The 60948-nt window shown below is 47.1% G+C and overlaps 1 protein-coding gene and 1 pseudogene across 1 annotated transcript; both read right to left on the bottom strand.

Moving 5' to 3' along the window:
- Positions 1–410: 410 nt before the first annotated feature.
- On the bottom strand, positions 411–30200 carry LOC120409517 (polyunsaturated fatty acid 5-lipoxygenase-like). The gene is made up of 3 exons (XM_039547747.1): positions 29989–30200; positions 2792–2990; positions 411–496 (listed from the first exon to the last, which is right to left on the bottom strand). Exons 1-3 carry the CDS (start codon positions 30136–30138, stop codon positions 411–413), a joined length of 435 nt encoding a protein of 144 aa, XP_039403681.1. The 5' UTR covers positions 30139–30200.
- On the bottom strand, positions 10749–11264 carry LOC120368969 (annotated as a pseudogene).
- Positions 30201–60948: the final 30748 nt, after the last annotated feature.

Here is a 60948-nt window from a genome sequence, read left to right as displayed (position 1 = left end):
CAAGCAGTGCACCGAATTGCCGCAGCGGCAGTGGAGGCAGTCCGTGTGCCCTTAGGGCGGCAAGCGCGTTTCTGGGGCTTCGGCAATTCGGTGTCAGCTTCTATGTTTAGCTGAAGCCGCCGCTGACAGCTAAACATAGAAGCTGCTGCTGAATTGCCGCCACCACGGAAACGCGCCTGCCGCCCTAAGGGCACATGGACTGCCCCTGCCCTCCGCGGCAGCAATTTGGTGCGCTGCTTGGGGGCAAAAGAACAGGGACTGCCGCCCCTTGCAGAATGCTGCCCCAAGCACCAGCTTGGAATGCTGGTGCCTGGAGCTGGCCCTGCCAGTCACCAGACACTCACCTGCTAGGAACAGAACTAGGCCTCCCTGGGCTGCTGACATCACAAAGCAGGACTGTTAAAGGAAACTCACTGATACATTTTTTGCCGTTCTTCAAGTTCTTTGCGTCTGTGCTGCTTGAGGATCTGAGTCTTGTCATCCCGGTGCAGATTTGCTGTGAAAAAATGAAGAAACAGTGCTATGAGGTTTCTTTACCCTTCACTGTCTAATCCTCCAGCTGGGTAATGGGACATAAGGACTCAGTGTCCGTCATTATCTGGGTTCTCCTACTATGTGCTGTAGCAAATCAGCTGCAGTTCTCTCTTGTACTCAATTATAGCAGACAGTTTGCCCCCTGCCCAATGAAATACAATGGGTCTGAACAGCAAAAGTGTTGTTTTCATCCTCAGAATTGCTGCCCTGCAGCCATGGATAGTGTCTCTAAGAATAACTTTTACACATCAGACTACAGTGGAATATTCATCTGCTGTGCTAGGGAGCCAGGCCCCCTCTGTACAGGAAGGAGGTTAGTTCAGGCTGAAGAGTGACAAGCAACTGAGGAAGAACCAGTGAGGAGAGTAGGAGGCAGAGATTGCAATCCAGGCCCCAGTGAGAGTTGAACCTGTGACCCCTTGCTTCTGAGACCACCACTTTAACCCAAGTCCCCTCAGTACAGGGAGGAGGTTGATTAAGGTTGCGGAGTGACAAATGATCAAGGAAGATACAGCCTTGTTAAATCTTCTCTGCTGAAGAATGCTGACGCTAGCAGATGTTTTGACATCCCTCTCCTAGGTTCATACTCTCTTTTCTTATACTGCAAGAACAAGTGTTTCTTCCATGCCAAGTTCCCTGCCGGTAACTTCGGGATCAAAAGAAAGAGAGAGGTTTTCCAAAACTGATGGCTTGATAGTCTGAACATGTGGCCCTGGTGTTACTGAATGAGACAAAGACTTCCTTAGAAAGGATGGGGAACAGAAGAGAAAGAGCAGCTAACAGGAGAACCCACAAGGAAAAGCGATGGACAAGACCCAACCCGCTTTACATACACAAAAGAGAATGCAAATAGAGCCATTAGGGATTTTCAGGAAATGTTTGTTTAAGGTAGAAATGGCAGATGGAACAGGGCTGATAGTAGACAATGCAGTCTGGGCTGGCTGGCAGTCTGGTTACGCTACTGGCAGGATCTTGCTAATGTTCTTTACTTCTTCACAAACTTAAATGCACACACTGCCTTCCTCTCTTGAAAGCAAGGGTTGAAATAAAGCCAAGGCAAGTTATGGAGAATCCCTCTCCTGCCCCTCCAAATACCCCACAGGTGGAGAGATCAGTGAGGGAGCCAGAAGCTGAGAAAAAAAGTTGGCACCCGACTATTAAGGGCCTTAAGCACTGGAAAGCAAACTCCTTAGGGCTGCATGTCTAATTAGGCAGCCAATGACCTGAATACAGCAAAACTGGTTAAACCCTTGGTTCCCACCCCATATCTACCAGCACTAGATCAACATTTTTAATGATGCACACTATAGCATATTGCAGCAGTCAAACGTAATTGCCACAAAGGCACAGTTGTGAGCAACTGGATTATGCAGCCAATGAAGCACCTGTCTTTGGCCACGGTACTGTATTGGCAGTGGGTAACCAGCGCCAGTTAAAACCCAGAGGTAGCACACAAGTGCTAGGGCACTTTTCTCAGCACAGCACCAACAGCTATCTCCAACACACTTCACACCATCAGCCTGTTCCTGGCTCTTGCAGGATGAAACAGCTTCGCTGAATTCTACTTCCCAGCCAGCCCTAATGCTCTCTGAACTGGAATTTCATTCCAAGCTGCCCTTTCCTGGGTTTTAGAAAACGAGACCATTTCCAGGTGGATAATACTTGGAAAACTGTTATATTTTAGAGTCTCAAGGTTAGGCAGCCAGGGGATGCTCAGCCAAGGACTAGAGAGGCTTTCCAGAAATGGATCAGCTGAAAATTGATCACTGAGGCAAGCCTGCAATTTAAGAACAGTGTTCTGACCATCTCCACCGCTGGAAAAAAAATCTCCTTAGCACGTGTCCCCAAAGTAACCCAACTTGTTTCCCTGTGTGAGACCCAGTGGACAGTTCATAAACCAGCACTGAGGTCACGGTCAGCCGGGAGCATCTATCCCACAGGAGGTGTCGTAGGTTTGCAGGTGGGAGAGAAGGATCTGGAGTTGGAGAGAGGGTTTGGGTGCCTCTGGAAGGAGAGGGAAATATAGGGGGAGTCCTCATTGCTCCAGGGGCAGGGGCGAGCACAAGAAGGGGGAGCAGGGGCATGGGTCCCCCCCAGTAATCAGCGGGGGCATGGAACTCCTCTGGCCCCAGGGCTGGATAGATCCTCCAGCTCTGGGGCCACAACAAGGGCATAGAACATGCCCCCCCAATAGCAGTGAAATTTAAATTCCTGAGCACGCCCGTCTAAGGGTTAGTAGTTCTCTCATGGTGCTCACCTCTTCCATCTCGGAGGACAATCTCTTTATCCTCTGTAATCCATCTGTAACATGGGAATTCCAGATGGTCACCTACTGGTGTTTTCACAGTGATGTACCTGAGATACCAGTCATCATGAACCCAGTACTTTCGCTTCTCAATTTTTAGCAGCTGGATTTCTCCCAGGTCTTCTGCCACAGTCACATCGTAGGAGTCGACCTGTGGAGAAGAAGAATGGTCTGTGACAGGCTGAATATACAGAAAGCACACCAGCTCCAAATGGAACCTCTTGTTTGCAAAGGGGAAAAAATGAAGGGTTATTTTCAGACAGCAAATTAACAAATGGATGGGTAGGAGAATATCTAAGAACAAGTCATGTACAGATATCCTAGAAATATGGAAAGGGTGAAATTTCTGTGTTGGGGACTTGATAATGCTTTGATTCATTTATGATTTCTGAACAAATCTACTGCTAGTAAAATATTTATAACTACTCCAATAGCATCCCGGAAAAGAACGGTCGGGAACCTAAAGTGGGTCACAACCCATTTTAAATGGGGTCATCAAGGCTGCCTTAGACTTGCTGGGATCCGGGGCCAAAGCCTGAGTCCGAGGGCTTCAGCCCTGGATGGCTGGGCTCAGGTTACAGCCCCCCACCCCGGGCTGAAGCCCTCGGACTTTGGCTTTACCCTCCCCCCATGCCCTGGTGGTGGGATTTGGGCAGGCTCAGGCTTCGGTCCTCCCTCCTGGGGTCATGTAGTAATTGTCAGAAGGGGGTCACGGTGCAATGAAGTTTGAGAACACCCGAGGTAGACTGATGGGATATATATCCCATCCTGGCTTTATAAGTGTTAAAGTGGGCCTGAGAGGACAATTAACCCACCTGGCTGCACCTGGAGGGTGGGCCAGGCTAAATTAAAGATGAATCTGTGGAAGCCAGTAAATAATTAACAAGGTTTTGAAGAGATCTTAATGAATGTTAGTTAGCATGAGTTAGGTTAACTGTGACCCTGGTGACGTGAGGAAGCAAGATAATGTAAGACAGAGTGAATTGTGTGAAAGTTATTACGACCTTGCAATGTGCAGTCTTGCAGTCTTGTTTTTCTAGTGAGATAGCAGGAAAACTTATGTATAAACAAAATGTATTTGTTGTTTTTTAGTGTCTGTATTATTGCTAGAAATTGTCTGTAAAAGGTATAAAGGCTTGCTGTGATTGTTTACCAGTTGAGAGACCTGTCCAGGACTGGGGTGACCCTGTGTCCTATGGCACTCTCTCCCTCCATGGTAATTACTGGAGAAATAATAAAGTATTTGATTTTGCTGCATCCAAACAAAAAGTGAGAACTGAGTTTTTCTTCGACAATTTGGGGGCTCGTCCGGGATGGCAACGCCCACGGACCCACAGACAACTACTACGGATCATTCCCCTTCGAACCCCATGGCGCCACATGAGAGGTATGAGACCTTTTGAAATCTCTATTGGGGTATCGGAGGAGGACTTTCCGTGAGGACGTCTGTCTCTCTGTTGGGCTCACGCCATCTGAACTTATTGACTGTGCAGCAGGATCAGATGCAAAGTGGTATTGGGGAGAGGCCCCAGTAAGGTTAGTTTATTGCAGTACTGGGAACTGCTGAGTTGGCCAAGGAAATGCATAAGGTAATGCATAAGGTAATGCATAGGTAAATGCATTAGAATGCACCGGTGCTGAGGGGTTTTTACCGCCTCAAGAGGGGTTGTCATACCGCCTCATGGTATTGGTCCGGACCAGGTAAAGATGCATCATGGTTTAAAAAAAAAAAAAAAAAAAAAGATAAAAAGGTTGAAAAAGGGTTAAAAAAAAAGAAAGAAAAAGAAAAAGGAAGAAAAAGAGGCCTTGGTGTGTGTGTGTGTGTACACCAGTGTGAGTGGCTGTTACCGGGCTAGCCCAGTAACTAGTGGATCTTTAGGAGATCCGACCCACGGTGGGCTGACTCAGCCTGGCATAGTCCGGCGAGGAAGCTGCCTGGGTCTAGGAGTGTGTGAACCCATCTTCCCTCCCCTTTCCTTGTGAGTCTCTCCTGTGTGAGTGGAAAATGGGTAAGGGACTGTCTAAATATTCCACCTTACCCCCTAAGGGTACCCCAGCATATTACATGTACGTACATTATGGTCCTAAAACCTGCAGGTATTTAAATGATTGGAATCTGTATACGCGTGAAAATTCATTTAAACAATGCCCATTAGAAGGTACCTTCAATCTAGATAAGATCATATATCTCAGTGGAGCTTTAATCATAAGAAAAACCTCTGTTACAGTGTGAGCAATTTGTCTAGGAACGGGTTAATTTGAAATTCGGCTTAGCCCTGAGATAAGGGAGAAGTTGTTTTGTCTTCAAGGTCATGAATTAGTGCGGACTATGCTAAGTGCTAAGTAAAACTGCTTCAGCCCCAACTGGTTGTGGAAAATAAAAAAAAAGGGCAAACCAAAAAAAGCAGTATAAGTTACAAAACTGAGATTGCATTTGCAAAGCTTAACGGTTCAGTGAGATCCAACAGTTTTTGCAACCCTGAAGCCGGACAGGCAGCTGACCTGAACTGGAATCTCTGAAAGAGACGCCGCAGGAGATTCCAGGGTGTAAAAGAACAGCCATCCCAAGAGTGGCAGCATGTTGGAAATGCTGGACAAGCTGTATACAGGATAATCTCCCGTCCACCTATTTCCCTTCTCTGAACATTATACACAGACATGCCAGTCTGGATATGTGTAAGTATTAAAGTGGCTTAAGGCTTGGGGCATTCATATTTTTCCCGAGTGATGTGGGAGCATTCCCAACACTCTCCATTGTTGTTTTATTATTTTAATGAAGCTCTAAAATTTGATTATATGCTCTGTCAGTTTGATCACCTGACATGAGGGATAAATTAGTAATAGGAATTTGTCACAGTTTGGTGAGCAATTGCAGAATTTACACCATCTATCTGTTTTACCCTTGTTAGTTTATGTTTGCTTTGTTTGGTACTGTTGGTGTTTTGTGTTAAGAATAGCATGATTATAGGTGAGCTCTAATAGAATAAGGAAACACTATTTGGTTTTGGTGCACTATTTAGCTTTGGCTCTGTTTTGTTTAACCGGTTACTGATGTTTTTCTGCTCTGTTCATTTGGGCGTTAGGTGTGTGAGCGGAACTGAACTTCTCATTCGTAATTCCTCAGGGTGGAAGCCATGTGTGCGATGAAGCTCTGAGGTTGTCCTGAAATTTTACAGTCCCGCCCCCCCCTGTAGCGGACAATATAATAGAAGTAGAAAAATTTGGCTTAGACTGTAATTTTCTTTGTTTTTTGTGTAATTTTCTTTTCTGTTTAAGTGTCAGCAGACAAATGGGTGGGTCTTTGGGTAGACCCCCAAAGGGGTTTGGATTATGTGTTAAGTGAATGGCCATGTATTTTTGCCCAGGTGGCAAGCCTTACTAGGAAGGACTCAGGTAGTCTTGTGAGTAGAAATGTTTTGGGGACGAGACCAGAAGGGTGGGGGCTAGTTGAGTAGCCCACCCTCCTAGCTAAGAACTGGTTGTGGAACAAGCTAGTGTCCATGGATGGGACGATTCAGTGAGGAAAAAAGGATCGGGCCCAGGCAGGCGGGCAACAGACAGAGAGATTTGGAAACTTTTGAGGGTGTAGTGGAAAGAAGGAGTAAGTGAATATAAGCATGAGGATTTCAAATACTCAGAAGGATATTTGGAATGGTGATTTTTCAGGGAAAATGAAAAATTGACTCTGTGTTTGCTGGGGGGAACAGCACTTGAACTTTGTGAAAAAGCTGAAGAGAACAGTTTTTTGGTGTCTTTGACATGTTTGTGAATGAATCCAGGCAAAGAAATTATTAGATTGCACTCATTTGGCTATGAACAATTTTGTTAAATCAGTTGAAGAATGTATACAGTGCTATGTAATGACATTGTATTAGGCCCTACAGGCACTATAAGTGGTGATGTTTTCTTTCAGTGTTTAAAAGCAGGAGTTAAAAGAAATAAAAAGCAAGCCGGAGAGCATCTGTGTTAATGCAAATTAACTAACTGATAAGGTAGAGGCCGCTGAACCAGGGCTGTCTACGAAGCACATACGAGAAAATATGGGGTAATTCCTCTGTTTTGCCTAGAATCAACAAGAGTATTTGTATATTTTAAGTATTTAACTGCCCCGAAGGGGTGGACCTCTGTTTTTGTCTTTCAGATAATCAAAGAACATTAATGCCAGCTACACAGCATTCAACATACTATGATTTACTGGCAGTCACAATTATGTTGTGTATTCTATGTTCTGTTTTGTGGTGTTTTGCCAAAAAAAAATTGTTGTGTTTAATATTTTCATGAGATGGTCTGATTTGACATCAAGCGAAAATGTTGCATTGCATTATATTGTTGTTGTTGTTGTTGTTGTAAATAACGTAAGAATAGCAATACCTTTCATGTTCGTGCTGATCATGCATTGTCATTACAGCCCATGAAAACCCTAAGATTGACATATTTGCTGTAGAATCTGATATCCATGGTTTGATGCAAATTGGGATTTGAAATGTTTGTTGTACTAGAAGTACAAAAGGGGGGAGTGTGGAAGCCAGTAAATAATTAACAAGGTTTTGAAGAGATCTTAATGAATGTTAGTTAGCATGAGTTAGGTTAACTGTGACCCTGGTGACGTGAGGAAGCAAGATAATGTAAGACAGAGTGAATTGTGTGAAAGTTATTACGACCTTGCAATGTGCAGTCTTGCAGTCTTGTTTTTCTAGTGAGATAGCAGGAAAACTTATGTATAAACAAAATGTATTTGTTGTTTTTTAGTGTCTGTATTATTGCTAGAAATTGTCTGTAAAAGGTATAAAGGCTTGCTGTGATTGTTTACCAGTTGAGAGACCTGTCCAGGACTGGGGTGACCCTGTGTCCTATGGCACTCTCTCCCTCCATGGTAATTACTGGAGAAATAATAAAGTATTTGATTTTGCTGCATCCAAACAAAAAGTGAGAACTGAGTTTTTCTTCGACAAATCCCAGCTGGGAGAGGAGCTGGGTGGTTACTATAAAGACAGGAAGTCTAGAGCAGATGGGGGCTGTTGGAAGAAACTCTGCAGTCACTCTCTGGGATGAGAGAATGGAGAACTCAGGAGAAAGCCCAGGGGGAGAGTTGGACCTGAGATCCTTTCCTAGGTAGAGATGTCTGGCAGGAGGCCAGGAGAGACATGGAGCAGCCACATGGGTGGAGGGAGCAGCTCCAGTGAGAGGAACCCTGATAAAAATGCAGGATCTGGACTTCCAGAGAGCGTGCCCAAGAGGCATCCCTTGAGGAATGGGGCTGAGGAGATGTGAGGGGTGACTGGTCAAGCATGAAGAGGGCAGAAGCTGGTCTAAACTGGTATTTTTGGTTTGGGATTTTGTTGGGAGATTCCAGGGCAGAGCCCTGCAAGTCCGAACCCTGCAAGTCCCAGCCCTGAAAGAAAGGTTAGCCTAGAGAGGAAGGCTCTTTCAGGGCAAGGAGAAAGCCCAGGGAAAGGCTTGGTTGATAGGAAGATGCCCAGGGAGGTGGCAGGAAGGAGACTGGCAGAGTGATCCCTGACTGCCTGTCCTGGGCTGAACCTAGGGTAGAGGGCAGGCCTGAGTTCCCCTATCAGGAACTGGTAAGGGGTGTGAAGTCCCTCAGAAGGGGATACAGATTTCTGGAAGCCCTAAGAAAGACCACTGGGCCCAGAATCAAAGTAGCAGACCAAACAGAGGGATTGGACACTTGTATTTGTTGGACTTTCTGTTACCCAGGGAGGGGTAGGAGCGATTGTGATGAGCTGTCAGGCCAAATCATGAGACGAGGCGACTGCCACAGAGGGGGCACTAGAAAGCAGACAGTGGCCATGCCCAGCCACATAGGGGTGCTCCAGCAGCAAGTCCACCCTTCTGCACCTAGTCATGCAAACTGAGAGAACGGTTGTTTTGGGGATTAAGGCACTGCACTGGAAATCAGATCTGGGTTCATTGTCCAGCTCTGCTATAGGGTTAGTGCAGGTCCTTGGGGAAGTCACTTAACGTCTGTGTGCCTCAGTTCTCCAGGTGTTAAATGGGGATAACACTCCTTCCCTTTCTCCCACCCCTTGTCTGCCTCGTCTGTTTAGAAGGTAAGGTCTTTAGGGTGAGGACTGTGTCTTATTCTATGTATGTGCTGTGCCTAACACGTTGGGGCTCTGATCTCAGAGTCTCTAGGCACTACTGGAATACTAGTCATTAGAAATGCCTCTGTTTACTTTTATAGCTCAGCTGAGATAAACAGTGATGCTTTTGTGTTTGGTGAGTCAGAATGGCAGTATCTGACACTCCCTTTGCACTAGTGTAAATGGCTGCCAGCGGTGGCTCCAGGCACCAGCGCTCCAAGCGCGTGCCTGGGGTGGCAAGCTGTGGGGGGCGCCCTGCCGGTCCCTGCGAGGGTGGCAGTCAGGCTGCCTTCGGCGGTGTGCCTGCGGGAGGTCTGCTGGTCCCACGGATTCAGCGGCAGGTACACCGAATCTGCGGGACTGGGGACCTCCCGCAGGCAAGCCGCCGAAGGCAGCCTGACTGCCGTGCTTGGAGTGGCAAAAAAGCTAGAGCAGGACAACAGGCCCCTTGACATGGTTAAGCTGAACTGGCTAGGACCGTCATGGGACTAGAAGCAAGAGCCCAATCTGTTCCCATGACCCACCCAGAAGAAGTTATGCTCTTGTTAAGACAAGTATTACCAGAAAGACAAGCCTGGGTGAGAAACTGTTAGGCAGTTTTGGAATCACACTCTTTTTGTTTAAATTTGTTGCTTGATGTGGCTGCAAAATGAAACTTCCCTGGTTTGTGGTTTTGAACATTTTCAGTATACTTAGAAACCAACATGACCTGCACCTTTTCCTTCACTGAGTTTAGTACCATCTGAAATGATGCTGCATGTATATGCCCTGTCATTCAGCCGTCCCACTCCTACCCCCTCTGCTAAAAACCACACTCTGCTTGTTCTTTTCAGGTACATTTTTTATTAACACTTCCTGTCAATATGAGGTCATTTGACTCAAGCCCTCCCACTATTTTATAGGTTAAGGCTAAGTCACAAAAATCAAGTCAGAAAAGAAGAAAATGTAGACAGACATGTTATGGATACCAGTTGCGACAGCAGTTTTGTAATGAGGACGTTTGTCCACAAGGAACTGGGCTGAGAGCCCCAGCTTCCTCTACAATCCACTCCATGCAGCCACCAGAAAGTAACGGGGGGAGGGGGGAGTTGCAAGGTTATTGTAGGGAGGTTGCAATACTACTACCCTTACTTCTGTGCTGCTGCTGGCGGCGGCGCTGCCTTCAGAGCTGGGTAGCCGGAGAGCGGCGGCTGCTGGGCAGGAGCCCAGCTCTGAAAGCAATGCTGCCACCAGCAGCAGTGCAGAAGTAAGGATGGCATAGTATGGTATTGCCAGTATTACTTCTGTGCTGCTGCTTTGAGAGCTGGGTCCTCGGCCAGCAGCTGCCACTCTCCAGCTGCCGAGCTCTGAAGGTGGCAGTGCAGAAGCAAGGGTGGCAATACTGCGATGCCCCCTAAAATAACCTTGTGACCCCGCCCGTGGCCGCCTTTTGGGTCAGCACCCCCAGTTTGAAAAATGCTGGTCTCCCCCATGAAATCTGTATAGTTTATGGTAAAAGCACACAAAAGACCAGATTTCATGGGGGAGACCAGCTTTCACAGTCCGTGATGCATTTTTCATGGCCATGAATTTGGTAGGGCCCTAATTATAAGGGACTCAGAAGTTAGAGATGAGAGAAAATGTTTTTAAGCCCTGCAAAATGGTTTCCTCCAGTGCATGCACAAGTGTTTTGCCCAATCAAGTTTTGGAGATTATTTTGCAGGGTGAAAAAATCTCATGAACAGGAAATGCCTCCTGATATTCAGCTTAACATTCCCTTTCCTTAATTGCATTCCACTGTTGTTGTTGTTGTTGTTGTTTTTTTTTTGGAAACAGGAACCGGGTTTTATTCTCTGATGCTCATTTTAATGTTTCTTGTTTGCAGCTGCCACCTGGCCGGCGATTCTGTCCAGACCTCTCTGTCCCTGGGGGGTGAGTTTGTGACCTCTGTCCTGATCCTTCTCCACCATTTTCAGCCCCTCCAGGGCCTGCAGCACCCGCCTGGCCATGCTCTTGGAGCCGCGGCTGAAGTGGCTGGGCATGACGCCGTTGCGCTGCCGGCCCCCCGTAGATCTTGGTCATGGAGCCGCCGCCGGCACTGCCGCGGAGGTACAGGTGCCGGGCTGTGGAAGCTGCTCTGGTATAGAACCAGTTCTCATCGTACGGAGCCAACTCCTTGTGCTTGGCCAGCTTAACCGTATCCACCCACTTGGGCACCTTCAGCTTCCCTGACTTCTTGAGAAAGGCGGCCAGGGCCCTGACGAACTCCTGCTGGTTAATGTCTTTCACCGTGACCCCAGGCATCTCGCTGCTGGCTCCGCGCTGCTGTTGCTAGTTATCTTCCTGCTCCCATCCCAGCAGTTCCACTCTCCAAGTGAAGACCATAAAATAGCTGTTTATCACCTCCCCTCCCTATCCTCCTGCTCTACAGCCCCAGCCTAATTTAATCAAGCTATATATCTTGAGTTATTTCACCTTCCCTCCTGACAATCTCTCTCACAATTAAAAACTCCTTTAAGCCAACCCACTAGAAGACAGTGACACTGTCTTGGCTTTCAAGCTGTTCCCTGAAGTGGTTCTTAGAAGACCTGTTGGAGCAGGTTTCAGAGATAGGTCTGAGTATTCCTTCACTCTGGAGGTGCTAGAGGGCAAGTCCTGGCTCTGACAGCGGCCAGAGCCAGATGAGCTTAGAAAGTGCTGCTGCTTCTGAGGAACATGGATTATCTTCACCAATGAGAAAACAGAGCTAATTTAAATTGGGCGGTCAGGCTAGGAAAAGATGATGGTGGCATTGAGGCTGTCCAGGCTGCGGCTGGAGGTGTCTGCCCTTCATCTGTGGCACATGGTAGAGGAACTGATCATGATGATTTCAGCACCAGTGACATGCCTGGCCTGGTGTAAGATGAACATACAGACTGTCCCTGCCCCTCAAAGAGGTCACAGTCCAGAAGATACAGGAATAGCCTGTGCATGTTCAATATGTAGGCCATGAGAGCACCCGACAGGAGATGGTCCACAGATGGAGTCACCTCCACCTAGTGCTGTCTCCCATAGGGCACAGAAAGACACTGGTTTGGAGAGAATGAGTCAGTATGCTCCCCAATACGTCAGCCAGCAGCCATCCTACTTAGATAAACACAACAGGGAATGCACTGCAAGTTACAAAAAAGAAAAAAGGAAAACGAAATGTGAACTACAGCTAGGCCCGAACCAAACCCAGCTCTCCCGATCTGTGGGGAAGTTTGGATACAGATCTGCATCCATAGCTTGCAGCACCTCTGGATCCAACAGCTGCTAGATAGCGAGGCTCAAATTTTCAAAACTGGACACGGATACTGAATGCCTTGATTTTTGAGATACGAGGGCCCTAGTTTTCAGCTAGCACCAAGCCCTCACTGCTCCAGCCAAGGCAACAGAAGGTGCAGTGCACGGCAGGTCCAAAAATCAGGCCCAAGGTGTCTCTGCTTAAGCCAATGGTCACATCAGGAGGAGACTCAAACCCACGTGTATTTAACAGGCAGCAGGCACAATCCTGCTTCCACTGAAGTCAATGTGAGTTTAGCCACAGAGCTCAGTGGGGCCACAATCTGTAAGTTGTGCCCGTTATTTTCCCCCATGAGCGACAGCATCTCCTCAGCAGAACAGAAATGGCCCTTGAGCCACATCACCAAGCGCATTCCTGTATTACTGACTTATCTGATAGAATATCTAACTCCATATTGCCCACGCTACCACCTCCTGCTGTAACTACTGATGTGCAGATTGAAACGTGTTTTAAGACTCCTCCAAGCTCTAGAAGAATCCTCCTAAAATAGCCACTATTTGTGCCCAGCTGTGGCAGTAGCAGACTGCAGGACACCCCTCCACTGTATTCCTAGCCAGGCCATGTCCCACCCTCCCAGGGCAGCTGCCTTCCAGTGCCCTCCTGATCTTTGCTTATCTCTCACCCAAACTTCTCACTTTTCAGTTAAAAAACAGCTGTATCCCTGCATTTTCCAACGCCAACACAAGACCTCTCTTCTTTATTGGTCAACCTGTGCCAAGGATTCTGGGTCACATCTTGGAACTGAAGGTACCAGGATGGAAAATGTTTCTCCTCTGCACTTTTCAATTTTTCTGTCAGAAATGACAATGCTTGACTCGTTTCTACTTCATACTCCTCTTTCTGAGGCTCCCAGTTTTCTCCATAGGCACTCATGAAAGCATATCTGCTACAAGAAGCTCCTGGCTGGGCCTGTATTTCACATCTAGTGGGTACTTTTGCAATATCATGATAATTTTCTGTAGTCCAGACCATGCTACGCACAGTGGTTTCTATAATATGGCTTCCAATGCTTGGCAGCCTGTTTCCAGCTTGACCCATTCATGTCTATAAACAGCTTCATGGAATTGCTCACATATTTTTCTTTTTCCATCTCAGCATGGTTCTGTGGTGTTTGGAAAAATGTGGCCGAGGGCAACTAACGTTCAACAGGACAATCTCCAACCCATGTGAACTTAACAGGGTGCACCAGAACCAGTTTGGTTACTGCTACACATGTCATGAAAGGGAATTCAAATACATGAATGCTTTCCTGATATTACCATGTAACATAATAAACATAACTGCATTGCAGTTCTACCTAGAAGAACCCGACTCAGCCAACTGGTATGTACTACATGAATGGACCTGTCATGTTCTTGGCACACTCAGTGGGTGTGTACTAATTAGCATGTTCTGCAGGCATGTTCTCCTTAAATGGACTTGGCAAGGAGTATCTGGAGGTACATGGCACATTCATCAGCCCCAGTCCTACCTGGCGTGTTCAAGCAACACAGGAACTAATAGAAGGGTTTCAGTTTATAAATCCAAGTAGGGTTTTGCTAATAAGAATTCCACCTTTCCTTTCCCACATCGGTGCCCTGCCTAGAAATAAAGAAATCCCTCTCCACCCCGAAGCACCATTCAGTACATAAGAACATAAGAATGGCCATACTGGGTCAGACCTAAGGTCCATCTAGCCCAGTATTCTGTCGACAGTGGCCAATGCCAGGTGCCCCAAAGGAAATGAACAGAACAGGTAACCATCAAGTGATCGATCCCGTCACCCATTCCCAGCTTCTGACAAAAGTAAGGGTGAGAGTACAAGCGAGGGGTTTTTATTATGATGATTAGTACTGCTGATATTTAACAATACTGCTGGTGTTACACAACTACCAAGAGGTTCTGGTTGCGATCAGGGCCCCATTGTACTGGGCACTCTACAAAGACAATAAGGTATGTCCACTCTTCAAGCTGGAGGTGTAAATTTCACCTCGAGGAGATTTACCTGTGTCAGCTCTGATCAAACTAGTGCGCTAAAAATAGTGTAGCCATGGCACTGCGAATGGTGAGTGGGGCTGGCCTACCATCTCAGATGGGTACATATGCAGGGCAGCTAGCCCCTTGTGCCACCATGGCTGCTCTCTAATTTTAACCCACTAACTCAATCAGAGTGAACACAGGCACGTCTCCTTAAGCTAGAGCTACCCTTCCAGCTCAAAGGGCAGACGTACCCATGCAGGCAACTTGCAGTTCAAGTGGATAAGACAGACAAAGCATGGGCGGCAAAGAGCATTATTATTATCCCCATTTTAAGGATTGTGTGGAACTGAGGCACACAGAGAATACGTGGCATTTCCAGATGCTAACAGGAAGACTGCAACAAGCCAGGAATTGATCTACTTTCATTATCAACATGAAACAGAGAATAAATGGATCATAGATTTAAAATATTATAGAACAATGTCAATTAGACCGAACAAACAGTTACAATCAAAATAACACAATCACGATTGATTCACTGGCACAAACTCATTCAGCTGATGGAAAACCTAGAGCTCTAAAATACATTTATATTTCACAAGTCCAAGTAATAGAAAACAGATGCCCAGTTAGCCTAAACAGACCTCAATTTTTTTCATCTTTTCATGTACGTTTTGAAAATGTATCTCAGGGTGAATTGATTTAAATTGGGATTTAAATCACCAATTGGAAAACCTTGATTTAAATCAGTAATTATCACCAACTTTACCATTTGTACTTAAGTTATTTTCTAAAGAAAGGTGCATTCTCATTGGTTGATAGAATCATTAATATGTTGATTTACAACTAAATAGATCATTTACCCTAGATTTGGTACATCTTTTTACAACCTAAGAAGGTACACTATAACTATATACATTTATTTAAGCAATTATATAGCTTAATATTTTCAGATTCTTATTAATTGTATATTTTAGTATGTTAGAAAATGGTGAATGATATATTGCTTATTTACTTGATAATTAACTTTTTGCTCAAGTTTTGCATCAAGCAGCATTAGAGTGGTAACTGGTATTTAAACAAACACACAAAACATCATATAACATTTATTTTTATTAAACAAAACAAGCCCTTAATACAGTACATGACCTATTTTGTCATATTTATAAAGCTTGACCCCGATAGCTAGTGTGGCAGAGCTCTGACCTTGTTCCTGTGGGTCCTGCGCTTCTAGGCGGTTTATGCTTAGCCTCAGTGGCTCACTGTGACCCTCCACATAGCCCTTCTCTCTCTAGGGCCAGGGTTACACTCTACTGAGCCCTTTTCATCATAGGCTGCAAGGAGGTTGGGGAGAGAACTCCCACAGTCTCTGTTCAGCCTCCTGTCCTGACAGGGACCTGACTTCCCCTTCCAGGAGCTGTTCCTGTAGTGGTGGGTTGGGGGGAACCCGGGCCCGCCCTCTACTCCGGGTTCCAGCCCAGGGACCCTAATGGTAGCAGTTGTTGGCAGCCAACCTTTCATTGCCAGAGTTGCGACATTTTCCTGGGCCACTTCCCCACAGCTCTCCTGCTTCTCCCTTCTTCACCCTTACCTTAGGGCTCCTTTAACGATGTTTTAGGGTGTCTTCAGTAACCAGCCCTTCAGCCGCACTTCCTTTCCTCTGGCTCCCTGGCTCCTCTGCCTGACTGGAGTGAGCCTTTTTTATAGTAACAGCAGGGCCTTAATTAGAGTCAGGTGGTCACATTAACTGAATGGCCTCACCTGACTCTTTACAGGTTAATTAGAGTCAGGTGTTCTCATTAGCCTGGAGCAGCCCCTGCTCTGGTCAGTCAGGGAACAGAAAACTGTTAATCCAGTGGCCAGTATATCTGCCTTCAGCTATTCTGCTGTACCCAACTGGCCTGAGTCTATCACATATCCCTCCCCCATGCTCAACACCAAGGGGTTGGGCAGCTTAGGACACCAGACAGTGTACGCAAGATAAGCCATCGGCATTGCCATGGCGACTCCCTGCTCTGTGCTCTATGTGGAACTGGAAAGGTTGGAGGGATAAGAACCACCTGGTTACCCTTGTGTTCTTTTCCTTGTTCCGTTGCATCCATTGAAGAGGGGCATGGTCAGTCACAAGGACAAATCTGCGCCCTAGCAGGTAGTAACGCAATGTTTCCATGGCCCATTTTACAGCGAGGCACTCTCTCTCTACAACTGCATATTTTTGTTCCCTCGGAAGGAGTTTCCTACTGAGGTAGAGAACTGGGTGTTCCTCCTCCCCAACCATCTGCGACAGGATGGCCCCTAACCCTACCTCAGATGCATCTGTCTGTAAGATAAAGTCCTTGTTGAAATCTGGGGCTATCAATACGGGGTTACTGCAGAGGGCAGTCTGTAAGTCCGCGAATGCCCTTTCTGCTGCATCGGACCATCTGACTGGATCAGGACCACGGGCCTTCACTAAGTCCGTTAGGGGACTCGCCCTTGTAGCAAAATGGGGGATGAAACGCCAGTAATACCCCACCACCCCTAGAAATGCTCGGACCTGCTTCTTATGACTTGGCCGAGGCCAATTTTGGATGGCCTCTAACTTATTCAGTTGGGGTTTTACCAGACCTTTTCCTACCACGTAGCCAAGATATTTGGCCTCCGTGAACCCTACAGCACACTTAACAGGGTTCGGTGTAAGGCCAGCTCGCCGGAAGGTATCAAGGACTGCCCCCACTTTTTCCAAGTGGGTCTCCCAGTCTGGGGTATGAATCACCACGTCATCCAAGTAGGCCGCAGCATAACTGGTATGGGGGTGTAATAACTTGTCCATGAGGCGCTGAAAGGTAGCTGGAGCCCCATGTAGTCCAAAAGGAAGGACCGTATATTGGAAGAGCCCCTCTGGTGTAGAAAACGCTGTCTTTTCCTTTGCATCTTCGCCTAGGGGAATCTGCCAGTACCCCTTTGTCAAGTCTAAGGTTGTCAAGTACTGGGCATACCCCAGACGGTTCACTAGTTCGTCTATGCGGGGTATAGGTTAGGCATCAAACTGGGATATCTCATTTAGTCGACCTTGTGGTGCCATCAGGTTTGGGCACCAACACTATTGGGCTGGACCACTGACTGTGGGATTCTTCGATGACCCCCATCTCCAGCATTTTCCTGACTTCCGCTTTTATTTCCTCCCTTTTGGCTGCTGGCACCCGGTAGGGCCTCATAGTTACTCTGGCCCTAGGGTTTGTGATGATGTGGTGATATGTCCCAGTTGTGCGACCTGGCTTTGTCGAGAATACATCGTGATATTGGGCAATCATCTCAGTTACCTCTTTCTTCTGTGCTGTCGTTAGATCAGGAGACACCCTCACTTGTTCAGAATTTTTGTTCCCTGGGTGCAGCCCTTCTCGAATCACTGTGCATGCCTCTCGCGCATGCCATGGTTTCAGAAGGTTGACATGATATATCTGCTCTACTTTTCGACGTCCTGGTTGTCGCACCTTGTAATTTACTTTCCCTACGGGTTCAACTATTTCATAGGGCCCTTGCCACTGGGCCAACAGCTTACTTTCGGCCTTGGGTACCAGTACCATTACTCGGTCACCAGGTTGAAACTGACGAAGCTTGGCTTGGCGGTCGTAGTAGGTTCTCTGGGTCTCTTGGGCCTTCTCTAGGTGTTCCCTCACTATGGAGGACATGTTTTTTAAGTACATCAGAAGCAGGAAGCCTGCTAAACAACCAGTGGGGCCCCTTGACGTTGAAAATACAAAAGGAGCGCTTAAAGATGATAAAGTCATTGCGGAGAAACTAAATGGATTCTTTGCTTCAGTCTTCACGGCTGAGGATGTTAGGGAGATTCCCAAACCTGAGCTGGCTTTTGTAGGTGACAAATCTGAGGAACTGTCACAAATTGAAGTGTCACTAGAGGAGGTTTTGGAATTAATTGATAAACTCAACATTAACAAGTCACCGGGACCAGATGGCATTCACCCAAGAGTTCTGAAAGAACTCAAATGTGAAGTTGCGGAACTATTAACTAAGGTTTGTAACCTGTCCTTTAAATCGGCTTCGGTACCCAATGACTGGAAGTTAGCTAATGTAACGCCAACATTTAAAAAGGGCTCTAGGGGTGAACCCGGCAATTACAGACCGGTAAGTCTAACGTCGGTACCGGGCAAATTAGTTGAAACAATAGTAAAGAATAAAATTGTCAGACACATAGAAAAACATAAACTCTTGAGCAATAGTCAACATGGTTTCTGTAAAGGGAAATCATGTCTTACTAATCTATTAGAGTTCTTTGAAGGGGTCAACAAACATGTGGACAAGGGGGATCCGGTGGACATAGTGTACTTAGATTTCCAGAAAGCCTTTGACAAGGTCCCTCACCAAAGGCTCTTACATAAATTAAGCTGTCATGGGATAAAAGGAAAGGTCCTTTCATGGATTGAGAACTGGTTAAAGGACAGGGAACAAAGGGTAGGAATTAATGGTAAATTCTCAGAATGGAGAGGGGTAACTAGTGGTGTTCCCCAAGGGTCAGTCCTAGGACCAATCCTATTCAATTTATTCATAAATGATCTGGAGAAAGGGGTAAACAGAGAGGTGGCAAAGTTTGCAGATGATACTAAACTACTCAAGATAGTTAAGACCAAAGCAGATTGTGAAGAACTTCAAAAAGATCTCACAAAACTAAATGATTGGGCAACAAAATGGCAAATGAAATTTAATGTGGATAAATGTAAAGTAATGCACATTGGAAAAAATAACCCCAACTATACATACAACATGATGGGGGCTAATTTAGCTACAACGAGTCAGGAAAAAGATCTTGGAGTTATCGTGGATAGTTCTCTGAAGATGTCCACGCAGTGTGCAGAGGCGGTCAAAAAAGCAAACAGGATGTTAGGAATCATTAAAAAGGGGATAGAGAATAAGACTGAGAATATATTATTGCCCTTATATAAATCCATGGTTCGCCCACATCTAGAATACTGTGTACAGATGTGGTCTCCTCACCTCAAAAAAGATATTCTAGCACTAGAAAAGGTTCAGAAAAGAGCAACTAAAATGATTAGGGGTTTAGAGAGGGTCCCATATGAGGAAAGATTAAAGAGGCTAGGACTCTTCAGTTTGGAAAAGAGAAGCCTAAGGGGGGACATGATAGAGGTATATAAAATCATGAGTGATGTTGAGAAAGTGGATAAGGAAAAGTTATTTACTTATTCCCATAATACAAGAACTAGGGGTCACCAAATGAAATTAATAGGCAGCAGGTTTAAAACAAATAAAAGGAAGTTCTTCTTCACGCAGCGCACAGTCAACTTGTGGAACTCCTTACCTGAGGAGGTTGTGAAGGCTAGGACTATAACAATGTTTAAAAGGGGACTGGATAAATTCATGGTGGCTAAGTCCATAAATGGCTATTAGCCAGGATGGGTAAGAATGGTGTCCCTAGCCTCTGTTCGTCAGAGGATGGAGATGGATGGCAGGAGAGAGATCACTTGATCATTGCCTGTTAGGTTCACTCCCTCAGGGGCACCTGGCATTGGCCACTGTCGGTAGACAGATACTGGGCTAGATGGACCTTTGGTCTGACCCGGTACGGCCTTTCTTATGTTCTTATGGGAGTGACCTGGGCTATCTGATCCCTCATCTGTAGTACATGTTCTATTACGTTCTTCCTCTCACTGGGTTCCTCCTCCCAAATTTCCTTGGCTATGTCCAGGATGCCTCTGGGGTTGCGTCCATACAACAGCTCAAAGGGGGAGAATCCAGTGGAAGCTTGGGGGACCTCACAGATGGCAAACATGAGGTACGGTAGTAGGTTGTCCCAATCTTTCCCATCCTTGCTTACCACCTTTCTTATCATGGCCTTGAGGGTTCGGTTAAATCTTTCCACCAGACCATCAGTTTGTGGATGGTAAACTGAGGTCCGTAGCGTCTGGACATGGAGCAGAGAACACAAATCCTTCATCAACTCGGACATGAATGGTGTTCCCTGGTCTGTGAGGATTTCTTTTGGTATCCCTACTCGGGCAAAGATTGCCACTAATTCTTTGGCAATGCTCTTGGAAGCTGTATTTCGTAAGGGGACAGCTTCTGGGTACCTGGTTGCATAGTCTAGGATGACAAGCACATACTGGTGGCCTCGGGTCGTTTTCTCTAACGGCCCCACAAGATCCATGGCGATCCGCTCGAATGGGACTTCGATGATCGGCAGGGGTACCAGAGGAGCTCTTAGATGTGGACGAGGGCTGTGCAGTTGACATTCAGGGCAAGAGGCACAGTACCGCCGGACGTCTTCATGTACCCCCGGCCAGAAGAACCTGCGTAAGATTCGCGCCTGGGTTTTCTCCACTCCCAAGTGTCCTCCAAAAAGGTGACTGTGAGCGAGGCTTAATATTGCCTTCTGGTGTTTCCGGGGGACTAGGAGTTGGTGTACCTCTTGCTCCTGCATTTGCACGACCTGGTATAGGAGATTCCTCTTGATCACAAAATAAGACCCTGGCCCTCGGGCCTTTCCCTCTATGGGTACCCCATCTATCTCAGCCACCTCCTTCCTGGCGTTCTCGTACCTTGGGTCTTCCACCTGGTCCCGTCCAAAAGTCTCTCTCTCTGGGTTTAACAGCCTGAACTCTGGGGGATCTGTCTCCGCCCTCTCGGCTGGCTCTGTGAGGTTGGGGTTGGAAGTGGTCTCTGACCCCTCCTCTGTCTCAGGGCCCTCCCCTTCAGTTGCCCGTGTACGTCTGCCTACAAAGGCGACCCTCTGTCCTTGTGTCAGGATTTGGGTACCCAAGGCCTTGGCCGCCCTTCTTTATCTTTTGGTCTTCCTGCCTTTCCCCGGGACAGGGAATAGCTCCTGAGACATTTCTGCGAAAAATGGGAGGTGACATTCTGCTGCGGAAACCCCCTGAATTTCGGGGAGCTCCTCTCCCTCTAATTCCTCCGGTGGGAGCAAGTTTCCAAACCCAGGGAAATCTCTACCTATGAACACGGGGTATGGGAGGTTTGGGACTACCCCTGCTTTCACACCGGTGACATTTCCCTGAATTTCAATTTTTACTGGTATGGTGGGGTAGTAGCTAACAGTCCCATGGACACAGGTTACCCCTGTACGCTTGGCCTGCATTAACTGGCTGCGCTTCACTAATTTACCCGAAATCAGGGTGATAGCACTCCCCGAGTCTATGAGTGCCATGGTTTCTACCCCATTCAACTTTACCTGCCTTGTATATTTATGTGGGGTGACTGTGACCCCTACAATATTGAGTAGGCTGCATGGGTCTGCCCCGTTCCCCAGGTTACACTGCCTTGGCTCTATGACATTGGGGCACTGGGCAGCTATGTGCCCCAACTCCCCGCACCCATAACACCTATAATTGCTTTTAGTCATTCCCCTGTCACGTGGGTTAGGAGATTTAGACCCAGGGTTCCCCCCACTCAGCCCTTTCCCTTCCTTCTGGGTTCCTGACCGGTTTTCGACCTCCCTCTTCTTCCACCTAGGACTTCCTGGGGGATTGGCCGCCCGACCCTCCATGGTTGGGGTCAAATGTTTGTTTCATGAGGGGCCTTCCTTGGGTAGTTGGGTTAATACCCTGGCTGTTATCCGTCTTTCCACCAATGTGATCATTTCATCATAGGTGGATGGATCGTTCTGGCAGACCCATTTTCCGAGATCTGGCGGCAGCCCCCGCATGTAATGGTCCATGACCAAAGTCTCTAATATCTCCTCCGGGCTGCGTGCCTCAGGCCGTAACCACTTCCGAGCAAGGTGTATGAGGTCGAATAGTTGGGACCTTGGAGGTTTGTTCTCCTTGTATTTCCACTCCTGGAACCTCTGGGCCCGTACTGCTGCTGTCACCCCGGATCATGCTAGGATTTCTGCCCTCAGCCGGGAATAGTCAGCGGCATCCTGAGTGGGCAGATCAAAGTAGGCCTTCTGGGCCTCTCCGCACAAGAAAGGGGCGAGAATGCTGGTCCACTGTTCCAGGGCCATGCCTCACGCTGTGCAGTCCTTTCAAATGAGAGGAGATACACCTCTATGTCATCGTCTGCCGTCATCTTTGGCAGACAACCGGTGGCACTCAGGGTTCGCGTCCCATTGGACCCCTGGGCCTGGGTGGTGAGGATCTTCAGCTGGTCCACAACCTTGCACAGGAGGGCTCGATCTTGGGTCGCCTGGCTCATTAACAATTGGTTGGTTTCCTGCTGTAACCTCATGGAATCCTGTTGTGCCATCGCCTGAGCCCGTGTTGCCTCCTGCTGGGCCGCTGTGGCTTGCACCAGTGCTCTCACCACCTCCTCCATGGTGGTACAAATAACAACAACAAAAAAACCCACAACCAAAAACCCCAGTGCACCCTTTTCTTTTGTTTGTTTTCTTTTTGGTTCTTTTTTTGTTTGTTTTTGTTTTGGTTTTTTAGTAATCACCTCTTTGTTCCGCCACGCTGTGAACATTCACTATCCCACTCCTGACACCAGTTGTGGCAGAGCTCTGACCTTGCTCCTGTGGGTCCTGCGCTTCTAGGCGGTTTATGCTTAGCCTCAGTGGCTCACTGTGACCCTCCACATAGCCCTTCTCTCTCTAGGGCCAGGGTTACACTCTACTGAGCCCTTTTCATCATAGGCTGCAAGGAGGTTGGGGAGAGAACTCCCACAGTCTCTGTTCAGCCTCCTGTCCTGACAGGGACCTGACTTCCCCTTCCAGGAGCTGTTCCTGTAGTGGTGGGTTGGGGGGAACCCGGGCCCGCCCTCTACTCCGGGTTCCAGCCCAGGGACCCTAATGGTAGCAGTTGTTGGCAGCCAACCTTTCACTGCCAGAGTTGCTACATTTCCCTGGGCCACTTCCCCACAGCTCTCCTGCTTCTCCCTTCTTCACCCTTACCTTAGGGCTCCTTTAACGATGTTTTAGGGTGTCTTCAGTAACCAGCCCTTCAGCCGCACTTCCTCTCCTCTGTCTCCCTGGCTCCTCTGCCTGACTGGAGTGAGCCTTTTTTATAGTAACAACAGGGCCTTAATTAGCGTCAGGTGGTCACATTAACTGAATGGCCTCACCTGACTCTTTACAGGTTAATTAGAGTCAGGTGTTCTCATTAGCCTGGAGCAGCCCCTGCTCTGGTCAGTCAGGGAACAGAAAACTGTTAATCCAGTGGCCAGTATATCTGCCTTCAGCTATTCTGCTGTACCAACTGGTCTGAGTCTATCACACTAGATATTTCCCCCTTGATTACTAACAACAAATCATACCAAACCAGCTTGATTTCCTTCTTTGACAAGGTAACTGGTTTGCTGCATAGGGGGAATGCGGTGGACATATTATATCTGGACTTTAGCAAGGCTTTTGACTCAGTCCCACATGACATTCTGATAAGTAAGCTGGAGAAACGTGGGTTCGGCAGAACTACCATTAAGTGGACACATAATTGGTAAAACAACTGCAAACAAAGAGTAACTATTAATGGAATGATGTCAGATTGGAAGGTGTCAAATGGGGTTCTACAGGGTTCTGTTCTGGGTCCGGTGTTGTTTGACCTAAGTGTAGTTATAGAGCATACTGATCACGTTTGCAGATGACACAAAGCTAGACAGGGGTTGCCAACACTTTGGAGGATAGAGCTAAGATTCAGAGGGATCCTGATAAACTGGAGAACTGGGCTATAGACAGCAAAATGAAATTCAAGAAAACACATGTAAGGTGCTTCACTTAGAAAAGAAAAACCAAATGCACAAACACAGAATGGGAGATAACTGGCTTGGCAGCAGCACTGCTGAGAGGGATCTGGGAGTCGTGGTGGATCAGAACCTCAACATGAGTTAACAATGCAATGTTGTTGCAAAAAAAAAAAGCAAATGCAATTTTGGGTTGCATTAACAGAGGCATAGCATGCAAGTCATGGGAAGTGATAGTACCGCTCTACTCAGCACTGGGCAGGCTTCGGCTGGAGTACTGTGTCCAGTTTTGGTTACTGCTGTATAGAAAGGATGAAGAGAAACTGGAAACAATACAGAGGCGAGCGACAAGGATGATAAAAAGGATGGAATACAAGCCATGTGAGCAAACTGCCTAGGGAGGCTGTGGAAGCTCCTTCACTGGAAGTTTTCAAAAGGAGGCTGGGTAGCCATCTGTCTTGGATGGTTTAGACATAACTCCTGCATCTTGGCAGGAGGTTAGACTAGATGACCCTCGTGGTCCCTTCTAACCCTATGATATGATGATTCTTTCTTTATACAGAAAGCAGCCTCTAACTCAAAGTTTTTGTTAGAGGCTCATGGATTCAACATATTTATTTTTTATTTAAATGGTTTAAGTGATTATAAATGAGGGCCTTAGCATATTTTGTATTAAATTCAGAATTCATTTTAAATAGATTTATTTTTAAAAAGAAAAACTTAGTATAATTTAAACAAAATAAAAAGACTGATTTAAATAAAAAAATCCAATTTAAATTAAAAACTATTTATTTTATTTTAAATCATCACTTTTTATCCACCCTGACGTATCTACAATAGTTTTCTACAGGTACACGGTTAGCTTTTTAATATATTTGGAGGAGCAAGTAGTTCAGCAATATACTTCAAGTATGTCAAACCAGAGCAAATATTTACCTTTCAAGATCACTTCTTATTGTAGGCCCACCACATCTCACAGACAAGTAAGTCTTGACTTGGGCCCCAATTCTGCAAGATGTGTGCTTAACTTTAAACACATGGAGTAGTTCCATTGCCTCCCCAGAAGCCATGTGCTTAATGTTGAAAACGTGCACGTTTGCCCAATTCTGCCATCTGCTTCTTTCTCTTCTCGCTTCCTATCATTCTCCCTCTCAGTCATTTCTTCTTCATGTCTCTTATTCTTCCTCCTTCAGCCTTCATTCATACACACTGGCCAAATGTTACCTGTATTGTTGGCCTACATCCCAGTAAGGTGGTGGTCTCATTTTTTAATGTTTGGAGCTAAAAATGACAAGCACTTTGAACCTTCAAAGTTTCTCTCCATATTGTTACTTTTGCATGTGAACTCTTTGTATGCACTTTGGATAAACTTTACAGATGGGGCAATGATTGCATTGCAATCTCAAGCACTAAACTTAACCAATGAACCTTTTAAAAAATCTGACTTGCCCAGCTAGAGGGCAATAAGTTAGGTGCACAAAACTGGGATGCAAAAGCTAACAATATTTTCAGGTGTACCTATCACGTTAACTGGACATCGTCTGCAAGACTTTAGAATCGGTTTGCAGCCCTTCCTCCTGTACTCTTTGAAAATTACCCTCCTTTGTGTTTAATATTTGGGCTTTAGGAGGTGGCAGAGATGGCCAGAAATGTGATACAGCAATTACTCCTCTTGTGCAGGCTGGGGCTGTCATTCTCAGCCAGTTTGTACTGGTGACAGTGTTGTGAGTCAGGGAACTGGAAGCTTTTATACACAAAGACTCAGAATTAAAGTACAGAACTAACGTTTTATTGGATCTGTCAGACATGGCTGAAAATAAACTTGAAACTAAGCACCCAAAGTATCCTGTCCAAGCAACTAGTTCTCCCGCAAAACCTAGAATGAGTTGTTGAGGTGCAGTCTATAGTCAGCTGTTTTAATTCTCTTCTCTGGATTTAGGGTGACCAGATGAGAGGGAGAAAATATCGGGACACATGGGGGAGGGATCCGTGCAGGGAAAAAAAAAAAAAGCCAAGCGCTGCCGGCGGAGCAGCGAGAAGGGGGGGGAAAAAAAGCAAGCCGAGTGCTGCCGGCGGAACAGCGAGAAGAAGAAGAAGAAAAAAGCCAAGTGCTGCCGGCAGAGCGAAATATCGGGACAAATTGTGTCCCAACCAAAGACTGGTCGGGACGTGGGACAAACACCTAAATATCGGGACATCTGGTCACCCTATCTGGATTAAGGAGGGGACCTTTCCAGGACATTAAGAAGGACACAGATAAATCCTCCCCAAATAAAAATTTGAGATTGAAAAGCTGGGTTTCTTCTCTGGAAGTACTTGCAAGATGGGTTTCTTTTAACGACAGCAAACAGACAGACAGGGCTTAAATGGGAAATCAGAAGAAAATGGGGAACTGCGAAGTGCTATGCAACACTCACTGTAACATCTCTCTGCACCAACAGGAACTTACTCAAAACCAGCTTCTAAATACTTTGTGTCTAATACTCAGAGTAAGTCCCATGAATATCAGAATCAAGACTCTTGTTGTACAAGTCTCTTTGTGCTTTTCCATATCCCCTCCCTTATGGAACATTTGACATGCAAATTTCTTACACAGAACTTGTCCAAGCCTTCGTTTATTATACCCAACAATAACCATGATTTGAATGAATTCAGAGGAAGCAAGTATCAGGATAATGGAAACAATCGACCTGGCCTATCTATGGAAAAGGGACTGTAAAAGTAGGTAAGGCCTTCTGCATTAACAAACTATACTGTGAAAGTTTTGCTCTGAGAACTGAATGGGTTCTCTTTTGCAGCCTGGGTTCAAGACTGCATTGTTTTGGGGTGAAAAATCACTTTGGGGAGTCCAGTGAGGAAAACAAAACAAAACACTGGGACAGGATTGGTGTCACCAGTTGCACTGAAAAGCATAACATACAGACTTTGTGTCAGTTCAGTTTTGTTTATTTTTGTTCTGTGTCTTTTTTAAAATCTTCCACTACGAGTAACACGTCTAGTAAGTGTTGCAGCCTTTGTGGCAGCTTTTCTCATGCCTAACAGCATGTGCCTAGACATATATACAGTATTCTGCATTAAAATGTTGACTTTAACCACAAAACCTGAGCACATCGTATTCAAAGATCTGACAATGTAGTTTCCTATAGAAACATAGGTTTATATTTACTCTACTATAGCACGTAGTAAATGCATGCTGTAAAAATGGCAGGATACAGATAGTGTCACAAGAACCATTAAAAACTGTTTGAGATAGTAAATACATATGGAAAGTAAGTTGTTTCAGTAGTACCCAGAAGCCTACAACACATGTCTGGGTGCTAGACAGACGTGATAAAGAGGCAGCCTCTGCCCCAGAAAACTTAAGACCTATCGAAATGAGTATGTGATATAAATAGGACAAAGGTACAATTTTCTGAAGTGCCTACATTTCATTTTAAAAAGAGGCCCAGGCATTTAGGAGTCTAAGTCTAACTGAAAATCATTTAATTCCATTGACTTTCTACGAGACCTGAGCTGCTATGTGCCCATGTCACTGTTGGAAATGTGACTTAGGCTCCTAAATCACATGGGTACAATTTTCAAAAGTGCCTAATGCCAGGTCTACAGTAAAAAATTTGGTCAACCCCACTACATCATTCAGGGGCGTGAAATTTCCACCCCCCACAAGCGATACAGTTAAGCCAACCTAACCACCCGTGTAGACAGTGGTAGGTGGATGGAAGAATTCCTCCCCTGTTCTCAGGGAGGTGGATTAACTACAGCAATGGGAGACCTCCATCATGTCTACACGGCAGCTGCACCGCCGTAGCATTTCAAGTGTAGACATGGCCTAAGTCTAGTATTTCCACATTACAGGATGCAGAACAGATACTGAAGCCTACTATTATGAAACACAATATGGACTTTTAAAATAAATAAATAAATAAACCAACAGCATGGATGCTGGATGTGACCAGCCAGATGAGGGTAAGGACAGAATAGGACTCTCAAAGAATTGTAGAAATAGGGATAAAAAAGTACATCAGTCCAGTTCTTCAGTCCCCCATTTTCCTAGTACCTAGTGTGTGCGATATCCCTGTACTGTTCTCCTAGTTCCATTTAAGGCGTCTCAAACATCTCTCTTGGCAGGTAGCTCCCTTGTCTTGGCCTAGAGCAGCAGTTCTCAAACTGTGGGTCGGGACCTCAAAATAGGTCACAACCCCCTTTGAATGGGGTCACCAGGGCTGGCTCAGACTTGCTGGGGCCTGGGGATGAAGCCCGAGCCTCAATGCCCAGGGCCGAAGCCAAAACCTGAGAGCTTCAGCCCTGGGCGGTGGGGCTCAGGTTGTAGGCCCCCTGCCTGGGGCTGAAGCCCTTGAGCTTCAGCTTTGGCCCTCATGTCCAGAGCGGTGGGACTCAGGCTTTGTCCCCCGCACCCTGGGCAGTGGGGCTCGGGCGGGCTCAGGCTTCAGTCCCTCTTCTGGGAGTCATGAAGTAATTTTTGTTGTCAGAATGAGGTCGTGGTGCAATGAAGTTTGAGAACCTAGAGGTTTGATAGTTATCTATAGTGGCTCTTCTCTCTGAACTCTTCTCAAGAGAGGTACCAGAGCTGTGTCTTGAACAGCCAGCATAATTCCAACAGTAAATACATCTGTCAACAGATTATTTAATTGGATGAACAATAAACAAACTGTTTAATTTCATATTTACATGGGCCAAATATGAAATTAGACAGTTTGTGTATTGTTCATCCAATTAAATAATCTGTTGACAGATGTATTTACTGTTGGAATTATGCTGGCTGTTCAAGACACAGCCCTGGTACCTTTCTTGAGTAAATAATACACATCTAGAAAACATTTTCTTTTTTTCTGCAGAACCACTTAAAATATGTTCAAACTCATAGCACAAAACCTACCAAGGGCTGAAAGTGCATTATCTCACTGTGCTTTTCTTGTATTCCAAATGGTAAGGTAATACTTTAACCTTCCATGGAGGCTCTCAAAGCACTTTGCAAATCTTAACAAATCAATCACCACAACACTCCAGTGAGGCATTATGACACCTTTTACGGACTGGGGAAACTGAGGCAAACTGACTCACTTATCATCATGCCTAGTGCCAATGGCAGAGGAAGGAATAGGATGCAGGAGTCCTGACTCTCAATCCCCTCCTCTAAGCCCTGGCCCAGGCAAAGGGGATCACGTTAGATTCTTGGGTTTGCTGGTTCAGGAGATATTATTAGAAGCAGTTCCCATGGGGCATTATTCAACTTGAGAATCTTGTCCAGAAGGGCTAGGAAACATCATCATGCCCCTTCATCTGCTTTAATGACCTAGGAGCAGGTCTTCCCTGCATTGCAGCACCAGGTACACCAAGAACTAACCTATGTCGCCCTTCTCTCCAAATCCCATCCCAAAGACCTCCTGACTCAGTCAGATCTCAGCCCTGCCGGCGTGGGCAGTAGGTAGGATGCCGGTGCCTTCCCTGCTCTAGATATAGGGGTGGGAAAGGTGAATGGGATTAGGGAGGGATGGAGTGTCAGGGTAGGGGCATAGCACTTCCACCCCACCCCCAGTGTCCCAGTCCCCTTCCTGCCGAGAGCACCAAGACAAGGAGAGATGCAGGGGCCCGCCCTGATTCTGACCCTACCAAGGGGGCAGCAATGGGGAAGAATAAAAGAGTGATGGGGTGCAGGCACCCAAATCCCCTTCCCCAGGGAAGTAGTGGGACAGAGAGAAGAGGCAGCAGTGGAGGGTTCCTAAATCCCCTTTACAGCTGCTTCAAGAGATGGGAAAAAGGAAATAAATGGGTAAAATGTCCTCCACTGTCCGGAGAGCTGGAGCATCCACAGGGCACTATCCCATGGGCAGGGGGCACAGCTGGGGACACAGTCCTAAGAGGTGGGTGTCTCAGAGCTGGGGAGGCTGCAGTCCCAGGGCAGGGGGCACAGGGCTGGACTGGGGGAAAGTGGGTATGGAAAAGGCGGTGCAGGGCTAGAGCTGTGAGCAGGGGGAACAGTCACATGGAGGGGACTGGCCCAAGGGAAAGGGGACACGGGGCTGTGCACAGTGGCGGGGGCTGGGCTGGCCGGAGGCGGGGGGCACGGGACTGGCCGGGGCTGGGGAAGGGGGCGCGGGGCCGGCCGGCCGCGCACTCACCGCGCCCCTCTCGAAGTCGTTGTAGAAGGGCTTGTCCAGCAGGTGCCTCTCGCTGCAGCCCGCGGTGCCCTCCAGGCTCAGGTAGATGTAGTCGTCGGTGCCCGCGAACCACTGGGTGCCGGTGGCCATGGTCACGGTGTAGGACGGCATGGCCCGGCCGGAGCGCGCAGCCACCAGGAGCGGAGCTGCCCGCTTGAGCCAGCTGGGGAATGAGCGCCGGGCTCCGCTGCTGCAGCACCGCCCGCTCCGACACAGCCCCTCCCTGGCCCCGGCTACACCCTCCCGGTCCACAGCCCCCGGCTACCCCTCCCTGCCCCCGGCTACACCCTTCCCGTTACACAGCCCCTAGCTACTCCTCCCTGCCCCCGGCTACATCCCTCCGGGTACACAGCCCCCAGTTACCCCTTCCTGCACCAGGTTACACCCCTCCCATGCACAGCCCCCGGCTACCCTTCCCTGCACCCCGGCTACACCGCTCCCGTGCACAGCCCCTCCCTGCACCCCAGCTATACCTCTCCTCTGCACAGCTCCTAGGGCTATGGCTACACTTGCACTTCAAAGCGCTGCCGCGGCAGCGCTTTGAAGCGCTAAGTGTAGTCAAAGCGCCAGCGCAGAGAGAGAGCTCTCCCAGCGCTGCCGTACTCCACCTCCCTGTGGGGAATAACGTACAGTGCTGAGAGACGCGCTCCCAGCGCTGGGGCTTTGACCACACTGGTGCTTTGCAGCGCCGCAATTTGCAGCGCTGGAGAGGGTGTGTTTTCACACCCTGCTGCAGCGCTGCAAATTTGCAAGTGTAGCCACTAGCATACCTCTCCCTGCACTAGGCTACACTCCTCCTGGAGGACAGCCCCTAGCTACCCCCTCTTCTCCAGGGGTGGCTGTAGGCACCAGCGCAGCAAGCGCGTGCCTGGGGTGGCAAGCTGTGGGGGGCGGCCTGCTGGTTGCTGTGAGGGCAGCAGTCAGGAAGCCTTTGACGGCGTTTCTGCGGGAGGTCCACTGGTTCCGTGGCTTTGGCGGCAATTTGGCCGCGGGTACGCCGAAGGCACGGGACCAGCAGATCACCCACAGAACTGCCGCGGATTCCACGGGACCGGCCGACCTCCAGCAGAAACGCCGCCAAAGGCTGCCTGACTGCCGTGCTTGGGGCAGCAAAAAACATAGAGCCACCCCTGCTCTTCTCCCTGTACCCTGGCTACACCCCTCCTGTGTACAGCCTCTAGATACCCCTCCCTGCACCCTGGCTACACCTCCTATGCACAGCCCCTAGTTATCCCTCCCCTCCCACAGCCCCTCCCTGCACCTGGCTACACCCTTCCCAGTGCACAGCCGCTAATTACCCCTCTCTGCATCCCAGATACACCTGTCTTGGTGCACAGCTCCTAGCTACCCCTCCCTGCACCCTGGCTACACACCTCCCCTCCCACAGTCCCTCCCTCATCCCCAGCTATACCCCTCCCTGTGAACAACCCCTAGGTACCCGTCCCTTCTTGCAGCCCTTCCCTACACTCTTAGCTACAAACTCCTCCCGCACACAGCCTCTAGCTACACCGCTGAGCTATACCTCTCCCAGTGCACAGTCCCTAGTGACACCTTTGAGCTACACCCTTCCTGGTGCACAGCCCTTGCCTGCACCCCTAGTTATACTCCTGTTGCACACAGCCCCTTAATGCACATCCCTGCCTTCACCCCACTCCCTTCCCCTCCCTCACCTATACCCAAAACCTGCACTCAGCTCTTCCCTGCACACCCACTTGCTATAACCCATCTACTGCACTTGGTACTAACCAACCACTATCTATACCTCACACCACTTGTACACAGACCTGCATACCCCTAACCACCACCTGCACACACAGCTCTGTATACCCCCATATATCGCTACACGCTCTATGAGTCCTGTCCTGCTCTAGTCCACCCCACAGTCCTACATACCAAAATAACCTCCTCCCATATCTATACCGCATACTCCCTTCACTCAGAGCCCTACACACCCGTAACCACCCCAACCCCAACAGACTCACCCTCCACAATAACCACCTCTGCCTCTACATACACACCCCAACCACCACCTACACACATACACCTAACCACACAGCCCTGCACACTCCCTATATATTTTCCACACACCCAAACAACCCCCACCCCATCCACACAGTCCCCTATACACACCCTATTTATACCCTAGATCCCTACAATCCCTAACTACAATCACCTGTACACACCCCAACCACTGCCTGCATACAGCCTTACACCCCCATATGTACCACACACCCCACACTGCACAGCCCAAAACATCTCCACCTCAACGCACAGCTCTACGTACCCCTAACTACCATGTTCAGACACAGCCCTAAACACACCTATGTATACCTCACACCCCTGCACACACAGCTATACACACCGTATCCCTTCATGCACAGCCCAGCACATACAGCTGTACACATTACACCCTGTCACACACAGCCCTACACACCCTAACCAACCACCCCTCCTCCAACCCCCATAGTTCTATACACCCTCATATATACACCCCACAGCCCTTATATACTGTAACTCCCCTATACACCCTGTTTAGCACATCTTTAACTACCCCCTACCCACACCGTCCTACACATTCCACAGTGATACACACCCCCTGCACATCTTAACCACACCCACCCTCTGCATTCAGCCCCACAACCCTTAACCACCTCTGCCCACTCTACACACAGCCCTTCATGCCCTAACCACCCTGAACACACACAGAACTACACACCCAAACCACCCCTCCTCCCTGCACACCTCTCATCATCCCCATCCACTCTAGACACAGCTCCACACACCCATAGCCACCTCCATAGTCCATTCACACACAAATCCCCATAAATTCCACCCTACAGAAACCCCTATAAATACATATCCTTATGCACATTCCATTGAGCTCTATACATTCCCAGCACACCACTACAAATACCAAGTATCAGAGGGGTAGCCGTGTTAGTCTGGATCTGTAAAAGCAGCAAAGAGTCTTGTGGCACCTTATAGACTAACAGACATATTGGAGCATGAGCTTTCATGGGTGAATACCCACTTTGTTGGATGCATGTAGTGGAAATACCAACGAAGTGGGTATTCACCCACGAAAGCTCATGCTCCAAAACCTCTGTTAATCTATAAGGTGCCACAAGACTCTTTGCTGCTTTTACAAACACCAAGTAGCTACTCCCTACAAATACATCCCAGTGGACACATGCTCTCTCTCTCTCTCTCTCACACACACACACAATATTCCTTTTAAATGCACACCCATACATCTCCCTACACATATACTTAGGCCCTCTCTACAAGTACCCACAACGCCCCCCCCCACACACACACCCTGACAATGAACAGCACAGCTTGATTTTGTTGCATATTAATTTATATGTAATAAATGGAAGGAGCCCAGATACTACAGTGATGGGCAACAGTGTAAAACCCTAAGATAGTAATTGTATGTTACATTTCTATAGCACCTTTTGTAAGAACGGCCATAATGGGTCAGACCAATAGTCCATCTAGCCCAGTAGCCTGTATTGTGACAGTGGCCAATTCCATGTGCTTCAGAGGGAATGAACAGAACAGGTAATCATCAAGTGATCCATCCCCTGTCTCTCATTCCCAGCTTCTGGCAAAGAGCTTTCTGTCTGAGGATCTCAGAACAAACATTAATTGATCTTCACACACCCATAGGTAGCATTATTACCCCACTTTACAGATGAGGAAGCTTAAGGACCGAGAGATTAAAGCCAAAGGGAAGAGGCAGGTTCAGGCATGAGGTGGATCGGGAATAACATGCTTTGCATCAAAAACAGTATGCAGCATTCTGGGTTTTTGAGTACATAAGCCATGGCCTCTCCACTTTGTCACCATTGAGATTTCACGCCAGTAATGTGTTGGATGGAAACTTCTATTTTCATTGTCTTTGGGGAACATGAAGTTTTTCACTTGCTGTGGCCCATGCAGTACAAGGAAGTCCCTCAGGCTACTGCTCAAGTGGGTCCACAGTCCTCGGTCATCTAGACTTAAGGAACTAAACTCATCAGCAGCTGTTTCTTGCGCCTTCACCACGCTCTTCTCTGATCTACACTTTTCTTCAGGAATGTGCATGGTTACATCCATTTGAAATGGAGATATGGATGCTGCAGTAGCTGCCAGGTCACCGGCACTCTGACTAACGGGAAGATCAGGCATCTCCTCACCACTCACATCCTCACTGGGGCCGGAAGGCTCACCGTGAACATTTGTGTCTATGTATCTCAGGAGAGCTCCTTCCTGCTTAGATAGAAAAGCTTCCTTTGCTTTCTTTCTTTTTCTGAATGCTGCCTCAGAGGGGCGTTTTCTTCTTTCACTCATGACTGCTGTTCTGTGCCAGCTATAGTGGCTCTCAGCACTCAATTGAAGGGGACAAATAAGCAGGCTGGTAGCAGGGCCTGAGTGAGGGAAGATATCAGCGTCTTAAGGGCCTAACTGGCTCCTACTACTTCAATTGACTGGCTGTTCTCCTCAAGTAGGTTCAGGGAAGCAGCAGGAAACAGGAAGCTCCCTGAGAAGCTGGTGTTAATCAGTCCAGGCTCCTGGAGGTGCTAGAGAGGTACATAAGAGGCTCCTCCTCCTCTCCCTCCCTGCAGCTCCTGCTGCTTTCTGTTATTCCCTCTCACCTTTTCTCCTGCCTGCCTGTTATGTCTCTTGTGCCCTCCTTCCTCCGGCACAGCACGCCACCATCTCTGTGCATCTAGAGCAGAGAGAATACATGCGCACCAGCAGCAGACACAATTTTCTACACTCTGTGTCTTAGTGGTGCCCCCCCACATTCTGGCACCTGAGGTGGCCGCCTCAGTTTGCCTCATGGTAAGGCCAGACCTGAATGAGCCAAAAAACAGTCCCTCTGTTTAGACTATGATTTTTAGTGTCTAGCAGAATTATGCATTTAATTTCCCAGGCTCATCTTTTGAAGGTTTTGTGCAGGTTTCCTTTAAGGACAAGGATTGATAGGTCAGATCTGGAGAGATCACTTTGTGAAAAGTATTCACCTAGGGGTGATACTGTTAGGGTGGTTTTTTCTTTTATCATTTTTCTGGGTGAGTTCATTGGAGAGCATGGCGATTGTCTGGTTTCACCTGCATAGTTATTGTTGGGGCATTTGACAACTTTGCAAATATTAAATATGTGGTCACTTAGGAAGTTAACGCATGTGCCTAGAAGGAGCACAGACTCTTTTTTCTTTTTTTTTTGTATTTTATTCGCATCATAACTTGGCAAGTTGGAGGATAATGATTCATGGATTTTAAGGCCAGAAGGAACCATTGTAACCATCTAGTCTTGTACGGAAGATCTGGCCACCGGAAGGCTGCTGCTGTGCCACTTGAGAACCACACTCAGCTTCAGTAATTATTGAGGGTTGGGGATGTTTTACTAACCTGTTGCAGATGTGTGTAAGTGCTTGAGACAAAGTAAAGTTTAGCTTTAAGTGAAAGCACTCTTGTGGTGCCTTGTTTCTGCCAGCCACCTATTGTTCAGAAGGCCATGCCTCCCTTGATTTATTTCCTGACACCACCTAGCACAGAGTAAAAGTTACCAAGAGCTTTGGGTTGAAAAAAACCCAGGTAACAGTCAGACTTCCTGCATAACACTCACAGGTCACAGATCTTCTATGAATTAATTCCTGCTTCAAGTCCAATGGCTGTGTCTGAAGTAGAGCTAATCTTCCAGAAAAACATACAGTTAATTCAAATATTTCCAGTGATGGAGAAGCCTTTGGTAAGTGGTTCCAATGATTACTAACCCTCACTGATAAACATTATTTCTAGTCTGAATTTGTCTAGTTTCAACCTTAACTTTTTGTTCCTCATGCAACTATAAACTGTGATCATATTGCCCCTTAACCTTCTCTTTGTTATGCTAAATAGATAGAGCTCTTTAAGTCTATCACTATCAGGTGCATTTTCTAATCCTTTAATCATCTCGTGGCTCTCATCTAAATCCTCTCCAATTTATCACCAAGCTTGAATTGTGGGCACCAGAACTGGACACAGGATTCCAGCAACAGTCGCACCAGTGCCAAATATAGAGTTAAAATAACCTCTCTACTGCTACTCAAGATTCCCCAGTTTATGCATACGAGGATCACATTAGCTGTTTGGTCACAGTGTTGCACTGGTAGCTCAGGTTCAGCTGATTATCCACCAGTCCCCCACAAATGTTTTTCAGAGTCACTAGATGGCCTTGAGCAAATCACTGAACATTTTTGTGCCTCATTTTATCCATCCACACAATTATAACTGTACTTAGCTACCACACAGCAGTGTTGAGTGGTCTAGTTAATTAGTGTTTGTAAAGTACATTGGAATTACATTCTTTGTTGCTAGATGCATATATGGCCTTACATCTGGCTGTTTTGAAACATATTCTTTGCTTGAGCCCAGTTTACCAAGCAATCCAGATTGCTCTGTTTCAGTGACTTGCTCTCTTCATTATTTACCTCTCTCCCAATCTTTGTGTCTTCTGCAAACTTTACTAGTAATTATTTTATGTTTTCTTCCAGGCCATCCATAAAAATGTTAAATAGTGTAGGGCCAAAAATCTATCCCCGTGGGACCTGACTAGAAACACACCTGCTCACTGATAATTGCCAATTTACTATTACATTTTTAGACCTATCAGGCAGTTTTTAATCCATTTAATGTGTCATGTTAACTTTGTATCACTGTAGTTTGTTAGTCAAAATGTCACGCAATACCAAGTCTGACCCCCAGCCTGCATCCCACGATATTAGCATATCTCACTGACAGGCCATCTGTTATCAGCGATCCCTTGTCCTGCCAGTTACAAAATTCAAATTGGGCTCCCACGGTCCACCTGCTTGGCAGGCCCTTCCTACATGGACAGGCAATTTGAATGTGTCTAGCTGACACAAGGGAGCAAAGATACTAATGCAGTGGGTATAATAATGGAGAAGACATGTAAATGAGGATCTGCCTACCTCAGCATCCAGCATATAGGGAATGCATGAGAAATGGAAGAGGCAGGTTCAGGCATGAGGTGGACTGGGAATAAAGAGCTTTGGTTTCTTCTTCCACGTCACTGTTGATGTGTCTTCTAACCTAGGATCAAATACACCAAAGGAACTCTCCCTAAATCAACAGCCTAGTACAGCAACACTACACAATGGTTAGGAAGGAAGCAAAGAAGAATGCTGTATACAATTGCAAACACAGGGGAAATTTAAGATAAGCAGAGCATCATTTGCCAAATGAGAAGTGGGCCAGAATGCTGTGTTTAAAACCCCTTTATAAAACCATGTAGTGGGATCTTTAATGACTGTAAGACATCAGCATCTCTTATTATTGCTTGTCCAAAAGTTGGCCTCCTCCAGCAGAACAGTGCCCCTAACCACCATCCTGGGGCACTTGTTACTGGCTCAGAGGAAAAAGTGCCGCATACTGAATCACCCCCAAACACTTTTGCCAGCTAACAGTTGTTCTGTCTAAGTTCCCCAGCTGAATACTGGCCTGGCCTGAGTTAGTTTAATTTGTGAAATCTTTGGAATCTTGTTATACCAAGAAAATAAAAATGAGCAGGATCTTATTTAAGGGATAAGGCAATATGCTGCATTTATTGTGAATACAAAAGGAGTCAGAGTAAGCTGTCAGTTATAGCTATAACATTCCATTCACTCACACATTTATACACACATGCACACAAGTTCTGCAAGGTTGTTATAGTTACCAGCCTAGGAGTTGCTCGTGCCAAGTCACTGGCCAGGTGGCCTGGACACAAGGCTGGAGCAAGGTTTTGTCAGATGCACATCCGATGCTCCTGGAAGTTGGTTGCAGAATCAGACCCAAAGTTCTCAGTCTTCAGGACCTGTTTTTATAAGGATTTAGCCTCATACAAGTCTATAGGGTTTGATTCGTCATGCTGTTCTCACGTTTGAAGTGATAATTAATCACGGTTTTTACGTTTGAAGTGTTAGTCAATCACGCAGATGGCACAGCAATGACGGCTTGTTGTTATTTTGTTCTTTGGCTCTTCGTCCCCTGTCCTTGGGGTGGTTGTGGGTGGATTCCGGTGTGCCCTCGGGGTTTTCAGACTATCTCACCCAGCGCATTCAGACTATCTCACCCAGCGCATCCCCTAAATGGTCCTGGGTGGTTGGTTTTTTTATTTAAAGGCTGGCACTTCAGCCCTTTATTATTCATTAAACATCCATCCACAATCATTCTCTATTTTCCTTAACATGTTTTTTATTACATCTACATTTTATTACCTATTTATTTGTTAATATAACCACTCTAAAATCATTGGGACATGACAGACTTCAATAAGTCCATTCATACTATTTGTTACATATGAGAAGAAAACAAGCAAAATAAGATTAAGACAGTGGGGATTGTCTTCCTGAGTTCTGGAGAACGAAGTTGTAATAGTAGTTGTTGTAATGTTATCTTATCACTTTAGAGCAGACTCTTTGTCTCGGGATGTTTTCCTGCAAATAACACAGACCTTGCAAATTGACAATCCTGCTTCAATTAGCACAAACTCAGCAGGCTGAAAGAACAGGCTGGGGGACATATTTCTTTCTAAAAATACAAGCCAAATCCGGTGTCTGTAAATCCCTGGGCCATACTTTCCCCTCATTTTCCCAGTAACCACATAAAATATATTAATCATTATTTTCATTCAACAATCTTACACATTTGGAAAGCCAAACAATGTTAATGATCCCCAGTCCCCCATGTGCCATGGCCAACGTTTTTAAACCCTGGTGCTTAAAGTTCCCCTAACTCTATGTTTAGGCACCTAAGTAAAAGTGGCCTGATTTTCAGAAGTGCTGAGCATCAGCAAACACCTGAAGCCTTTGAACTGCAGGTGCTTTGACAAACCAGCCCACTTTTATTTGGGTGCCTAAATATGAATTCAAGTGCCCAGGTTTGAAAATGTTGGCCTATTCATATTACTGGTAGTACTCATAGTTTGTACTTTTATACCAAATTTCATCCAAGGATTCCAATGCTAATAAGTGATGGTCACATGAACACCACCCTATACCAGAAACCTACTGACCGCTATACTTACCTACATGCCTCCAGCTTTCATCCAGACCACATCACATGATCCATTGTCTACAGCCAAGCTCTAAGATACAACTGCATTTGCTCCGATCCCTCAGACAGAGACAAACACCTACAGGATCTCTATCAAGCGTTCTTAAAACTACAATACCCACCTGGTGAAGTGAAGAAACAGATTGACAGAGCCAGAAGGGTACCCAGAAGTCACCTTCTACAAGACAGGCCCAACAAAGACAGTAACGGAACGCCACTAGCCGTCACCTACAGCCCCCAACTAAAACCTCTCCAGCGCATCATCAAGGATCTACAATCTTTCTTGAAGGATGATCCCTCACTCTCACAGACCTTTGGAGACAGGCCTGTCCTCGCTTACAGACAACCCCACAACCTGAAGCAAATACTCACCAGCAACTACACACCACACAACAAAAACACCAACCCAGGAACCAAACCCTGCAACAAACCCCAGTGCCAACTCTGTCCACATATCTATTTAAGGGACACCATCATAGGACCTAACCACATCAGCACACCATTAGGGGCTTGTTCACTTGTGTCAGAGTCTACCCTCACTTGAAACTGGGGGGTTTCAAAGTGAGGACCCGCATGTCTTCCCCACCCCAAAATCCTAGGGTAGGTCTCCCCTTTACTGCCACCATGTCATAGGTCTCACCCCCACTTGGAACTGTTGGGCTCCAATGTGGGGACCTGACTTGGTTTCCCTCTAAACTAAAATTCTAGTTTAGATCTAGTAAGCTGCCACCACTCAATCAGGAAATGTGGATTGAGACACAGTCCTTCCCCAAATCCTAGGGGATTCCAAGAGCCCCAAATCCATGGAGTTTTTACACCCAGGAGAAATAAATCGTTCCCCCTGCTTCCTCCCCCCTCCCTTTTCCTAGGAGAGATACCGGGATCTAACTACAGAGGGATACCTCCCCCTTCCCTTTCCCTGAGAATCCACCCAAGGAAAGACCAAACAAGTCCTTAATAGAAAAGAATTTATTAAAGAATAAAAAGAAAGTAACTTGTCTCTGTAATTCAAGATAGAACAATACAGGGTCTAAACTTATCAATCTCTGGAGAGAATCCCCCCTCCCTTCTTTCTCAGTAAAAGCAATATCAGCAAACAGGAATAAAGAATTTCCTTTAGCAAACACACAATTGCAAATATAGAAAGCAACTCAAAAGACTAATCCGCCTTTCTAATTTAATACTCACTATTAAATAGTAGAAACTACTCCAGGAGAACTTGGAGACATGACTGTTCTTTCTTAGATCCAAAGAGAGCTCTCTCAAAGAACACAGACAAAGGCTTCCCTCCACAGAGATTTGAAAAAATCTTGTCTCTGATTGGTCCTCTGGTCAGGTGGTCATCAGGTACTGCATGTTAACCCTTTACAGGTAAAAGAGACCTTAACCCTGATCTGTTTATTTATGACAACTTGCACATCTACCAATGTGATATATGCCATAATGTGCCAGCAATGTCCCTTTGCCATGTACATTGGCCAAACCAGACAGTCTCTACGCAAAAGAATAAATGGACACAAATCTGACATCAGGAATCATATCATTCAAAAACCAGTAGGAGAACACGTCAATCTCCCTGGTCACTCAATAACAGACCTAAAAGTAGCAATTCTTCAACAAAAAAATTCAAAAACAGACTCCAATGTGAAACTGCAGAACTGGAATTAATTTGCAAATCTAATTTCCTCTATACTAATTTTCCCCTACTGTTACTCACACCTTCTTGTCAACTGTTTGAAATGGACCACTCTCATTACCACTACATACGTTATTTTTCCTCCCTTGGTATCCTGCTGTTAATTGAATTGTCTCATTAGACTGACCTCACACTTGGTAAGGCAACTCCCTTCTTTTCATGTATTTATATCTGCTCCTGTATTTTCCACTCCATGCATCTGATGAAGTGGGTTCTAGCCCAGAAAAGCTTATGCCCAAATGAATTTGTTAGTCTCTAAGGTGCCACAAGGACTTCTCGTTGTTTTTGCTGATACAGACTAACACAGCTACCACTCTGAAAGTTATCATTGTATGAATGGATAAACTGAGACACAAAAACATTCAGTGATTTGCTCAAGGCCATCCAGCAAGTGACTCTGAAAAAGATTTGGGGGTACTGGTGGATAATCAGCTGAACCTGAGCTACCAGTGCAACACTGTGGCCAAAACTGCTAATGTGATCCTTGGATGCATAAGCTGGGGAATCTTGAGTAGGAGCAGAGAGGTGATTTTAACTCTATATTTGGCACTAGTGCAACTGTTGCTGGAAGCCTGTGTCCAGTTCTGATGCTCACAATTCAAGAAGGATATTGATAAATCAGAGAGAGTTCAGAGAAAAGCCACGAGAATGATTAAAGGATTGGAAAACCTATCTTATAGTGACAGACTCAAGGAGCTCCATCTACTCAGCTAACAAAGAGAAGGTTTAAGGATGACTTGATTACAGTCGATAAGTATCTACATGGGGAACAGATGTTTACTACTGGGCTCTTCAATCTAGCAGAGAAAGATCTAACACGAGCCAATGGCTGGAAGTTGAAGCTAGACATTCAGAGAGGAAAACAGTGAGACCAATTAGCCATTAGCACAGTTTACCCAGGGTGGTGGTAGATTCTCCATCATTAGCAACTTTTAAATGAAGATTGGATGTTTTTCTAAATGATCTGCTCTAGGAATTCCTGTGGGCAGTTCTATGGTTTGTGCTGTACAGGAGGTCAGGCTAGATGATCATAGTGGTTCCTTCTGGCCTTAGAATCTATGAATCTAAGTCAGTGGCAGAACCAGGTAAAACTAGATGTCAGTTATATGTTCTGGCCAAGAGATTCCCTTCCATTCTGGTGTTGGAATTGGTGTTCAATAATATTAGAACACATTTGTCATTCATGACAGTGGGGAGACAGGTCTATCTGCCATATAAAAGAACTAAACTCCTGCCTGAATATGATTTGGAGAGCTTTGGGGGTGATAAAAGTAACTGCCCCTCTGCAGCGGCAGTAGGGATGAGGATGCTGAAGGAACAGGGAATCGTGGTCGCTATTTCTGTCACCTGTCTGCCAGAGGTGATCTGATTTTGAAGCATGCTCTAAAAAGTTGGATTAAGATGCGGTTAATTGTTCAGAAAAAAATCTGATGCATCTCTCATTTCAGCTTGGTCTATCTTGGGAAACTCACCGCAGAAATTTGATATTGCTTTCAGAAATAACAATAAGAAGTAACTGAGGTCAGTATTTATTTTGCTTAGCAGAGATTAGCACAGATTACTTTGAATATAATTTATTTTAGCTAGATTGAGGAGACTGAGAGCTTCTCTTCCTCTATAGGACAGGTTTCAGTCAGGTGGATTCTTCCCAGTGCACCTCAATCCGGGACTTGAAGTTACTATTAGAATGAGAAAAGAACTCAGAATTCAAGGCCTATTCGACGCTTACCCTTTCGGAGGCGCTTGCCAGCCAAGGGGTCAGTCTGCGTGCCTGTTCTGATGGTGGTCTTTATGCTGCAGACCGTTGTCAGAAATGGCGTGCTGGGCACTTACTTAGTATGCAAGTCATGGAAGTGTCACTGCGAAAGTTACAGAACAAGGAATCTGGGCCTCCCGAGTTTTGCCATACTCTTCTCACCTGCATTGCTCTCCTAGTACTTAGACCGGAACACCCAGTCGAAAAGGGAGCTGTAGTAAGCACCGCTGGAACCTATCCCACATCCAAACTCCCTGCCGGAGCCTGCACCCCAGCTGCAACTCCTCAACCCCCTGCCTCAGCCCTAAGCCCCCTCCTGTACCCCAATCCCCTCCTCTGCAGCCCCACCCCAGAGCTCGCACCCCCGGCTGGAGCACTCACCTCCTCCCACACTATGAACCCCAGAGTCCACACCCCCAGCCAGAGTCAACATCCTCCCCTGCATGCCGAACCCCTCAGTCCCATCCTGGAGCCTCTTTCTGCACCCCAACCCCTCATCCCAGCCCCACTCCAGAGCCTGCACCTCCAGCCAGAGTTCTCACCCCGCCTTGCACCCCAATGCCTGCCCCAGCCCAGAGCCCTCTTCTGCACACTGAACCCCTGATTTCTGGCCCCACCTAGAACCTGCACCCCCAGCTCAGAACCCATACCCCCCTGCACCCCAACCCTCTGCCCCAGTCCGGAGCCCTTTCCTGCACCCCAAACTCCTCAACCCTGGCTCCACTCCAGAGCTCGCACTCCCACCCAGAGCCCTCACCCCCCTCCACCACCCCAACCCCAACCCCCAGCCCCAGCCCGGTGAAAGTGAGTGAGGGTGGGGGACAGCGAGCGACGGGGGGAGAGGGGCTTGATACGAGCGGGAGTGGGGTCTTGAAGAAGGGGCAGGGCGGGGCCTCGGGGAAAGGGCAGGGCAAGAGTGTTCAGTTTTGTGCTATTAGAAAGTTGGCAACCTACTTGTACTCTGGTCTCTCCTGAAAGCATGTTTTAGTAGAAGGTGCTGGGCAAGAAGGTCCTTCCTGGAATATATGTGCCCCTTAGACTGTGCTGTATATTTCAGTTATGTAGACAGGGACATCAATGCTCATTGGCCTTTCTTTAAAGGTCTTTTCCATTTGAACCATGCCAGTGAGAACCCCATAGAGAAGAGCTGGGTTTTACTTTTTGCAAATCCTCATTGTAACCGGCCAGCTCTTAGCCCGGGCTTGGTCTTTGTCTCTTTAAGTCACTTGCCCCTGGGTTACCTCCTAAACCTGCACTCCTGGGAATGCTCACTGTTCCCTATGGGAGCTAAGCTCACTCCCGGGGGCCTTTCTGAGTCTAATTACCTGCGCCTCAGGCCAAGCTACAGGCACTGACAGAGCCGGGGATTAAATTCAGCTGTAGCAGTGCTCTGGTAAATATTTTCAAATGTTGACTCCAGCCTGATGCTGTTGCAGTTCTCAGCTGGGGGTCCGCAGTCCGCTGGGGGGGGGCTGCAAGCCAATTTCAGGGGGCCCACTGGTCTGAAGACCCAAGCCACTGTGTGCCCCATGGAGAATCGGGGGTCGTGGTGGTGTAGTGGGCTCCAGGAAATTATGAGAATTTAAATCCTGCGGAGAGCAGACATCCAGGTCCCCTCTCAGGGCTGCAGAGTCTGTATGCCCTAAACAAGGTGGGGGGAGGCTAGTCACTGCCTTGAGCTGGGCTCCCAGCAGCCTCTCTTCTTGGGCAAACTTGCCCCCAGTCTGAGGCCAGCCTCACCTGTTTAAGGTCCCCTTCTCCAAGCAGAGCATGCCCTACAAGCGTGCCTAATTGGCTCTACCTGGGTGCGGGACGCTGGTTAGGCTTGCTAGCAGTGGGATGGGGCCATGTCCCATCATGCTCATCCCAAAGAGAAGCTTCTTTGTTTTGTATTTACTCTTTCTGGAGAAGCTCCAGAGTGGGGATCGGAGACCCTGGAAGAAGAGCAGCATCCCAATTTGGAAAGCCCTGGACTAAAACCCAGAATGTAAACAATCACATCAGGCCAGATCCTGTGTTCAGCAGGAGCTTGGGGTTTGTCCATAATATAGGCTTGGGCCAAAACAATAAGCTTGTGTTTTAAATTACAAAGAAAAGTAAATTTAGGTTTGTCTATTTATTACTAACTAACTGCTCTGCACTGTCCCGCAGATCTGAGAGCAGCTGTAGTATGTTCCAGAGGGCCCACACTTCAATGAGAGTTGGGCCCAAGCTGGAAAGTTAATATCAGATCTGAAGAGACCCTGAATTTCCCACATCTAATTTTGAGGTTAACTTTGGGAACATTTTTGTTAGGAAAAAAACGCCTTCCCAAGCCAAATCATTTGAGGACATCCACCCTTCATTGGCTCCCTTGAATAGTGCACTAAAACACTGTGTCCACGAGCTCCTTTCTCATGGAAAAAGAGTCAGGGCCAGGAGCTGGCACCATTTTTCATCCTCTCCTTGAAAGTGCAGGTTGTTTGGGACTAGGCCTGACTCAGCCACCTCTCTAGTTGCTGTAATTAGCAGGTGAGGAAAGGAGGGATTGTGGGGCAGGACTATTGGGTCTGGTAAGGATAAGGGCTAAGAGGACAGCTAGTAGCTCCATAGCAAATAAAGCTGGCATGAAGGAGGCCGGTCACAGACTCCTATACCCTGCCTTCGTCATTGAGAAAGAAGGGGCAAGTCAGTGACTTTACATGGCAATACAGGAGGCCAGTGTAAGGAGCAGAGGAGAGGTGTGATGTGCTTATGGTAGCCTGTGCGTCTAAGAGATGTGCTGCAGCATCCTAGACTAGTTCTCAGCTGAAGGCATCACGCCCAGGTCTATCACCCTGCTGTGTAACCCTTCCGCCAGGTGGAGTCAGCAGCAACAAGGGCCTGGTTCAATATCAAGGGGTGCCTCTTAACACTACAAGACAGAACTGGCTCAAGCTCCCACCCAGTAATCTGGGAAAACCTAACCATCACCTCGGGCACCTAGCAGAGGCAGTAATTCCCCATTTGCAAGCACTGAGTCTGTGTATAACAAAAGAAACCTTTTCTTAAAAGGGAAAGGGAACGCAGCATTCATTTGGAAAAACACAACCACACTCAAAAACATGTGACCATAAGCAAACCTGACCCCACAGTACATTGGGCAGCAGCCTTTGCCTCAGTTTCCCATCTTGCAGTGGGAAAAGTCTGACAAACAAAACTCCCTCCCCTGCACCACACTCAGGCCCACGGCTAGTGAAGATACAGAGTTCAGCTGTGCATTCACTGGGTTCACCTCCCACCCTGGGGTGGAGGGCAATCAAACAATACCACTGCAAGTGGTTCACAGCAGCCGCTGTTTCTCTGCTACTGCTCTTCTGACACCACCAGCCGCTGCTGCTCTGCTGCCACTAACCACCACTGCTTGCTGCTTCACCAGCATCACATTCTGAGGTTGCCTCACTTAACCCAGCTCTTAGTGATTTCAGCAGGAGTAGGGGACCTCACTACCAGAGCAATCTCTGTGTTTTCTTTCACAAGGTCTAAGACTTAGCTCCTAGATCTGCTCAGCATTAATGTCAACTCTACAAATCACCAGCCAGAAACAAGGACTCTCAATTTAATCATCTCTGCCATTAAATGCTGGAGAGGAGCAGCACAAATGATCTCTGTGACTTTTTGGGCAAAGTCCTCACTACCCAACACAGCTACCCACTCATCTTTGCTAGGATTTGGCATCCCCACTCCATGCTTAGCAAGTTAGGTTCAGGTTAGGGTCACCCCTCGGTCAGGGCAGGCTAAGCACAGTTCTGCTGCCCTTTACTCATAAAATAAAGATAATTACATTTCATTACTCCTGCATTCGAATACTAGAGTAATTTAGATCATTTTGGCAAAGCAGCTCCATCCTGCTGTGCACCTAGGCAGGGTCGGCATGTCTATGCAAATGTGGTCTGCTCCTGAAATCTTTTCCCCTAGTGTATCACATGCTGTCAGGGCAGAGCTCATTCAGACCCTGCTTACAGCTGTAGTTCTCACAACTGAGCCAGGGCCAACGGAGGAGGGGCAGGCAAAAAAAGTGCTTCAAAGATACCCACAAAGCCAAAAGGAAGAAGTGCAATATTACCAAACGCATGGGGATCCCAAGCCCACAACTGACCAAAATGGAAAAGGACCTTGTGGCGAGGATCCCAGTATTTTGAGATCCAATGCAGATACTGGGAAATGGGAAACAGGGAAAGAATGCACCACAACCGACTGAACAATCCAGATTCGCCCCTCCCACCGGGAATGTTTGCCCCAACTGTGACAAGATCTGTGGGTCCTGGATCAGTCTCATTAACCATCTCTGGATCTACCAGTGATAACTGTTTATCATTTTATGGAAGACAATCATCCTTGAATTCTGAGGGATCGCAGCAGTAGTGCGGCTGAGAGGTGATGAAGGCAGACATAACCGAGGCCCGATCCTCATGTATTAACATAGAACTCAGCCTCCTAGCCAACCAGAGATGAGAGAGAGCTTAGTGTCAGAGAAGAAGCAAACAGTACAGAAGTCTGTATACAAGTTCCTGTGTTACTAACCAGGTAACTTTGTTTTTCATTCCTGTGGCTGTTTTCCAGTTCCGACCTTTGTGAATGCCACCCTGGCTTATTAGCAGGAAGATTAACATAAGAATTACAGTTCAGGTAAGCATTCTTACCAGAGCTGGGCTTGAACCAAATGCCCCACTACTAACCCCTGAACTTTGGGTGTATCTGAAATCTGGATCCAGATCCAAATAGGCCTGTCTAGTGAGCAGAACCAAAACTGTGCATCTAGACCACCCCACACACCTGCTATCATTGTGATGTGTTTAAAATCCAGATCAGAGTCTGAATTTGGTGGTTAGGGCCTCTAATTCAGTTACTGAGCTTCCAACTTGTAAATACCAAACAGTCATATGAAAACATCATTAACATCTATACTTAATGGGCCAAATCCATACTTGGAGTAACTCCACTGAAGTCAATGACGCTAAACCAGAGATGAATCTGGCCCACTATGACTTGTTTGCCAGCTCAAAGAAGCAATACGTTAACAGATCAAAAATTCTTGACAGTGGAGTATAAAGTTCATAGCCCCATCCTTGCCCATCACTGAGTGGGCTTCTTTGCAGAAAGGTGCCGATCTGTTGACTGTTCTCAAACAGTTTCAGTTTCATTTGCACTGGTTCAGGGGCCCTGCACCTGGCTCTTTAGTGAAATACCATCAGTCATTTTGACAAAATGTCATTTTGCCTAAAAAAAAATCAAACTTTCAAGTTAAACAGTATCAAAAATTTTAATATAGGTGAATGTAAATATGTATACACCTAGTGACAAAGAACGTGGGGCCAAACTTACAGGATGGGAGACATTCCTGGGAAGCAGCGACTCGGGAAAAGATTTCAGGGTTATAGTGAATAATCAGCTGAAGATGAGCTCCCAGTGCAATGTGATGGCAAAAGAGCTAATGCAATCCTGGGATGAATAAACAGGAGAGACTTGAGTAGGAGTAGAGATGATATTTTACCTCTGTATTTGGCACGGGGTGACTGCAGGGGTGGCTCTAGGTATTTTGCCGCCCCAAGTACGGCAGGCAGGCTGCCTTCGGCGGCTTGCCTGTGGGAGATCCCCGGTCCCGCGGATTTGGCGGCATGCCTGTGGGAGTTCCGCTGAAGCCGCAGGACCAGCGGACCCTCCACAGGCATGCTGCTGAAGGCAACCTGCCTGCCGCCCTCGCGGCGACCAGCAGAGCGCCCCCCACGGCTTGCCGCCTCAAGCACGCACTTGGCGTGCTCGTGCCTGGAGCTGCCCCTGGGTGACTGTTGCTGGAATCCTGTGTCCAGCTCTGGTGCCCACAATTCAAGAAAGATTTTAACTAATTGGCATTCAGAGAAGAGCCACGAAAATGTTTAAAGGCTTAGAAAACCTGCCTAATAGTGATAGACTCAAAGAGCTCTATCTAGGCTTAACAAAGCGACGGTGACTCAATCACAATCTTTATGTACTTGCATAAGGAACATAAAGTTGCAGATAGACTTTCAGATTAGAAATTCAGACTAGAAATTCAGACTAGAAATAATGTGCAAACTTTTATCAGTGAGGGTTATTAATCATTGGAATCACTTACCAAGGGCTGTGGTGCATTCTCCGTCACTGGAAATATTTGATTGTAAGATTGTATTGAAACTGAGACTCTTTGTGAACAGTGTAGGGGGTTGACGGGAACATCTGACCTGAAAAATGTTGGTAAAAATGTTTGGAGATTATTGAAGGTCTCATTTTGATACTGTTTAACTTGAAAGTGTGAATTTTGAGTCAAAAATGAAATGAAATGTTTGACTCCCACTTGAATTTTTTTAGAGTTTTGGTTTGTGCACTTTTAGACTTTTTGTCACAGTTTGGGAAGGGGGATTTTTTTTGAAATGTCAAAAATTCTTGCTGACTGGGAAAACTACTTCCTGCTAAGCCCTTGTTGTGTCCCAGGAGAAGGCAGGGTGGAAGAGCTGTATTTGAACTTTGTTACTAAACCAAGCCTCTGGAAGGGGAGGGTTATTACGAAAACACCCTAACAGGGGAAGAAAGGAAACTGAGGCAATAGGGTGTCTGAAGTCAGACTGGGTGAGCACTGCTACAACAATGAAGTAATACCACTTGTCCTATGTTACATGTTGTGATGCATTTCCATAAACAAAAGAAATCCAGACTTCAGATGTAAATAGGAAGAATGGCTCAGAGCACCCTTTCCAGTGCAAATACCAGCAGGGCAAGAAAACTCTCTGAGGATATCCTAGCAGAGTTTCCCCAAAATCATTCTAAGGAGTGGGATGTTCCCCCTGCCCAATGAGTAGGGGCCTACCAAATTCACAGTCCATTCTGGTCAATTTCATGGCCATAGGATTTGAAAATTGGTTAATTTCATGTTTTCAGATGTTTAAACCTGAAATTTCATGGTGTTGTAACCGTGGCGGTCCCGACCCAAAAGGGATTTGTGGGGGTGGAAACCTGTTGTAGAGGGGTTATGGGGTTGCCACCCTCATTTCTGTGCTGCCTTCAGAGCTTCCTGTAGCTGCAGGAGGTTCCCAGAAGTGGAGGTAGGTCTGATCTCCCCTGTGTTGCTGGGAGTGCCCCAGCCAGGGATTCCTAGCTGCTAGTCCTGTCTGGGCTGGGGTGGGACAGGACTTGCTCTTCCCCTGCACAGCTGATCTTGTGGGGGTGGGGGGAATCATACCAACCTCCATGTACCTCCCCCTGCTGCAGGGAGCTCTGGGGCTCATTCCCCCACCTCCCAGAGCAGCCATGCAGGGGAAGGACAAGTCCTGTCCTTCCCCAGCCCAGCTGGGACTCAGATCTGGGAGCCCCTGGCTGGGGCACTCACAGCAGCACAGGGGAGATAAGATTTCACGTGGAAGGGCTTTTTTCACAGTCTGTGACATGTTTTTCACAGCTGTGAAATTGTAGGGCCCTAAGAATGAGGTACTATGGAATCCTGGGGGATCTGCAGGAGATGTCAGCACCATCCATGTGGAAGCTCTATGCCTTTGCACTGGTTCTGGGACCCTGTGCCTGGCTCTCTAGAAATACGCCTTCACAGTGAAAATACAGGGCCTCACCTGGGTCCATCTGCCCCAGGACTCAAAGAGGAACTCTATGGAAAGGGTAATCGTCTGCGGCTGGCAGGAATCTCCCCTGAACATCTGTGCTGGTGAGTTTTCTGCCACTGGAGTCTGAAATCTCACAGGCTGTTCTCATGAGACTTCTACATGGCCAACCCCTGAACTAACTGTCTACCTCTTTCCCTCAACGTGACTTTGTTCCCTTTTGAACCCTAGCTAGGTCTAGCCATTGAACTCTAAACCCCCAGTCTGACTGTAATCCGGATCCATACTGGAACACCAATGCCTCTGCAAGAACAGGGAGAGAACAAGGGTGGGGGAGGGAAAACATGCTCATGCTGCAGTCACTTATGTTTGCACTGGAACCGTATAAGCAGACAGGGAAGGCTGGGTGACGCCAGTGAGCTGGAGGCCTGCAGCCAGGATGTGGGAAGGAAGTGTGGTAAGGGACTCTCCAAACCACTCTGTACTATGATGCTGCCTGGGGAGAGGTGGGCTGCACCAGGCAACAGGAAACCAAGCCCTCAGCATAATTATCAAGATTTGCAGCACTCCTTAGTCCCCCTAGCCAAAGGGCTGATACTCCCCACCAGGCTCAGTCCCTCAAGCCTGGTGTAGCTCAGAGAGAGGTGGGGGAAGGGGACAGTTCTGGCAAGTGTTGTGTCTTGCCTGATAAGAGAAAAGCAGTAGACACCTTCAGGCCAGCAATGGATGGGTCTGAACCTCATAGCCTGGAGAGGAAAATTTTCAAAAGCACCTAAGTCCTATTTTCAAAAGGAACTTAGGAGCTGAAAGTCAATGGGAGGTAGGCTCCTAAATCACTTCAGCACCTTTGAAAACTTTACCTTGAACCCAGATTTGAGCCCTTCCAAAGTTTGAGGTGTTCAGATCCAGGGCTTTGGGCTCCTCTTTACATCAAATGCTCACAGCTTAGGTTTGACAGAGAATGCAGCATTCAGTGTGCCCTAAGCCTGATCCAAAACCCACTGGAGTCAGTGGGAGTCTTTCATTTACCCTCTGAGCAACTCCATGAAAGCTCAAGAGTGAAGCTCAGTGTCACCAGAACCTTCCCCCTCATTTTGGCTCAGTTTGATAAGACCTTTGAACCTATGGGGAGGGATAGCTCAGTGATTTGAGCATTCATGTGCTAAACCCAGGGTTGTGAGTTCAATCCTTGAGGGAGCCATTTAGGGAACTGGGGTAAAAATCTGTCGGGGGATTTGTCCTGCTTTGAGCAGCGGGTTGGATTAGATGACTTTCTGAGGTCCTTTCCAACCCTATGATTCTATATAATCTTTTACAAAGGAGAACACTTACATTTACAAATCTTAATTTTTGTTCCAAATGGTGTCCCTTTGATTGAACTAAAGCATAGTACAGTATGAAGTAATAATACAAGAACTGAAAGCAATATTCACAGAATATAATCCATAATTTCATTTGTTAATATATTTCTTTTCTTTTCATTCATGCATTAAAAGCTCACGATTTCACTTCTATTTAACACCTGTTTAAACACCACTTAACCTCTTGGCACTGCCCAAATTCATCTCCATTAAGAAGAACTGATGCTATTTATGTAACAGTATTTGTCATTCTCTTTTATGTTAAATTGATTCCCTGCTGGGAGATGTCCCTATGGAACTGGTGATCCCAATTAAGCTGAGCATGCTGTATGTATATTATTAACTTCATATCATTTCAGGTGACAGCATTTTTCATAAGCTCTATTGCTATGCCCTCTCCAGGCCATCATCCACTGCACCATAAAACAAGAAGCAGGTTGAGGTAGACAACTTCATTCACAAAAAAAGATTGTGGAAATCCTTGAGAAGGATGGCTACCTTTGTTACTATGGTTGCAGGAATTTCACTGGTGGGGATACTATCATACAAGCCATATGCAAACCAATGAAGATCATCCCAGTTACTCTCGTACCAATCTACAAAGACCAAGCTTTCTTAAACTTTCTGATACGCTCATAACTCCAGATCAGTTGAAAAGAATTGTGCTGCATTTGTTTGATGCTACCCATGTCAAGCCAGTTCTGTTGCAATGTTGGTTTCTCAGTGGAAGTGAATGACCCACAATGTTTACTCAAAATGATCAAAAATATAGATCAGCATTTGAAGCCATTTCAGTGAACAGAAGGAAACAGATAATTTTGGAGAATCTGACACAGGTGAGGTCATAGAACTTGGAATGTTTGACCGATCTGATTAGGTGTTTTAATTTACTATATTTAATTTTGTGCTGGTGAGATGTGCCCAAAGACAGCCGTGGAGACTGAGGTTCTCCAGTTACAGAAGGAGGGACACAGTTTGGGCAGTGTCCATGCAAATTTCCTCTGTGCACTAGCATGCCTTAGACTAGATATGGACGTAGGAAGGCAGTTCAGCCTCCATGCCCAGTCAACCCATATGTCCTCTGCTGCATCTTCTATGAAGGATGCCAGTTGTGATGGTGGATTTTGTAATATGGATTTCTGACTTCTGGCAGCTGGATTGAGACTCACTGGTTCATTTCACACAGGTCTCTGGGTTCCTCTTTCACTTCCCTTACAGAGAAAGTATTTTAGAAATGTCTGAGAGTCCTGCAAAAATAGTCCCAGTGCATCTTTTTTAATTCTTCTGTCTGCGAAGCCTGGAGCCAGCTAGTGAGCTCGGACAATTTACAGCAGCTAAGGGTCTGCCTTCATGAGTCCTACAGTCCAAATCTCTGATGGGCAGAGAAAACATATATTACTACAACGTAAATCCCCTCTAAAAATTACCTAAAACAGTTTCTTTAGCTGGCACACACGTATCATGACTATAGAATTCACCATTGTCCCCTCCTTCTCTCTGGCCTTGTCAATTGCAGTCTTGCCTCACTGTATCCATTCAGAATGTTGCTACAAAGACCATTCTCCTAGCCTGTCACTTTGACCACGTCACCTCCTCGTTGTATCCCTCCACTGGCTCCCCCTTCTCTATTACATCAACCATAAACCGTGGTGGTTGTCTTCACTTTCAAGGCCTTCCACAACCTCTGCCCTCTCTTTCCATCCTCTCTCCTTTGCTATTGAACTATCAATGCTCACCGCCAATGGGCCCACGATGGCAGACTCCAACGCTCACTTGTTAAATTTCCAGACAAGTACCTTTGTCCTTTCCTCATGCTTGGGAAGTGCCCTCCACTAGGAACAGCCACAAAGCTACATTATCTTCCTTTAGATCTCTCCTTAAAGCCTATCATGCTGGTCAATATTGTTGCATTGTTCCCTTTTACTCCCCTGGTGGTTGGTCTGTATCCATCTATTGTCTGTCATTTTATACTAAATTGTAAGTATGGTCCCATGGGGCAGGGACCATATTTTTGTTGTGTTTATACTGCACATAATATGGTGGAGTCCTGTGCTAGGCACTCCGTAATACAAACAATACATAAGCCGGGGAGAATTCTAAGAAACTTTCACAGCTGCCCAGAAGGACCTGCAAAGCTTGTTTTATCCTGAATCTCTCTTTGACAATGGTATAAAGCTCTCATCCAAGAGGCTATTACCTGTCACGGGTGCAGGAATGATCATGCAATTGTGGGGGTAGGGGTGTGTGCTAAGTTACCTCTTGGAAAATGCTAAGAGTTTGAGGATATTCGAATAAATCTTGGGAATTAATAGTATTTTACAGCACCCAGAAGTGTGCTAGCCACCTTACAGAATGGACCCTGCCCTGCAAAGAGCTTGCAAACTAAAGCTGAGATCCTGCAACTGTACCCATGTAGCTGCAGCTTGATGCACATGCAGCGCCACGCAGACTTCAGTACACACTCACCCTTGGTAAATCCCAAATATGCAGAGTACATGATACTAAACACTCCTTATTGTTCATTCTACAGCACGTTATCTTAGATCCCACGAAGGAGGGCTTCCTTTGATTTATTGTCAGAGGTATGCTGGTGAAGAGTTCAATAATCCTGACTTTCTGTTTTCTCTTTGCAGTCTACTTTATCCTCTGCTTTCAACACAGAGACTGTAAGTGCTTCCGATGTACTATATGGGTCCATCACGATATATACCCAGCACTTCAGAGTCTAGAGGTGAGCTTAGTGTCTCAAATCTGTACATCACATTTGTTTTACAACCCCTATCAGGAGCTCAGATAGATTGAGGACAGGAGGGAAGTGCCACAGTACCTTTTTCTCTAGCAGGAATGTACCTTGGAAACTAAAGTACACAGGGCGAGGGGGGGGGGGGGGCGGGCTCAAACCAGAACTCCCCAGACTTTGGTGTCACATCCAGATTTCACAGGTTTGAAACACAAAACACACCAAGATCCATGCTACAGTGTGACTATCATTTAGCAAATGGTGCCATTTTTACTGGTTCTGGATATCTTCACACCCGACATCTGCACTCCTGTTAGCCCCGTGGAGCCAATACAGCTACAGGAGCAGGAGCTGGACTGAATTCTAGCTCAGCATTAGAATGGTTCACTAATTTCAAACAGCCAGGTCTTTGTGTGGTGTTACAGCAAGAGGAGAAATAAACCAGTCGGGTTTTCAGGTCCCATGGTGAGCTGGCAGTGCTCTCTTGTGACCTGTTCAATGAACCAGCTGGATCGAGACATTACTGAGGTCCTAAACTCGTGAAGCATTTCTGCCCATACGTAACTGCAAGCCACTGTGAAGATGGCAGTGACCAGGCCAGACAGCCTGTCAGCTGGGGACTGACCATGACCATCAAGAAGAACATTCTGACTTCTCCAGTCTGCCTTTGGGCTTGGAAGGCTTTGAGCAGAGAGTGAGAATTCTCTTCCAAAATAACTAGTTCACATCTAACCTGGAGCAAATCTATTGTTGGATCCTGATGGCAACCTTCATTCACGTCTCCAGAACAAATGACATGAGGCTGAAGGCTCAGCTGAGGGGCCTGGACTTTACAAAGTACAAGGTCCTCTTGGAGGACAGAATTTATGAGCATCTGTACTTTCAGGCCTACCAGCCAATCACAACCTCAGTCTGCATTGCTGCCAAGAAACCCCAAACCTGGCCAGATTTCATGGAGACAGATCTGAAGCATCTGGAAAGGTTTCTTAGGACACTGGAGCAGAGAGAGTCCTGCAGTTCCACCCGATCCAGAAGCAGCTACTCAGAATACGCCGGGTGATCAGGCATACCTTTATTCTGGTTATTACTGAGAAGATGGGTAACAAACCAAGCAGCCAGCGACTGGTTTACTCTAGAGGTTCCACTTCCCCTGGGTTTGTTCATTAGAATTGATACACATTCAGCTTGAAAGTTTATTAATTTAATTATTTAGTCTACATATTTAATGAAAATAAATGAATAACCTGACAGTGCTGACATTGTTATACACAATACACTGTCACAGAGTAACATGTTATAATTTAGAATTTATTTTTCCATGGAGAAAGGAAGCAGACCGGGTTGAGTCAGTGGGGTATCAGGTTTGGTGGGGAAGGGAAGCAGACCGGGTTAGGTCAGTGGGGGTTTGGGTTTGGCTGGGGAGTGCAAGGGGAGCAGACCGGGTTCGGTCACTGGGAGGATCTGATTTGGCTGGGGAGGGGAAGGGAAGCAGACTGGGTTGAGTCAGTGGGGTATCGGGTTAGGTGGGGAAGGGAAGCAGGCCGGGTTTGGTCTCTGGGAGGACCAGGTTTGGCTGGGGAGGGAAGGGGAAGGGAAGCGGACCGGGTTTGGGTGTGGAGTGGGGCGGCAGGCGAGGTAGGATTTAAAGAGCCGTAAGGTGAAATGGGCACTATCCTCTCCAGTCCCTGGCATGTTGCACTTGCAACAGGGGAATGGGAGCGTGTGGCCTGCTTTGCCTTCACAAGTCTGTCCTGCTCTCGCTCCTGCAGGGGAGCGTCGGGGGCAGGCAGGATTGTGAAGGCAGAGAGTGCGTGGCCCTCACGCCACAGCAGGGTAGAAAGCTGGGGTGCAGGGAGGTGGGTTAAAGCGGCTTAGCCGCCTCTCCATGCAAGAGAGCCCGCAGAGCTGCCAGCTGCAGCCTCCCTCCCTTCTCGCCCCAGGGAGTAGAGCCTCTGCCCTGGAAATCCTGCAGCCCGCTCTCCGAGCATGCCATGTGCAAGCCATCCCCACTTGCACCACACTGACAGCACAGCTCAGTCCCAGTGAGGGGGGATCTTACACTTCCCCCCCCACAAGCTGCTCCACTCTCCTTCTGGCTGCTGCTGTGCAATATACAAGACAGAGGAGCTAGTACTATAATAATGTACCTACCAACACAGCAATCTGTACAATTATCGATTCACAATCAAAGGACTTCGCTGGCTTTCTAAATGGCAGGAGTCGGAGAGCAATTCATTGGGAGCGTGATTATTATCACCTCCCTATAGTCTGCAATTTAATCAAAGGACTTCCCTAATCACTGGCTGTCTAAATGGCAGGAGAGCAATTCATTGACTGTGTGGTTCTTATCTACATCCTCCCTACAGTCTGCGACCTGCAGCCTGCGTCTTGATTGCTATCTGGTCCTATTTTTAGGCACCGCTTTTCAGCACCCCCCAAATCTCAGCACCTTAGGCGGCCGCCTAGTTTGCCTAGTGCTTGCACCGGCCCTGACGACTTACACTTGGAGCCATGGGTGTGATTCACAGCTCACGACACTTCACGGTAGCGCCATCGAGCTAGCATGCTAAAAATGGTGTAGCTGCAGTAACATGAGCAGCAGCGAGTGGTGGCACAGGCTAGCTCCCCCAAGTACATACCACTGGGTACGGGTGGGTTTATACGGGCTTGCTACCCTGAGTAATGATCAGTCATGGCCATTAAGGCTGCCATGCTACAGTGTGACTATCATTTAGCAAATGGTGCCATTTTTACTGGTTCTGGATATCTTCACACCCTACATCTGCACTCCTGTTAGCCCTGTGGAGCCAGTACAGCTACGGGAGCAGGAGCTGGACTGAATTCTAGCTCAGCATTAGAATGGTTCACTAATTTCAAACAGCCAGGTCTTTGCGCGGTGTTACAGCAAGAGGAGAAATAAACCAGTCGGGTTTTCAGGTCCCATGGTGAGCTGGCAGTGCTCTCTTGTGACCTGTTCAATGAACCAGCTGGATCGAGACATTACTGAGGTCCTAAACTCGTGAAGCATTTCTGCCCATACGTAACTGCAAGCCACTGTGAAGATGGCAGTGACCAGGCCAGACAGCCCGTCAGCTGGGGACTGACCATGACCATCAAGAAGAACATTCTGACTTCTCCAGTCTGCCTTTGGGCTTGGAAGGCTTTGAGCAGAGAGTGAGAATTCTCTTCCAAAATAACTAGTTCACATCTAACCTGGAGCAAATCTATTGTTGGATCCTGATGGCAACCTTCATTCACGTCTCCAGAACAAATGACATGAGGCTGAAGGCTCAGCCGAGGGGCCTGGACTTTACAAAGTACAAGGTCCTCTTGGAGGACAGAATTTATGAGCATCTGTACTTCCAGGCCTACCAGCCAATCACAACCTCAGTCTGCATTGCTGCCAAGAAACCCCAAACCTGGCCAGATTTCATGGAGACAGATCTGAAGCATCTGGAAAGGTTTCTTAGGACACTGGAGCAGAGAGAGTCCTGCAGTTCCACCCGATCCAGAAGCAGCTACTCAGAATACGCCGGGTGATCAGGCATACCTTTATTCTGGTTATTACTGAGAAGATGGGTAACAAACCAAGCAGCCAGCGACTGGTTTACTCTAGAGGTTCCACTTCCCCTGGGTTTGTTCATTAGAATTGATACACATTCAGCTTGAAAGTTTATTAATTTAATTATTTAGTCTACATATTTAATGAAAATAAATGAATAACCTGACAGTGCTGACATTGTTATACACAATACACTGTCACAGAGTAACACGTTATAATTTAGAATTTATTTTTCCATGGAGAAAGGAAGCAGACCGGGTTGAGTCAGTGGGGTATCAGGTTTGGTGGGGAAGGGAAGCAGACCGGGTTAGGTCAGTGGGGGTTTGGGTTTGGCTGGGGAGTGCAAGGGAGCAGACCGGGTTCGGTCACTGGGAGTATCTTATTTGGCTGGGGAGGGTAATGGAACCAGACTGGGTTGAGTCAGTGGGGTATCGGGTTAGGTGGGGAAGGGAAGCAGGCCGGGTTTGGTCTCTGGGAGGACCAGGTTTGGCTGGGGAGGGAAGGGGAAGGGAAGCGGACCGGGTTTGGGTGTGGAGTGGGGCGGCAGGCGAGGTAGGATTTAAAGAGCCGTAAGGTGAAATGGGCACTATCCTCTCCAGTCCCTGGCATGTTGCACTTGCAACAGGGGAATGGGAGCGTGTGGCCTGCTTTGCCTTCACAAGTCTGTCCTGCTCTCGCTCCTGCAGGGGAGCGTCGGGGGCAGGCAGGATTGTTAAGGCAGAGAGTGCGTGGCCCTCACGCCACAGCAGGGTAGAAAGCTGGGGTGCAGGGAGGTGGGTTAAAGCGGCTTAGCCGCCTCTCCATGCAAGAGAGCCCGCAGAGCTGCCAGCTGCAGCCTCCCTCCCTTCTCTCCCCAGGGAGTAGAGCCTCTGCCCTGGAAATCCTGCAGCCCGCTCTCCGAGCATGCCATGTGCAAGCCATCCCCACTTGCACCACACTGACAGCACAGCTCAGCCCCAGTGAGGGGGGATCTTACACTTCCCCCCCCACAAGCTGCTCCACTCTCCTTCTGACTGCTGCTGTGCAATATACAAGACAGAGGAGCTAGTACTATAATAATGTACCTACCAACACAGCAATCTGTACAATTATCGATTCACAATCAAAGGACTTCGCTGGCTTTCTAAATGGCAGGAGTCGGAGAGCAATTCATTGGGAGCGTGATTATTATCACCTCCCTATAGTCTGCAATTTAATCAAAGGACTTCCCTAATCACTGGCTGTCTAAATGGCAGGAGAGCAATTCATTGACTGTGTGGTTCTTATCTACATCCTCCCTACAGTCTGCGACCTGCAGCCTGCGTCTTGATTGCTATCTGGTCCTATTTCTAGGCACCGCTTTTCAGCACCCCCCAAATCTCAGCACCTTAGGCGGCCGCCTAGTTTGCCTAGTGCTTGCACCGGCCCTGACGACTACACTTGGAGCTATGGGTGTGATTCACAGCTCACGTAGACACTCTCACGGTAGCGCTCATCGAGCTAGCATGCTAAAAATGGTGTAGCTGCAGTAACATGAGCAGCAGCGAGTGGTGGCACAGGCTAGCTCCCCCAAGTACATACCCACTGGGTACGGGTGGGTTTATGCATGGGCTTGCTACCCTGAGTAATGATCAGTCATGGCCATTAAGGCTGCCATGGCCCTTTTCTGCAAGGATATGGCTGTTAGTTCTGAAGACTTGGCCAGCATCATATCTGGATAGCTACATTCAGCCCGTTTAAACACTGCTGCAGTTTCAGTGGGATACCATCATCTAGGTTTACTTGTGCAGCTGGCTGGAACTGTTGACTTCTTGAGGTCCCTTCCAGCCCCGCATTTCTATAATTCTGTGATTCTTCACTGGAGTCTCAAATCATTGTATAATGTTGCTGTGCTCTGTGAAATAGTCACCGTGCCCTGACGTGGTGTCCAAAGTGGTTCCTGCAGTTTGTGAAACGCACTGGGATCCTTTGGGATGAAAGGAGCTATGTTAACACCAGAGCATTCTAGCTGAGAGGCAGCATGTCTGGGGCTTCTCCCAAGCCCAAGGAAATGGTGTGCAAGCGCTGGCACAAAAGGAAAGGAGCGTTTGGTGATGACCATCCTACATCAGTTCTTCCAAAAGCTGATCTACCACCTGCTAAGTGAGGCTAGGAGTCGCATGGCACCTCTGCTTTTCAGCGCCCATGGCACATGTATCGGTGTTATCCAGCTGGGAAACAAGTTGGTCCTGGATGATCCAAATTCATGGAGGCAGTTACAGGTCACGTCCCCAGATCTAACCATTAGGACACATCTGCAGGCAAACTCCAAGAGCATGATCGTCTGGGGAAATGGCTCCTTCTGGTGACGTGCTGATCTACAAACCCGGACCGACATCCTGTAGGCTAGCCCTGCCAACAGGGACTGCGACAGCTTTCAAGAGGTAATCAACACAGTGGAGCTGTGAGCCTGCAGAAGTCCCACTGCTGTACAGGTCTCCCTTTTGCATGCTGGCAGATGGGAAACTGCTCTTGGCCTTCCTGCAGGAGAAGAAGAATCAGCTCACGCTGTCCAGTATGGTAGGAATCTTGAAAGGCATCGCTAGCACTGTCAGGACCAGGCACCACAAAAGGGTCCTGCTTTGTAATATCAGTCCAGCTGGCTTCACCGTGTTCACAGAAGTGGGAGGCGAGAACAGAACACTCCAAATCTGGACAAAGCTGTCAAACTTCCACACTGCTGGTTCCCCCAGAGGAGGACAGAGATTACAGAGCCAGTGATTGTCCACATGAACATATCAAGTCCTTACACCTCCCAGTTGCAGGCACCTAAGGTCAATATGCCCATGGTATAGTTGAGTTGGCAAGGGGATGGGAACCAGGAGACTTGAGTTTTACTCTTACCTCTGTCACTGTGTGATCCTTTTTCAAGTCACTTCCTCTCTTTGTGCCTCAGTTTCCTCACTTTACTTTCTGCAAAGTGCTTAGAAATCCATGGAAAAATGCCATATAAGTGTGAAATACTATTATTGTGGCAGAAACAATTAACCAGACCATTAGGCTAACGTATGATGATGATAAATCCCCCAGAACACCAGCCATAGTGTTGATCTATAGGTGAACTCATATTAATTCATTAGAAATCTGTCCAGTTCTTTATCTCTGGTTGTTAATCTCTG

The sequence above is a fragment of the Mauremys reevesii genome, linkage group 7 (genome assembly GCF_016161935.1).
Source record: "Mauremys reevesii isolate NIE-2019 linkage group 7, ASM1616193v1, whole genome shotgun sequence".
Classification (NCBI taxonomy): domain Eukaryota; kingdom Metazoa; phylum Chordata; order Testudines; family Geoemydidae; genus Mauremys; species Mauremys reevesii.
This window is presented reverse-complemented; position numbering and strand designations above follow the sequence as displayed.

Bases quoted from the DNA above. Each gene is read 5' to 3' on its own strand.
- LOC120409517 (XM_039547747.1), bottom strand. From the start codon at position 30,138: ATGCCGTCCTACACCGTGACCATGGCCACCGGCACCCAGTGGTTCGCG. The intron at 2,991-29,988 runs GTGAGTGCGCGG...TCTTCTCCACAG, and splicing joins ACGACTTCGAGAGGGGCGCG to GTCGACTCCTACGATGTGAC. The intron at 497-2,791 runs GTGAGCACCATG...ATTTTTTCACAG, and splicing joins TGTCCTCCGAGATGGAAGAG to CAAATCTGCACCGGGATGAC.